Genomic DNA, 72,089 nt, shown 5'->3' with positions numbered 1-72,089 from the left:
CACTGCCTTGATTCTAGAATTTTCTCTGATTCTTCATCAGATTTTGCATAATATGGAGATTTCACACTAAGCTGATCTCCTGGGTAATTGGAAGTCTTCTGCAGCTTGTGAGGCTGTAGCTACTGAAAGGAACTTCTTTCTGGCCTTTTGGTTTACAGTCCTCGCCAAATTCATAAGCATGAATTACTCCACAGAGTGTCACTTCAGGAGAATATTTTCCTTTGCATACAGAGAAGTTCCTTTTTTTTTTTAAACATCTTTATTGGAGTATAATTGCTTTACAAGGGTGTGTTAGTTTCTGCTGTATAACAAAGTGAATCAGTTATACATATACATATATACCCATATCTCCTCCCTCTTGCGTCTCCCTCCCACCCTCCCTATCCCACCCCTCTAGGTGGTCACAAAGCATGGAGCTGATCTTCCTGAACTAATATATACTACCAAATGTAAAATAGATAGCTAGTGGGAAGCAGCCACATAGCAGAGAAGTTTCCTTAATGACTCAGCCTTTCTCCAGGTTTTTTCACCACCCACATACCTGGGCTGCTCACTAAAAATGAACCGATCTAGACTGATTTCTTACACTCTTAAAGCGGCCCCACTGAGTCACAGACTTGAATGCTTTAGTGCCATGGCTTTCACACTTTTTGAGCATGACCCTCTAGTGACCCAGCGTGTGTGCCTGCACACAACCACATGCACACTCACACAACAAAGTGTCCAACTAATATTTGCCCTCATTTCATGTGATCCACTCAAAAATACTCTATTTTGTTCTATTATTTATTTTTAATTTTTATTTCACCACTGAATAGTGGATAACAAACTGGCATCGTATATTGGTGTGGCCTGTTAAGATTGTTAGGCAAGAGAAATCTCATTTAACGCAGCCTAGGTAAAGGGAGTATGTTTTGGAAGGTTGAGAAGTGTTCATAAAAATGAAAGAAGAAATGAACAACCAAGCTTCCAGATGGCAATAACCAAAACACTCTGGAGCTAGAAGCAGGGGCTTGACCACTGTTTGTTAGAGTACAGCACGTTCTTCTCTCTTTCTCTCTCTCTCTCTGCTCTTTTCTCTCTTTTCTCCTCTCTCCTCTGATTGGACTACTTTGGGACACGTACCCTCTCCCCAAACTGACAACTGCTCCTTGTGGCTGGCTTAGTAAGGTCACATCAGGATATGGAAGCACTCATCTGAACCATGGACAGTATTCAGGGTGTAAGAAGAGGTAGTTTCTTTGAGGAAGAGCTGATAGCAGAGATGTCACAATTAAAAGAATCACTGGAAGCCAGATAGCCATGTCAACTTAGGAAAAATGTATCTTACCCCTTGATTGCCTAGCATATACATACCTTCTTTCTATAACATATTTTTTAAAATACCCCTCTTTCCAGTATCATTAGCATCAAGAATAATGAAATTTCCCCACATGCAACCATAAACTTGCCTCAGCCTCCCCTAGGTGAGACAACTCAGGGTTGGTTAGATTAATAGTCACAGCATCATCTCTAAGTCTAGGATCTCAAAATGACACCTGTTCCTCTGGACCAAGTTCAAATGTGGTTCCTTATGGTCAATACTCTATGACTTAGTGACAAATTTAACCACCCACAAGATAACCTATATATAATAGTGAAACAAAACCAGAATAAAATAGCTATAAAAAACTCCTATTTAATAGAGGGAGAAGGGGAAAGTACCACACAAGGGCGCACATACCCTGATGCACAGTGATAGCAAACTGAGTTGAAAACATTCCTTTGTTGACTAATGTTTTGGCTGGAGAAGGAACTATTTGATCAGGCAACCTCATGGTTCCTGGTTCTGCTCCCATTTTCCAAGTCCTCCAAGACTGTTCCTGATAATAGAATTAGGGCTAATTCTAGATCACATGCTTTTTTAAGGTTTGGTCAATTTCTCCCTCCTTTGATCATAGACTATGACTAGGAGGTGTGTGATGCAAGAAAATACAGTTGACCCTTGAACAACACAGAGGTTAGGGACACTGACCCTTCCCGCAGTCAAAAACCCACATGCAACTTATAGTCAGCCCTCCTTATCCATACCTGAGGTTCTGCATCTGTGGATTCTACTAATGGCAGATTGTGTGGTACTCTAGGATTTACTAATGAAAAAATCTGCCCATTAGTGGACCAGCACAGTTCAAACTCATGTTGTTCAAGGGTCAACTGTAGTACATTCCATTTATACTATGTGTTTGGCGGCAAAGGAGAATTCGTGCAAAGGAAGGAAGACAACACAGCCTGTGGATTGTTGTAAGCCAGACTGTGACCCCATTTTACATCCACTACTATTATGAATGAACTCCAATGAACAAACATTTATTGAATGCCTGCTGTATCTGATTCCTCCTCTGGGGGACCGGATTAAGCCAATATGATTGGATGCCAGCCCTACGAGCTAGCTCTGAAGAGGATTATGGCATTTGGTGGCCTTATCAAGAAATGCAGTTACGGGGCTTCCCCGGTGGCGCAGTGGTTGAGAGTCCACCTGCCGATGCTGGGGACACGGGTTCGTGCCCCGGTCCGGGAAGATCCCACATGCCGCGGAGTGGCTGGGCCCATGAGCCATGGCCGCTGAGCCTGCGCGTCCAGAGCCTGTGCTCCACAACGGCCACAACGGTGAGAGGCCCACGAACCACAAAAAAAAAAAAAAAAGAAAAAAGAAATGTAGTTACTAAGGGCAGCCAGAAAAGACTGGGCAGACCACAGGGCAATTTCAGCACTGCCATATAAGTTTCAAAGCTGGAGAAGAAACTGAAGATCCAAGAGGGTGAATGCAGGGTCCAAAATGAGAACTCATGCAAGAAATAAGAAACTGGAGAAAAGGAGGGACAAGTCAGGAAACAGAGTGATGTCAAGGAAAAGGGGTCAAGGACTTTAGCCACGAATAGGGTTCAGGGGTTTGGAGCTCTCTGTTTGCTGGGTGCTGGCTGTACAGGGATGAATCAGAGTCAGAGTCAGGAGTATACAATGGGCCAAAATAAAATCCAGTTTTACAAACTACGCTGTTGCCAAGGTTCTGGCAGAATATACAGCAGTATCCTCCCTTATGGGAATTTTGCCACCTACCCTGTGAAATGATCAAGAACACAGTTCCTTAGGGCACAAAGTAGTATGGTGTAGTCAAAAGAATCAGAATCTAGAAATCAGAGAAACTAATTTTTTGTTAATTTATTAATCCAACAGATATTTATTGAGTGCCTTTTATATTTATTTATACTGTCCTAGGGGCCGGTGATACAACCATGAACAAGACAAGGCTCCTGCCCTGCTAGCTTAGATTCTAGGTGAGCAAGTGATGCAGGCGGTTACCTCCCCGGGATCTCAGCTGAAGGATTCTCTTTAGTCAGCACCCCAGCTTGTCCCAAGGTGATCAAAGCCTAATGGAGTTCACCTAGTAACAGCTCAACTTGGTATGCTAGCTGGCACTGCGGATTTATGCATAGCCTACTGGTGGAGATAAAGGAGCAGGGACTCATTTCCTTCTCCTCAGCTCTGGGGTCTGTATTGGGAGGTAGGCAGTTGGATGTAGTTTGGGAGCTAGATTCTAAATTCCTTGAGGGCAGGGACTTTGGTTCATATATGTGTCCGAGGGCTTAGAAGATTATTCAGCACTTAGTAAACACTCACAATTTTATTGAATGAGTGAATTAATCCATGGAGATGAGCTAATTGTGGCATCTTTTTGCACTGTATTTATAGTGAGACAGCCCACTAGTGAAAAAGGGAAAAATTTAATCAAACAGGCATTTGATGGCATAGGGCTGTGAGTGAAGGGGTTTAAGACTTTTATAGCCACACTCTGGTAAAAAAAAATTGCATTTTTCTTTATTTTCAACAAATTGATTCATTCTTTGATGTGACCGAAAATACCAGTTTTAGCATCTCGAGTTGGCTTCATAATACCAATATATATATATACATATGTACATCAAAGCCCTTTATAAAATGGGCCAAGAACATCAGAGAACCTGTCTCTCAGGAGTGACAGCTCCAAATGATTCGTTTGCGTTCTTTTCAATCATTGCTGACACATCATCTAATTAATCTTCTTTTTTTCTTCCCTACTCTTGAAATGTATTGTGATGGTATTTTTAACACTGTTAAAGCCAGAGTGTTAGCAACGTGCTGTTTCCCAGGGACAAACCAGAGTAGCCATTTGATAGCTATGGAGTCTCTCTACTGTCCCTGCTTAATTATTTGAATATTTTGGCAAAAGAAAAAACTTAAATCTAAAATACACATTTATTTGGATCTTGTTTGTATGCGGCTTTTTAAAGTACTATTACCATGTTTATTGCTGTATATGTTAGTAGAAGTGATCAGTTAGTTTTTGATCATAGGCTGTCCTAGATCTGTCAGTCTCTACCCAGGCCCATCCCAGACATTGCCTCACTTTGTAAAATCAGGACTAGGAGCCTAGCCTGACAATGGATTAGAATGATTCACCCGTGAAGAGAATACTGTCGTATGCTGTTGTGTGACACACCAAAGTCCTAGAACCCGAGGATGGAGAAATAGCAGCGTGCATATTCCTTGGAAAGTGGGTGGTCCTCATGACTGCCTCTCTACTTTGCCCAGGAGGTCGGGAGATAGGTTCCTTATCTATTGCATGGTCTCTGATACACAAGGCTACCTAGTCCTGCTTCTTGCCTCATTCCTGTTAGCTAGCTCTGTGGCTAAAGGCTGCACCTGATTCTCTCCATTCCTTCCTTATTGTCAACTTTCCCTACAGGAGCTCTCCTGCCACAGCAGTCTTTGTTCCCAGTCTTGAAACTTTATTCCTAATGTTTTTCTCTAGGGTTTCAACTCCCTTGGCTTCTGACCTCTACTTAGCATTCTACGCAAGTTTAATATTCTCAGAGGTCATTTTGTTAACAATTTCTGGCCTCTGACTCCTGAGGGAAAGGAAGACTGCAGATTTCACCAGGGGAGGGTGCTCTCCTGCTTCTGCCCCTGGGTCTGCCCCCATCCCACTCCTCTACTCCACCCTGCTCCGAGCATTTTATGTGGCCAGTATTGAGTCATGGTGTATAATAGCTTCTTTTTAGGAACCATATCTGATTTGTTCACCATATCATTATCTTTTTATTTCAATTGATATTAGGTAAATATGGTTGTCTTTATTATCACCATTTTGTAAATAAGGTAAATGAAAGTCTGAAGCAAAAAGTAATATTATCTAATAATACGCAATAACTTGGTGATACAGTCAGACTTTCCTTTCTCCTACATTTCATCCTTCATCACTTGGCAAAAGGAACTTTGCAGATGTGATTAAGAAGCTTGAGATAAGGAGATTATTCTGGGTTATCCAGGTGAGCCCAATGTAATCAAAAGTGTCCTTATAAGTGAAACAGGGAGACAGAACTGTGGGTCAGAGAGAGCTTTGAAGATGTGAGGCTTCTGGCTTTGAAGATAGAGCAGAGAAATAATCATAAAGAGATATGGTCAGAGAGAGAACACTGACCAGATCAGGTAGCATCTCTTAGGCGATGGTGAGGGTCTTGTATTTAATTCTGGATGACAAGGGAAACCCTTGGAAGATTTGGACTGGAATGATCAGGGTTGGTTGATTGGAGTTAGCATTCTCGCTGACTGTAGAAAAAACAGGAGTGTATTCAGCAGATAGAGTGTCAGATATAAGAGGATAGAGTGGCTGGAGTTCATGGAAGGTTTGGAGGTAGAATTAGACTAGTTCACATGGTGAGGTACTGTAGAGGCCAGGGTGGGCGGAGCCTGCAATACGAAGGTAAGAAGTCTGGGCTATTTATTAGTAAATGAGTGTTAAGGTTATTTTCTAGATAATCTGAGGGAAAAACACAGTGCTGTTAATTCTAAAAAATAGATTGAATGCCTATACTGATGGCCTTCTTCCATTTTACCTGTGCAGATCAAGGCAACCAAAAAAACAACTTTTTTTTTTCTCTTAAAATGAAATTTAGAAACTCTAGTTTCTAATGAGAAACCCTCAAATTATCACTGGTCATAAGTTTAAGTTAAAAGTACCTTCACTGTTGCTTAATATAGTCCCATTTTGGAAATAATAATTGCTAATGTTGTTCATGAAAATATTTGCTTTATACTGCTATGTAAAATAGCTTTTCTAGGGGTATCTCCCATTTATAATAGAAAATACCAAAACTGATGGAGGATGTGAAACATATCAATACTTATTCTACTTGCATTATAAATTAAATATTTTAATTAGAATACAGTTGACCCTTGAACAACATGGGCTTGAACTGTGCAGATCCACTTACACTCGAACTTTTCTTGATAGTAAGTAAGTACTACACAATCCACAGTTGGTTGAATCTGAGCATACAGAATAACTGGACATGGAGGGCCAACTATAAGTTATATGTGGATTTCCAACAGCACAGAGGGTCTGCAGCCCTAAACCCCATGTTGTTCAAGGATTAACTGAATATTACATATTGTACATCTATGGGAAAAATGAATGTTTACCTAAACCTCACACCTTATACAAAAATTAACTCTAAATGGATCATGGTCTTAAATGTAAAACTATAGAACTTTTGGATAACCACGTAGGAGACCTAGGGCTTCAGGACCTTTACCATTGTAAAGCAATTATACTCCAATAAAGATGTTAAATAAAATTGTATAAAGAATAAAAAAAATAGAGTTACAGGAGGAAAAAAACACATGTGTTTCATTTAGAGCATTGAGGTAATGAAAGTGGAATTATATGTGTACGGAGTTCTTAAGTATCATATCTGCTCTCATATGTTTAATGAATTCAGCTAGTATTACTTCAATATGTCAAATTAGAAGCTTTAAATAGCATTAGGGAATGGAATTTTATTAGAAAGTCTGTGTTTAATCAAAGCCCCTTGTATTTGAACTTTAATTGGATTTAGAGTGATCATTTTGGAGCTTGTTTATTTGTTGGTCAAAAGAAGAGATTTTGTGGTTATTTTGTTTCCCTTTGCAACCAAGAATATCAATCATTGAGCATAGTGACCAAAATAAAAGAACTAAAAAGCTAATGGTCATGGCTTTAAAAGTAAATAAGAAAAGTACACATAACAAATTAATCAAAACATAGTAATGTGAAAGCAGTACTAAATCCATCAGCAAGGAGCATGGGGGACAAAGAGGGAAAGAAGTATTATGTATCATGAAATTAGAAAAAGAGAAATGAATAATGTAGCTACTTATTCATTCACCATCATCTGAAAAATCATTTTTAAGATAAATGAAACTTAACTTTTTATGCATTGATATTTTTATTTACTGAATGAAATATTTTTAAAAGGCATTGCATCCTTTTTTGTCTGACAATCTCTTCATTGTCCACACTCACAAACAACATATTTTACTTTTTGAAGCCTTCTAAGCCTGTCTTCCCACTCATAAGCAGTAGCTTCCTGATACTCAGTCAGGAATGCTGGAGAAGGAATTTCATAGCTCAGACTTAGCTGGGAATTTTTAAGATTTAAAATGTTGTGTTGAGGGCTTCCCTGGTGGTGCAGTGGTTGAGAGTCCGCCTGCCGATGCAGGGGAAACGGGTTCGTGCCCTGGTCTGGGAAGATCCCACATGCCACGGAGCGGCTGGGCCTGTGAGCCATGGCCGCTGAGCCTGCACGTCCGGAGCCTGTGCTCCGCAACGGGAGAGGACACAGCAGTGAGAGGCCCACGTACCGCAAAAAAAAAAAAAAAAAAAAGCATTGGTAATCCCTGATGGTTGATCAGTTGAATAGGCAACATATTGCAATGGCAACTGGATAGTTGAATTTAGACTGAGGTTGGACACACTCTTCTCCCCTTCAGCCTCAATTTTCTAATCTGTAAAGTGAGGTGATTGGCTTTTGTTATATTTCTAAAATAACTTCTGCCTCTAAAATTCAATGATGCAATTATTATATAAAAATGCCCTAGAATCTAGTGATGGTTTGCGATGGAACCTTTATTATATTGTCAACATTTTATTTTCTTTCCCTATTAAATTTGTATAGACTCAAGAGTAAGCATAAAAATCCCTTCAAAGTAGACTTATCTGTAGACTTTAAGGACAGCATTTGTAGCTCAGAAAATTGGGACATCTATGGAGATGAACATTTGGGTTCAGTAATCCTGAATTTACCACAGGAGATTTGAAATATTTTCCTGCTATGTTATTATTTTACTCTAAAATAACTGAAATTTAAAGTTGAAAAATTGGGAAAGAGTAATTAAACTATACAAGTGACGTAGGGAGAAGTAGTAATGAGCTGTTGAAATATTCTTCATTTCATAGGTTTGTTCGTTGTCATTATTTATTCTTGTTTTGTTACAGGGTATAGACTAGCTATAAGCACTGAGTTTGTTGCCAAGACACTCTTGGTAGTTTCAGAAAAGAGATGAATCCCCTTACTGTCCTCGGCTCCACCTTTCCTAAGAATTAATAAACTTGTCTATCTGTTCCAATGCCCACATTTTCTCTCTAATTCTTTATTATAGTGTAATTTCTAGCCAACCCAATACTTTGTCCTTCCATTTACTTTATCCCTCTTGCTTCTCTGTTAGACAAGGTTAAAATAAAATCTATCATCTTGAGTCATTCAAATTGAGCTGCCAAAACAGCTCAGTGGAAAGCAAGATGAGAAAATCACCCCGCACCCATCCTCCCTTTCTCACTTTTTACTTGTCTAATTTCAGGTGTTCCTGGAAGTGAGCCCTGTGGTTTCAATAATGAAAAAAACTGACATTTAAAAAATGATGGTTTTTATTTTTCTAATTGAAAGACAAAAGAAGTTTTGATATGGAGAATTTGGAAAATACATCAACATAAGAAAAAGGAAAAAAATATTCCAATCACAGAGATATACCATCATTTTATATAATTCCTTGAATGTTTTTCCCTCTTCGTGGGATCATACTGTGAATAAAGTTTTGCATCCTTTTTTGACATTTAAGATTATATCATAAGACTGTCAGTTGTCATTAAGTATTCTTCAAAAATGTGATTTTATTGGCACATCATATCATTCCATTGTATGGACATACAAAAACTGACAGTTAACCAAACCAACAAAGAGCTGATTGAAATGAATTCTTAAAGCTCTCTTTCCCTCCTTTCCACCATTCTTGATCGTAATGAAGCAGTCAATGTAGTTTGAGTTGTATCATTTCTCCTCTATGGGCCATAATGGCAAGAATCCCATTATTATCTGTCCCTGGTAACAAAGGTGAAAGTCACACTGTCTTCTTAACCCCTTCTCAAATGTTTCTGTCGCTTGTTATATCTTCAGGCCCTCTCCTATATGTGGTGTGGAATCATTTAGTAATCAGTGGCGAGGAATTGACAGGGGCTGATGTCACTTGATGTTGACATCTCCACCCCCACTTCCAGACCACAAGACGGATAACAGAAGTCATGCTAACTAACTGAGCCACAGCCACAGCATCATCCTACTTGGAGCAGGCAGCACATCAGGAATGCTGTTTGCCTTTCTCTCTGGATTCCCCAGAGAGTGCACGTTTGGAAAATGGGGTGATCTCAAGCTCTACTCCCAAATCCATCAGTCCTCAGGATCTAGCATCACAACCATCAGAGAAAATATGACATCTGTTGCAAGGAAAGTTGTGGAGAGTACCAAGGAGTAATAATAGTTATTTTGAGAGCACATTACACATTGTTCTACTTTTAATGCAATGTGAATTTCTTTCTTTTGTTCCCAGAGGGAAGTAGTAACCCCTAAACCTCACCTTCATCATACTATCACCAGGATAGAGTCCATTAAGAGTAGTCTCACTTACACATCTGGTTGGTCTGGGTTCATCTTTCAGCAAATATAGCCTAGTCTGTGTTTCATCAAAGACTGTGTAGCACTCATAGCAGCTTCAAAATTGAGTTTAATCCAACTTTAAGTCTCCCATGTGTCCTACTTTTCCAAATATCTAAAGACTTACCAAGGTACCAGCCCAACACCTACAAAATTGAAAAAAAATTTGAACCAAGTTTTCAACTGCTTCAACTGCTTATAATATTTTCTCCAGCTTTTTTGAGCTATAGTTGATGAATAAAGTTGTAATATATTTAAAGTGTACAGCATGATGATTTGATATACATATCTGTCATGAAATGATTCCCACAATCAGGTTAATTAAAACAACCATCACCTCACATAGCTTTTGTTTTTTGTGTTTTGTTCTTTTTGCTGAGAACCCTTAAGATCTACTCTCTTAGCAAATTTCAGGTATATAATACAGTATTTTTAACTATAGTCACCATGCTGTACAGTAGATCCTCAGAACTCATTCATCTTATAACTTTTCCATAATGGCTGTACCATTTACATTTTCACCAACAGTGTACAAGAGTTTGCTTTTCTCCACATCCTCACCAACATTTGTTATCTCTTGTCTGTTTGACAGTAGACATCCTAACAGGTATAAGGTGATATCTCATTGTGCCTTTGATTTACATTTCTCTGATAATTAGTGATATTGAGCTAATTTTCATATACCTGTTAGCCACTTATATATATGCTTTGGAAAGATGTCTATTCAAGTCCTTTGCCCATTTTTAGTGGGGTTATTTGGCTTTTTGTTTGTTTTTTTTGCTATGGAGTTGTAAGACTTCCTTGTATATTTTGCTTTTTAAATTTTTTTCTTTTATTTTGTCCAAAAGTCAAATATTTCTATAATTATAAAAGGCAATACAGTTTATATTTAAAAAGAAAATGGTTTACCCTAAATGAACTTTGCTCTTTCAATATGTGTTAATCTGGAAAGGAAATAATATTCTGAACTACGGAACGTATTGACATGTATTAGTACAAAGAACATAATGCAAACAGTAATTCCAATGAGTCACTTTCTTTCTGGCTTGTTTTAACCTGTGAGATAGAAATCAGGCCTAATTATTTGGATTTATAAATATTTACTCTCAAGACAAGTTCCATATGTTGATAATGTAAATGCAAGTTGACATTGATATATCACAAGACTTCCTCTTTTAAGTGTTAGGTGTATTGAAAGAACTTAATGAAGGAGAGCAAGAATAAAGGGAGCAAAGAAGAGCTTCTCTGACTACCCAATTTTAACCTGCAACCTCTCGAACAAACACCCACACATTTCTTGTTTCCCTTTCAACCTTATTTTCCCCCATAGCACTTATTAACATAGTATCTGTACCACTGGAATATGTGAAATCTGATATCCTTGTATATTTTGGACATTAAATTCTTATCAGATATGGGGTTTGCAAATATTTTCTCCCATTCTGTAGGTCGTCTTTTCATTTATTGATTCTTTCATTTCTTATGCAGTATGGTTTTAGTTTTATGTAGTCTTACTTGTTTAATTTTGCTTTTGTTGCTTGTGCTTTTGGTATCAAATAAAAAAAAAATCATTGCTAAGACCAAAGTCAAGGAGCTTTTTCCGTATGTTTTCTTCTAGGAGTTTTATAGTTTAAGGTATTATTCTTAAGTCTTTAATGAATTTTGGGTTGATTTTTTGTGTGTGGTTTCAGATAAGGGTCCAGTTTCATTCTTTTGCATGTGAATATCCAGTTTTCCCAACACTGTTTATTGAAAAGACTGTACTCTCCCCATTATGTATTCTTGGCATCTTTGTCAAAAAGTAGTTGATCTTACATGTCTGGGTTTATTTGGAGGCTCTCTATTCTGTTCAGTTGATTTATGTGTCTGTTTTTATGCCAATACCATATGCTGTTTTGATTACTATAGCTTTGTAATAGAGTTTGAAACTAAAGTGTGATGCCTCGAACCTTGCTTTTCTTGCTCAAAAGTTCTTTAGCTATTCAGGATCTCTTATGGTTCCATACAAATTTTAGGGTGACTTTTTCTATTTTTGTGAAAAATGCCATTAGAATTTTGATAGGGGTTGCATTGCACCTATAGATCACTTTGCGTGATATGAACATTTTAACAATATTAATTCTTCCAATCCAAATATTTTTCCATTTATTTGTGTCTTCTTCAACTACTTTCATCAATGTTTTATAGTTTTCAGTGTGCATATCTTTCATCTCCTTGTTTAAATTTATTCCTAAATATTTTATTCTTTTTGGTGTTATTGTAAATGGGATTGTCACATAATTTCTTTTTCAGATAGTTCATTGCTATTGTATAGTAATGCCACTGATTTTTGTATGTTGATTTTGTATCCTGCAACTTTGCTGAATTCATTTATCAATCTAACAGTTTTTTAGTAATGTCTTTATGTATAAGATCAGGCCATTAGCAAACAAAGGTTATTTTAATTCCCTCTTTCTGATTTGGATATTTTAAGTTTTTTCTAATTGCTCTGGCTAAGACTTCCAGTACTATGTTGAATAGAAGTGGTAAGAGAGGGCACCCTTATCTTATTCCCGATCATAGAGGAAATTTTTTCAGCTTTTCATTGTTGCGTATGCTGTTAGCTGTGGGCTTATCATATATGGCCTTTATTATATTGTGGTATGTTCCTTCTAAACCTAATTTGTTGAATTATTAGAACAGAAGGATATTAAATTTTGTCAGATGCTTTTTTTGTATCTATTGAGATGATCATATGATTTTTATCCTTCAATTTGTTAATGTGGTATATCACATTTGTTGATTTGTGCATGTCAAACAATCTTTGCATCCAAGTGATAGATCTCAATTGATTATGGTGTATGATTTTTTAAAATGCTGTTGAACTGTGTTTGCTAATATTTTGTTGAGAATTTTTGCATTTATGTTCATCAGGGATATTGGCTTACAATTTTCTTTTCTTGTGTAGTGCTTGTTGGGCTTTGGTATCAGGAAAATGGTGGCCTTATTGAATGAGTTTGAGAGTGTTCTCTCTCTCACTCTCCCTCCCTTCCTTCCTTCCTTCTTTAATTCCCTTCTTTTCCTTCTTTCCTCTCTCCTCCTCCTCCTCTTCCTCTTCTTAATCTTACTTTCCTTCTTACCCTGCCTTTTTTTTTCATCTTTTGCTACTACAAAAACACTGTGATAAGTATCTTTGTTTACATAGTACGTTCTGGTGATTTTATTTCTATGAAATAGATTCTGAGTGACCCATCTCACTGGCATATATAGCCTAATCAGTGCCATGGAATAGCTCCAATCCTTAGAAATTCTTGATTCCTTGAGTGGAAATCAATGTGGGTGGGGAGAAAGCAATTCTTTTTCCACTAAAGTCCTTCAATGACCATATTGGAGATGGGAAAATGAAAGCACAGGGAAGTCAACTGACTAATCGAATGTTTTAGTTGGGATAATGTTAACTGCTGTAATAAAGAAACCCCAAAATCTCATTGACTGAAACTAATAGAAACTTATTTCTCACTCACATATTAGTCCAATGTCACTGTTTGTGTTTGGCAGACTGGTTTTCCACATGGTGACTTAAGAACATAGGCTGCTTCTATATTTTGACTCCACCTTCCCATAGGACCTCTATGTCATCTAGATTCAGCTATCAGATGGAAAAAGAGAGATTAGAGAAACCACAACTACATAAGTGCCTTGGAATGGAAATGTCTCACATCGCTTCCACTCACACTTCACTGGCAAGAGCCAGTCATAGGATTCCATGTAGATGCAAAGGGAACTGCAAAATGTAGTCCACAGGTAGATATCCACTTCTGAGTAATAATTCTAAACTGTGTTAGGGAGAATGTTAATCTTAGGTAGAGAATTTTGCTAAACCTGAGTTCACAGAAATATTAAAGAAAGGGGTTGTGATGGCAACCTTCCTCTTGCTATTTATATTCCCATGTGAATTGGTCTTTAGAGTTTTTAATGCTATCCTTTGAGTTGAACATCATGGTTACACTAGTCTCATAAAATGAATTGGATAGTATGTCATTGTTTTCCATACTGAAAAGTTTAGATACATGACAATTGTTTATATCTTGGAAGTTTGAAAGAACTTACCTTTAGAATCATCTAAGTTTGGTGCTGTTTTGTCTGGTGACTTTTTGATAATTTGTAAAATGTTTCTGTGGTTATTGTCGTATTCCAATTTCTTACTTCTTAATATAATTGTGGTAATATGTATTTCCCTAGAAAATTGTTCATTATGTGAAGATTTTTGTGTGTATTAGACTAAATTTCTATATATAATATTTCAAATATTCTCCAAATGTGTAGTTATATCCTTTCTTGATTTCAAATATTATGCATGTACATTTCTCTTTTTCTATTTTGTTATTAGTTTTACCAGAAGTTTGCTTACTCTATTGATCTTTCCAAAGAACCAAGTTTTACATGTACTTATAGATTTTATTGCTTTTCTCTGTTCTAACATATTAACTCCCACTTTTTTCTGTATGATAATTCCCACATTTGTCTATGTTAGTAACCTGATAGTTCCCACTCCCACTTTCCAAAGTGATTATTTACAACTTCTCCCCTCAAAACTCCAATATCCTCTCACCCTCCTCACTCTAAGCTGATGAACTTTCCTTTTAATTCACTGAGAAGTTTGAAGTAATTAAAAAAATTTTTAAACAAACTCCGAAAACTACATATGACCACCTGCCTGCATTTGGGCCCACATACTCTACTTCTTTCTCCTTGGCTTGGATGAACTATCTATGCTCCTAGCTGAGGCCAAAATTTCCTCTATTTTTTACATCTTCAATTTTTCCTCTCTGTAGTAGCCTCCCAATCAATATGCAAACATAATTTAGTATCTTCTGTCTTAGAAAACAAGCCTCTCTTAACTTCACATATCACTTTCTAGCTGACAACCCCTTTCTCTGTTCCTCGTTGCAGAATAATTCCTTTAAAAAGTTGTTGATTCTCACTGCTTACACTTCCTTACCTCCTATGCTTTCATCAGACTTCTATATAGACTCATTCCCTCAGTGATTTTATCCAGTTCCATGACTTTACCATCTATATATTAGCAATTCCCAGTTTCTCTCCCAAAGTCTTATGTAAACAACCACCTACTTGACATTCCCACATAGATGATTTTAAGAGTAGGGATGGCTTAGGTTATATGGCAGTAACAAAAAGTATGAAAATGTCTGTGGCTTAAAGCAACAAGCATGCTGTATGCCCACCATGAGTCAGCAAGAGGTCTCATGGACCCTGGCTAATGGAGGCCCCATCTTGACATCTGTTTCAGTGATCATAGTGGTAGGGAAAAGGGAATATAGCAAATCATGCACACTGATTCTTGAAGCTTTTGCTGTGGAGTAATACATGTCACATTTGTCCACATTTTACTGACATTTAAATATGTCTTCTCTGTTACCCTGTCTTGTTATTCTTAGCACTTACCACCTAACATGTTATTCACCTGTTTTTGCATCATTTTCGATCCCTCTCTCTTACAACGTAAGTTCCATGCATGTATAGACTTGCCTTTACTGCTGTATCTTTAGAACCTAGCACAATGTCTGGCACATAGTAGCCACTCAATAAATATTTATTGAATAAATAAATTAATTTCTCCTGCTTTCTTCACAGTTACTTAAATTTCTTTTTATTCTTTTTTAGTTGAATTCTTACTTTTTCTTTTGTGTTTAGTAATAAAACATATATGGCTGTAAATCTTCTAAATTCATCTTCAATCACAATCCATATATTTTGAGATGTAGTGTCTCACTGTCATCATATTCTAAATAGTCTATAATTGCAGTTTAGAGTTCCACTGTGACCTAAGCCTTATTTGGAAGAATATTCAAAAATTTCCAAATGGTTGGATTTTTCTATGAATTTCAACTGTTTGTACTTAATTTCTAGCTTTATTTTATAGTGGTCAGAGAAGCAATAGAGGAGGGTGCCAAAAAGCAGAATTTCTACCACCTACATACTCTCTCCACAGCTAAAAATGTCCAATTATAGCAAATGAACATGAAGTACAGAATAAAATATCAGATCCTTTGGATTTCCATGCAATCTTACCATGCTAAATATTTCATCTCCTCTGTTTTTTTCCAAGGTTTCAGCCTGCTGCCTCATGATATAAGTGCCTTTGAACAGCGTTATAAAGTCTTAGCTTGTTATCCCAGATAAGTATAAGTTAGCTTGGTCATGGGAGAGAAAATCAGGTTTTTCTTACTTTGGCTATATATGATATTTAACAACTCTGCTCCTCTAAATTCTCCTCAAAAAAGTTATGCTGTGGGATGCTCTAGGACCCATAATCTTGTGAAAGTTTCCTGGCTGTTTGAGCTCTCTGATTCTCATAGCCCTTGAAATTTGAATTGCTAGTCACTTTTCTCAGGTGCTATAATCCAAACTGTGTCCTTTCTCGCAGTGATAGTTCCACAATCCCTGGCCTGTCTCTATTCCCATCTGGTTCATTATAGAGCTTGTTCTACAGCTAGGATCTATCAAAATATGATGCTTAGAAAATGCATGCTGCTGTGACAGGGGAGAACATCAACAGATAATTTGTTTCTTCAATTCAACTGTCTTAGAAATTTAATCTACTTTTTGGCAATTTATGGTAATCAAAGTAAGGGTGAACAGAGATACTAAAATGAGAAAAATTGCATTACATCAAAGCTGCTCCAGGTCATTGTAATAATAGGATTACATATACAAATTGATCCTCAAGTAGATTGTAATGAAACTTAATAATCAATCTTATGAGACTTCAGGCTGCAAGAAATCTCTTAGTGAATAGAAAAGAAAGAAAACTAACATTCTTTGAGTACTTATTATTTTCTAGGTGTGTGTGTGTGTGTGTGTGTGTGTGTGTGTGTATTCCCTGAAATATTGTAAGCTAGATAGTAAGATAGATAGATAGATAGATAGATATAGATATTATAATCTCATTTTACATTTAAGGAACCTGAAACTAAAAATTGCCTAAGGTAATATGGCAAGTCATTGGTAGTCCTGGGTTTACAACTTATTTCCATGGGAGAGTGGCAGAAAGGGAATTTATAGTGAAGTCAGTTTGCCTCAAAAACCTACACTTCTCATCCATTCATTTGATACTATGTGCTTGTGCTCCCCCACCTAGCTGCCTCCAGAGGAATTTAGATAGATACTTGGGTCTAAGTATGGGAGACCCAAACATCTCCTTAAGTTTTCATGTTTTTTTTTTGTTTGTTTAAATTGGGAGTGTGTCATTATCACTCTGGGTATGATGATTACTTCTCTTAGCTTCTAATTGGATAATCAGCTCTCACAATTCACTGTGACTTCCTGATTGGTTGACATGGGAGAACCAGATCCCTCGTCTCCTCTCCTCTCACTTAATTATCACACTCTTTTCAGCACTTAATACAAAATAATTGATATACCCAAAGTGTAGAAAATAATGTCACAAGTGACCATGTACCCACCATCTAGGATAAGAACTAGAGCATTGCAAATACAGGTGAAGCTCCCTGTGTACCTCACCCTGATTGCATTCCCCTCAACTCCTTCCCTGCCATATACATGCCTTGCCCAGAATTAGCCTCTATCCTGAATTTGGTGATGATCATCCCTATTCATGTCTTTATAGTTTTACCATATATACATATATGCTTTAAAACACCATATGGTATTGTTTTGTAAATTTTTAGACTTCATGTAAATGATATTGCACTGCAAATACCCTTCTGCACATCTGATTTTTTTCTCAACATTGTGTTTTTGAAAATAATCAATCATGTTGACGTGTAAGCTATATAGTTCATTCATTTTTTGCTGCTGTATATATTCTATTTATTGAGTAAATCACAATTATTTCATTTACCCTTCGACTGATGGACTTTTAACTTGTTTCAAATTTTTCATTATATAAACGATTCTGCGATTACCATTTCTGTTCATACCCTATTTCGGACATGCATAGGAATTTCTCTAGGGTATATATCTAGGAGAATATTTGTTAGGTCAGAAAGTTTATGCATCGTCAACTGCACTAAATAACGCCAAATCAATCTCCTTGCTCTTCTTTATTTTTTATGCAATCCTAAGTGTGAACTACCTACTACTATTTAATGGTCCTGTAAGATCAGCCTGACCTCAGAATTTGGGTTGTAAATCATTCTTGTTCTAGTTGGAATCTTTTATAATCTCTCTCCTCCCTTCTCACTTTTCCCACCCTGCCTTTCTCTTTCTTTCTCTTGTTCTCTCTCCCATATATATATATATATCTTTTCTCTTGAAGAAAGTTTGAACTAATTTGTTGATCAGTAGGAATATGTTATCTATACAATTCATTCTCTATGCAGAATTAAGATAAATACTAACTGCCTTAATAATAGCTACTATTCAATGGTCAGCTATTTACCTATTATCTGTCAAGCATTTTCCTTATACTGTCTCATTAAGTACTCATAATAACCATGAAAAATAGCTATTTTGATACAATTTTATAGATAAGGAGTTCAGAAATATTCATTAACTTGTTCAAAGTCACAAAGCAAATAAAGTGCTGAGCCAGATTTCAAACCTAGTTACAAGGTATTTTCATATGTTTATCAAGTGTAATTTATTGCTTCAGTATTGCCCTCTGAAGCTAGGTTACTACTGTTCTTATTTTACAAATGATAAAATGGAGGCTCAGAGAATTTATATGCTCTGCCAAAAGTTAGACATCCTGAACTCAGGGCTTTGGACTTCTGGATCCGTTCTTTTCCTCCTGCTTCATATTTCCCCTGAAGTAATGAGATTGCCAACATAGTATTGGGTCAGGGCACATTGGGTAGAGAATGCCTAATTCAAGAATGTGAAACATATTCTGTAATTGATAGAGAACTTTGAGAGTTTTTGAGTATTAGAGTATAAGCATGCTCTGAGAAAATGACTTAAATGGTGCAGGACCTAGAGATGGGAGGGCTGGGACAGACACGAGTCCAGGAGGGCCCCAGCAATTATTTCTTTGCATGAAGGCAGGGATTTTTTTATCTGTTTTATTCACTGGAGTGTTATCAGTGCCTACTACCACAGTGCCTTGTACACATCAGGCAATAAATATTTGTTGCACGAATTTAGAAATTTGGCACTGGAAGAAAACTTGGAATTTACTTAGCCCAATCCATTGTTTTATCATTGAAGCAAATGAGAAGAAATGAGCTGAAGTTTTACAGCCAGCTTCTGGTAGAGCAAACACTAGAACATTATCTTCAGATAAAAGATTCTTTTCACTCAGCAGAATTATCTAGCACTAATATTTTTAAATGGAATTCATGTATAGTTTTCAAGCATTACAATAATCAAATAGTCACTTTATTACTGCAGTGTACATACTGTAATGTCATATATTATTTCCCCTTCAATTTGTGCAAAACTTCCCCAAATTAAAAAATATATAAATTTTCAACAGCTCCTGTATATAGACACAAAAAATTAAATAATTTATTATGATTTGGAAAAACTGTCTATAAAACAACCTGTAAGAAGCAGCTATGTACAGAGAATTATTTGAAATGCATAAGAAGATTGGTTAGGGTTATTATATTAGAATACTCAGGATTTAATGAAGGCATTTTCAGAATTGCAAGACAGCTATAATTATAACTCCTACATAATTTTTTCCTCTTCCAGGACTGAAAATGTCTATGTTGCATTTTGTTCCAATTTTACTTCTTTAAAGGAAAATGGATTTTGTGCTCATAATCATATAAAAACAAAACATGTAGTGAATGTATTTGATTTTCATGCAGTTGACATAAGCATGTATGACCCACCCAATGAATCTTTGAGAATTATGAAGCAGGTTTGAACTTTATGTGGAATGTTAATCTTCCTTTTGAATGATAGGAGTACCACAGGTCTTAAGTTGACAAAAGAGCTAGTCTTGCTAAGCTGATCAAACTTTACATTTTTCCCTCTCAGAGCAGGGCCGCCTTCAGATGACCATTTCTCTTGTATAATACACAATTCAACTCATAACAATGCCTATCTCCTGGAAGTGGTTGGCAGGACAGGAGTGGGGGGGAAAGTAAGGGAGGTAGTTGGTAGAAACAGATGGGAGCTCTACATCCTTAATCTGATGCATCTGTGGTACATTTGTTGATGTCTGTGACTGTATCATTCAGTGTGTTCTATCCACTATGGAAAAAACAAAGCTTGTCCAAAGCTGTTAATTGTGTATGGAACGATCAATGGTTTATAAGCTCCCCTCAACAGTTCTCTGATACCAATGGTTCTACAGAGGCACAACTGCTACCCCAATTTGTGTTTCACCCCACAACTTCTAATTGAAACCCTTTCATCCCAGTGGATGGCTTCTTAGAAGGATCTGGCAAGCTAGCTAGTGCCCCCTGCTACTTCCCGTAGCCCTCCCTGCCAATTGTTGTATGAATAGGAAAGCTCTTTGCCCTGTTTTGATTTCTTGGACTACTCTGGCCTCTCTATGCTGCCCTTGTCCTTTAACTAGCAGTGCCAGGTATACTTGTGACCTCTGATGCGGTGTGAATTTCAGACAGGTTGCAAGTCAAATCCCTCTATTCAGAAATAGCCCCAGATTGTTAAGGGGATTATTTGGTATTGAGGAATGGGGAGGGTCACCCAGAAAGGAGGAAGAAGACAATGTTATATTTGCTATTCTCCTTTTTGGAAGTTGTTTAATGAACTTCCTCTCATTCCTATCTTGGTGAGGATTAGAATAATGTGGCCCCCTAAATGACAGTTCTTTGAATTTACAAGTTAAAGGATATAACTTTTTTTTCACAGCTCTGAGCTTTTTCTAAGGCAGCCCTGTACTTCCAACTTAGCCACCGGATGGAGGAGAATCCAGCTCAGCATTTTAGGGAGCAGCAAAGAGTATTTGCTTGTCTTCTCCAATGCAGCTGGACATAGTTGGAGAAGACACAGACTTGCAAAGTGGTCTCACTTTGAAATCATGGCCATAAACCTCAAGTGGGCCCCTATGCTGCTGAGCTATCATACTCTGCGTCCCTAGTTCATCCCCTCTCCCAGTCTCCTAGATGAGCACTTAACATTGTCTCCTTGCTACCCAGACCTCCAACATCGCCTCTCCTTCCTTATGCTTCATCCTCATGATCACCAACCTTCTCACTTATTCAAGGACTTTGCTTCTCTCTCCCTCTCTCCTGCATCATCAACACCCCACCCCCTTCATTAGATCTTTCCAATCATCATACAACCATGCTTTTATTTCTCTTATATTAGGAAAAAAGAGAAAAAGAATAACTAATCTTCATTTGACTCCACTTTCTACTCCAACTACTGGCATTCCCTTAAGCAAAACAAAACAACCTCAGAAGATTCATCAACATTATCTCCAAGTTCTCTCGTCAACCATTCCAAACAAGCTTTTTCCCCTACTACTCCACCTAAACTTCCCTTGTCAGAGTCACCAATGACCTCCACATTACTAAATCTGATGGTCATTTCTTGGTCCATGTATTATTGCTACTTGCAGCAGGACTTGACATAGCTGATTACTTATCCTGAAACAATTCCTTCACATAGCTTCCAGGATCCCACACCCACTTAAATTTCCCTTCTACCACACTGGGCAGTCACTCATTCTTTGTCTCTTTTGTTGGTTCCTTAAACTTTCTCCAACCTCCAAATGTTGAGATGCTACAAGGCTAAGTTCTTGGGCATTGTCTGTCTTCTATATACACCAACTCTCTAGGCAATATCATTCAGTTTTGTGAATTTGATTACCATCTATTTTGTAACCTATCAAAAAATATTTCCAGCCCACATCATTTCTCTTGAACTCCAAATTCATACATCCAAATGCCCAATCAGCATCTCTAATTACATGTCTTATAGACATCCCAAACTAAACATATCTCACACTAAACTGTGATTCCCATTCAAATATCCACTCCTCTTCCAATCCCATCTCTCTTACAGTCTTCCCCATCTCAATGTTGATTCCATCTTTCCACTAGGAGGTGAGGCTAAACTGTCAAGAGGACACATCTGAACCTCATTTATCACCAGAACTTTAAGGCCCTTGGTAATCCATTATTACTAGGTTCTTATCCCCATCCTACTTACTACATTGTCTTACACGACCCAACCCCCACCCTTGTTATATCTTCCTAGTGTGTGGACTTTTTATCATTATATAATGTCCTTCTTTGTCTCTTGTGACAGTTTTTAACTTAGGGTCTATTTTGTGTGGTATAAGTACACCCACCCCTGCTCTCTTTTGGTTAACCATTTGCATGGAATAGAATATCTTCTCCCATGTTTTGCTTTCAGCTTTGTCTTATCTAAATGAATAACTTCTCTTTTAGCCCTGTCAAACAAATACTGCTTTTTATTTGTCTTTTTTGTTGTTGTGGCTGATTTTCTCATATTGGGCATCTCAAGAACAGGAGACAGGGAAGCCAGCTCCTTTGCTCTTCATTGCCAATTCCTGGTGATTTGTTCTCCTACCTTTGTTGCATGAGACACCCTAGTATTCTGATAATAATGTCTCTTTTTTTGCTTAAGCTGGTTACAAACAAAAGGATTGTAGCCAATACAATTTCTGCAATATTGTTATTACTAATACCATATAGTGTACCATAAGTGTAGGTACTTATGAATAACTGGATGGATAGATGAAAATATATAAATAAGTGAAGTAATTTGCCCAACATCATATAATGCTTCATGCCATTGCTGACACAAGAAGATAGTTCTCTTGCCTGCCAGTGTAATGCTTTCTCCTCTTCATTGTAAAATGACTAGGTAAAAATAAACATCAGCGTGAGATCAATATTATGTTTTGAATAAAAGCCACTCGTGTTTACTTAAGCTATCAAGAAACCAATAAAAATATTCTGAAGCAAGTTTACATTATAATTAAAATTTGGCATTTTATTTCAACAGAGAATTTCTACTTCTCTTAAAATATCTTTTAAAATACATCTTTCACAAGTTTCTATTGTCAAGCAATTTTTCCCTTCTTTGAAATTGCCTTCTAACCTATTGGGTATATTATTCTTTCACTACTAACCTGGAGCAGATGGTTCAATACCCCCTCCCCAAAGAGAAGGTAATTCCTGGCACTGTAGCAAGGCTCAGCATTTTGTTTTCCGAGTCACTAGCTGCTCAGTGAGACACTTATTTGATTCAGAGAAATGGCAGATTATTTACAATTTTCAGTGTTTCAATAGTATTCTTAAAAATCTCAGTGTAACATTGTACACATTAAATATCTTAGAATTTTATTTGTCAATTATACTTCAATAAAGCTGAAAAAATCTCAGTGTAGTATGCTACATCCATTTCCAGGAATTCTGAATGCTGACTATGTAGGAAAACAAAAATATGTAAGAGAATAAGGAAGAAGAAAAAATATTGGTTCTGTATAATCCAATTAAAAATTGGGCAGAAGATCTTAATAAATATTTTTCCAAAGGAAACATACAGATAGCCAACAGGCACATGAAAAGATGCTCAACATCACTCATCATAGGGAAATGCAAATCAAAACCACAAAGAGATCTCACCTCACACCTGTTAGAATGGCTCTCATCAAAAAGACAAGAGATAACAAATGCTGGCAAGGATGTGGAGAAAAGGGAACACTTGTGCACTGTTGGTGGGAATGTAAATTGGTGCAGCCACTATGGAAAACAGTATGGAGGCTTCTCAACAAATTAAAATAGAGCTACCATATGATCCAGCAATTCCACTTCTGGGTATTTATCTGAAGAAAATGAAAACACCAATTTGAAAAGATATCTGCACCATTGCAGATATTATTTACAATAGCCAAGATAGGGAAATAACCTAGGTGTCCACTGATAGATGAATAAAGAGGATGTGGTATATACATACAATAAAATATTACTCAGCCATAAAAAAGAATGAAATCTTGCCATTTGTGACAACATAGGTGGACCATAAGGATATCATGCTAAATGAAATAAGTCAGACAAAGACAAATACCATATAATTTCACTTAGATATGAAATCTAAAAAACAAACAAACAAAAAGCAAACAAAACAAAACTCATAGATGCAGAGAACAGATTAATAGCTGCCAGAGGGGAGGGGAGTTGGGAGATGGGTGAAGGGAATCAGGAGGTACAAACTTTCAGTTATAAAATAAATTAATCATGGTGATGTAATGTGCAGCACAGTGACTATAGTCAATAATATTGTATTTAATATTTGAAAGTTGCTAAAAGAGTGGATTTTAAAAGTTCTCATCACAAGAAAAAAATTGTGTAACTTTGTGGTGATGGACGATGACTGGACTTGCTGTGGTGATCATTTTGCAGTGAATGTAAATGTCAAATTAATTGATCAATCAAAGATCAATTCCACATGTAGGTATTTTTGAAGGCTTCATGGAGAACGTGTCATAAGAATCTGTTCTTGCAAAAAGAGAATTTCAGCTAGAAGAGACTGAAAAAAAAGGACATTCCAAGCAAAAAGAATAACGAACAAAGTTGAGAAGGTGTGCAAGTGCAGGCACATTTTGAGACTGTGAAGATAGTCTTCTTTACATAAAGTATGAGGATACGAGAGACAGATAGTGGGAGATGAGACTAGAAACATTAGGGACAGGCATGGCCATATCTGGGCTTGGAAGATTATTTGGGAATCATTTAATCCAGACTCAGGATTTTAGATTCCACCTAGATGCTTAAGGAAAACACAATGCTAAACTTTGTATGCTCCCTAGTTGTAGAGTGGCTTGTTTCTCAGTATTATTGTGTCAGTGGCTGATTGAGATACACCCCTATATTCTGTTGAACACAGCCACCTTTGAAAGCTTAGATCAAATCATAGCACTCTACTGCTCTCGATTTTATAATAACTACAATCATGCTTAGAATAAAATTCAGTGTTTATACCACCACCTCCAAAGACCTACATGACTCTGGTTCCTGCCCACATCTCGCTCAGTACATGCCAGGCACATGGCTTACACAAAGTAGTCTCCCACCTAAGGGCATTTACAGCTGCAGTTCTCTCTGTCTTGATTTCCTTTTCCAGAAATATTCACATGGCTTACTCTTATTCAAATGTTATCTCTTCAAACACACCTCACCTTACTAACCAATCTAAATATCTCCTAACTCATACTTCAAGGAACCACTTGTCTATCCACTTACCCTGCTGTATTTTTTTCTTCCTAGCACTTAACACTTTTAAAATATATGCTATAGCACAAGCAACAAATGCAAAAATAAACAGTTGGGACTACATGAAACTAAAGGACTTCTGCACAGCAAAAGAATGATCAACAAAATGAAAAGGCAACCTATGGAATGGGAGAAAATATTTGCAAATCATACATCTAGTAAGGGTTACTATCCAAAATCTATAAGGAACTCATACAGCTCAGTGGCAAAATAATAATAATCTGGTTTAAAATGGTCGAAGGAACTGAATAGACGTTTATCCAAAGGAGATATACAAATGGCCAACAAGTACATGAAAAGATACTCAACATTGCTAATTATTAGAGAAATGCAAATCAAAACCACAATGAGATCTCACCTCGCACCGTTAGAATGGCTTTCATCAAAAAGCCAAGAGAGGGCTTCCCTCGTGGCGCAGTGGTTGAGAGTCCGCCTGCCGATGCAGGGGACACGGGTTCGTGCCCCGGTCCAGGAGGATCCCACATGCCGCGGAGCGGCTGGGCCCGTGAGCCATGGCCGCTGAGCCTGCACGTCCGGAGCCTGTGCTCCGCAACGGCAGAGGCCACAACAGTGAGAGGCCCGCGTACCGCAAAAAAAAAAAAAAAAAGACAAGAGATAACAAATGCTGGAGAGGGTGTGGAGAAAAGGGAACACTTGTGCACTGTTGGTGGGAATGTAAATTGGTGCAGCCACTATGGAAATCAATATGGAGGTTCCTCCAAATATTAAAAATAGAACAACCACTTGACACAGCAATCCCACTTCTGGGTATATATCTAAAGGAAATAAGACCACTATCTAGAAGTGGTATCTGCACCCCCATGTTCATAGCAGTATTATGCACTGTAGCCAAGATATGGAAACAGCCTAAGTGTCCATCAATGGATGAATGGATTTTTAAAAAGTAGTATAATATATACAATGGAATATTATTCAGCCATAAAAATATTATTCAGAAGATAATTCTGTCATTTGTGGTAATATGAATGAAACTCGAGGGTATTATGCTAAGTGAAATAAGTTAGAGAAAGATAAATTCTGTATGATCTCACTTATATGTGGAATCTTAAAAGTAAAACATACTCATAGAAACAGAGAGTAGCCTGGTGGTTGCCAGTGGTGTGAGGATAGGGGAAATTGGTGAAGGTGGTCAAAGGGTACAAACTTCTAAGCATAAGATGAATAAGTTCTGGGGATCTAATATGCAGCATGGTGTCTATAGTTAACCACCCCCCCAAATTTGGTAACTGTGAGGTGATAGATGTGTTAACTAACCTTATATATTTCACAATATATACATATACCAAATCATCCAACTGTACACTTTAAACTTACATAATGTTACATGTCAATTATATCTCAATGAGGCTGGAAAAAATTTTTAATATATGGTCTATTTGGCTGTTGATTAATTTTAGGTTTCCCCCAATCAAACAGAAAACTCCTTGAGAAGTTGCCTGTCTTGTTCAGTATCATATCTCTAGTGTCTATACAACTGCATGTCAAATAGTGGTCACTCAATGAACATCTGTTAAATAGGAGGGAAGGAAAGGAGGCTTTGGAGGATATATTTATTGAGAAGAAATCATATTTAATCACAACAATAAAGAGGCCATTACAATAGTTTCGGTGAAGGACTCTGGGTAAGGGCAGAATGATTGGAAAGGAGGGACTTATGAGACACTTTAGAGGTGGAATCTATGGAATTATGTGGTTGATGGAATGTCGAAATCACAAAACACAGAGAAATCAAATATAGATTCAGGGGGTCAAGTTAAGGAACCTGGAAGGGTAATTATAATATCCATACATGAACTCACTTCAACAAATACCAGCTCTATGTTATATATTATGCTTGGTCTTGAGAGCACAAAGATAAATCAGACACAGTTCCTGTTCTAAAAGTTATTAACTGCTTCTAGAAGGAGGCAGAATTTCAACAGAATGTGCTGAGTGCTATGATAGCTATTTGCACAGGGGGGCAACACACTTCCACATATAAAAACACAGATAGAGAGCACAGGAACAGAAACAGGTTTTCAAGAAAATATGTTGAGTTTGGTTCTAGTTATGTTGGACTTGAGACTCAAAATGAAGACGCCCAGCAGTTCACATTACCTGCAATTTTAGGGCAAGGACTTGACTAGTGTAAGGAGTCATCAGAGCCAGCAACAAAGAGCTGATTGGATTGGAAGAGACCATCTCAGGAAAGTACAATGAACAAGTGAATAGTTGCCTAAGATCAGAACTCTGGGCAACTTAATAGTTTGGAGATAAGCAGAGAAAGAGAAGCCTATGAAGGGGAATAAATAAAGCAATCAGATATGGGAAATGAAATAGGAGAGGAAAGTTTGACTGGAGACAAGAGAAAAAGCAGTTTTAAGTAGGAAGAAATTGTAAAGGTTGGGATATCTTCTAGGAGGTCACTCAATTTTTAGTTGAACTAAGATAATAGTAGAGCTATTCATCCATCCATCCATCCATCCATCCAAGTATTTATTGAGCAGTTACTGCTATGTGTCAAGCACTGTGCTCAGTATTAATGAATATAAAGTTCTTTCCTTCATATGATCTTCAGTCTAGTTGGAAAGATATGCATTAAGCAAATAATCAAAAAATACATAGAAATACAAATTGTGATGATTCATAATGAATAAAGTAGAAAGTGCTATGAGAATAACTGTCCCAGGAGACCGAATACTAACAAATGTGCTAATCCTTCTGGTCATGTGTTTGGCTTTTGCTTTATGAAAACAATACTCTATTCTGCCTCTGCCTCTAAGACATTGGGTAGTTTCTGCAAGTACTCTGCTTTCTAATTATTGTCCTGAGATATGGTGCCTGCTTTTCTCCACCCTCTGTACTTGCAAATTCTTAATTTTTGTCTCTCTAACTAGGCTTCTGATATTTCTTCTGACCTCTTTGCATTTCTATAAAATCACTACTGATTCATGATTTTTTTCTGACTCTTGATGTCTAGCTTGTTTCTCAAGTTTTGTTTTATTATTACCATCTCAGCTCCACGCAACAGACCATGCAAACTGGAGTATCATGGGATGGAAGCTGACAAACAGCATATGAGGCAGAAACAAAGTGTTAGACAATCACCAAGGGCAAAGGCAGGAGACAAAGTTTGTTTCAAACCCTTTGTCCCTCAAACCAAAAGAAACTATGGCACCTAGAAATTTTCTGTTACTGTTAATATTGATTGAAAAGTGAACATATAAATTTGATGTCATGTGATGTTATGTTGGATGAGATCTTCAGAGCAGAATAAAAAAGAGTCACTTGGTGTCTGTGGTAGAGACTGGCCAGGTATTCACCAAAACATTTTTTCTTATTTCTACATTTCCTAGCCCACCATGGAGTTAGCGTAGTGATATGACTGAGTTCCAGCCAATGGATCCTGAGAGGAAGTCATATGCACTCCTTCTAGGACTGTCCCTAAAATCTTTCACACTGGATTCTCTAGGATCTGTCTCTCCTGATTGAAGCAGTGGAGGCTGATGACCTTGGTAGGCATTTATTGAAGATGGTAGATCCATGAGAGAATGAAGGATCCTAGATCCCTGAATCACCACGCAAAAGAGAACCACTTGTTAATCAGAAAAACCTGTTTTGGAATTTATGTGAGTAAGCTTCTATCAGGTTTGAGCCATCATATATTTTGGGATTTGCTTATTACAGGAGCTAGTGTCAACTTATTTAATGAAGTTACCAAAAACAATAGCTAATATGTATTGAGCCCTGAGTATGAAACAAAATCTGGAAATAAAAGGTGATGATGGGGGCTTCCCTGGTGGCGCAGTGGTTGAGAGTCCGCCTGCCGATGCAGGGGACACAGATTCATTCCCCGGTCCGGGAAGAACCCACATGCCTCGGAGCGGCTGGACCCATGAGCCATGGCCGCTGAGCCTGCGCGTCCGGAGCTTGTGCTCCGCGGCGGCAGAGGCCGCAGCAGTGAGAGGCCCGCGTACCGCAAGAAAAAAAAAAAAAGAGGTGATGATGGTGATGATGGAACTTGCCCCAGCTGATACAGCTAATAAATAGGATAGGAATAAAGTTTCAAACCCTGATGTCTTTTCATTACACATCCATTGAAACGTGCCTCAAGTAGTTTAGAAAGAAAGCACACTGTGTTTAGAACAAAAGAGTGGAACAGGAGCCCAAGGTGAATAGCTTCAGGTGCAGCCGGTCTAAGGGACCATGAGAGGAGATGGTTTGAGTCAGCCTTACATCAATGTGATTTATGCCGGAGTCTGTCTCTCTCACTAATACAAAGCCCCTGTATTATTCCAATTTGCATCCCCTTCCCCCCCTCCATTGTTTTGTTCAGTATCTTGCACATAGTGGATGTCCATTGAATTACTTTACAAATGAATTGTTTTGAATGCAAAGTACGAAGCTCGGGACTGTGGTAAGTTGGTTTAGTTTCCTTGTTCCTCTCTAAATTCATCCTCCTGCAAATTGTCCTGTGTAGAAGCTCAAATCTAAAACTAGCTTTTAAGACACTTAAATCACATTTTTAAAGTGACAGTTCAGTTTATACCACTTGTAGCTTTCTGTGCTTTTAAAATTGGATAACCCATGTAAAGCTCTTACAACTCCAAGAACATGGCAAGCTCTCAGTAAAACAGTAACTGTTATTATTAACCTCAAGTTTTATTGTGAGATAGTTCTCTTTCATATTCTCCCTTTGGACATTTTTCCTGCCAAGTGCTGGTGTTTTTTAAACTTTATTGAGGTATAGTTACTATACAAAAAGTTATCATATTTAATGTATACGTTTTGAAGCTTTTGGACATATGCGTGTACCTGTGGTACCATCACCATAAACAAGGGAATAAACCTATCCATCACCTTGAAAAGATTTCACACTCTTCCTTACTCTTTTTTGTGGTATAAAATCAGCTTGGTGCTTTGTGACCACCTAGAGGGGTGGGATAGGGAGGGTTGGAGGGAGACGCAAGAGGGAGGGGATATGGGGCTATATGTATATGTATAGCTGATTCACTTTGTTATACAGCAGAAACTAACACACCATTGTAAAGCAATTATACTCCAATAAAGATGTTTAAAAAAACACTTAGCATGAGATGTACCCTCTTAATAAGTTTTAAGTGTGTAATACATTATTGTTAACTATAGGTGAAATGTTGTACCACAGACCTCTAGAACTTATTCACCTTGTATACATGTAACTTTCTGCCTGCTGAACAGTGACTCTCCACTTCCTCCTTCCCCAGCTCCTGGCAACCACCATTCTATTCTCTGCTCCTATGTCTTTGACTATTTGGATACATCATATAAGTGGAATCATGCAGGATTTGTCCTTCTGAGACTTACTTCACTTAACAACGTCTGCCAGGTCCATCCATGGATAAAGAAAATGCAATATATACATACAATGGAATATTTTTCAGCCTGGTACTAGTGTTTCTAATGCTATGACTACTATTGCTTTGCTTTATCTTCTCTAGGCTAATTCATTCCCATATTAGAGATACCAAACACTATGCTAGGCACTCTACATATGTTAACTCATTATTCTCCACTAAAAAGGGGTGTTTTGTTAATTTGTTTTCCAAACGAGAAAACCAGGGCCCATAAATTAATTATCTTGTCCAAAGTCACATAGCTCTAAACGGTAGAGCTGCAACTTCAATATCTTTCCAGCTACAAAACTCAGGCTCTTTCCCACAGCACCGATGACTGACTTTTCCTTTAAAGAGAAGGTGCTACCATTAGTAATTCATTAATTGCATAAAATGGAATATGGAAATTTAAGGTCAGAAGGGATCTAGTCAGTGGTGAGCTGGAGCCAGTTTGTACCAATTTGTGAGAGTAGATTGTGTGCATCTCTTCCCAACACCATGTTCAGGGACATCATTTTGATAGCTTCAAAGTGTCCACAGTGGGTGGGATTCTTTCCACCATATAAATTGGCAAATGCTACAAAAACTACAAATCAAGCTTTTTTTGTTTGTTGTTACCAGCACATGATTGAACCTAGTAGTACAGACTATTTATTCTGTGTATGAGGGAACTGAAGGTAATAGACCGCTAATGGCTTATCCAAAGTAACAGGGCTAGCGTGTGGCAGAGATGGGACCATAACCCAGGTTTTCTGACCCTCAGTATAACGTTAAGCTGCTATTACCTCCCTTATTGGGATAGAAGTGTTGTGTGTGTGTGTGTGTGTGTGTGTGTGTGTGTGTGTGTGTGAGAGAGAGAGAGAGAGAGAGAGAGAAAATGAGAGAGAAAAAATATGAATGAATCATGAAGTGTGTGGTAACATAGGACATTATTGACTCTGCATCGGAACGAAAGTTGCACATTGTCTAATCCAGTAATATATTGGAATTACCTGGGACAACTGTTAAAAATAACAATATCCTGGACTACCTACTGAATGAGACACTCCAATATGTTTAATATGAATCTCCGGGTGTTGTGATGCAACCACAGACTGGCATTCAGGAATTACTTTATACAGTTAAGTCTTATATCACATGTGTGAAACTTCTGTACATAATTCATGCATTTATCCTTTATGGGTTGAACCTTAGCCTCTAAGCTTTAAGTAGTTTATTCCCTTAAATAAGTTTTATTTTCACTTGACTGTGGCAAAACTTTTGGACCTTACAGTGCAAAACTAGTTTCCAAAAACTAATTACTTACAGTTTTAAAAAATCTTATTATAGTTTTAATTTGCATTTTCCTAATGGCTATTAATATTGAGCATCTTTTTTATTGAAGTATAGTTGATTTACAATATAATATTAGTCGCAGGCATACACATAGTGATTCAGTATTTTTATAGATTATGCTCAATTTAAAGTTATTATAAAATAATGGCTATATTTCCCTATACTGTACAATATATCCATGTAGGTTATTTTGTACATAGTAGTTTGTATCTCTTAATCCCTTATCCCTATCTTGCCCCTCCCTCTTCCCTTTCCACACTGGTAACCACTAGTTTGTTCTCTATATCTGTGAGTCTGTTTCATTTTTGTTGTATTCACTAGTTTGTTGTATTTTTTTAGATTCCACATATAAGTGAAAACATACAGTATTTGTCTTTCTCTACCTGACTTATTTCACTTAACATAATATCCTCTAAGTCCATCCATGTTGTTGCAAATGGCATTATTTCCTTCTTTTTTATGGCTGAGCAGTATTCCATTGTATATCTATATCACATCTTCTTTATCTATTCATCTGTTGATGGACACTTAGGTTGCTTCCATATCTTGGCAATTGTAAATAATGCTGCTATGAACATTGGGATGCATGTATCTTTTTGATTTAGTGTTTTTGTTTTTTGGGGGTATATACTCAGGAATGGAGCTTCTGGGTCATGTGGTAATTCTATTTTTAGTTTTTTGAGAAACCTCCATACTGTTCTCCATAGTGGCTGCACCAATTTACATTCCCACCAACAGTGTAGGAAGGTTCCCTTTTCTCCACATCATCACCAACATTTGTTATTTGTAGTATTTTTTTATTGGAGTATAATTTCTTTATAATATTGTCTTAGTTTATACTGTACAGTAGAGTGAATCAGCTATATGTATACATATACCCCCTCTTTTTTGGATTTCCTTCTCATTTAGGTCACCACAGAGCAATGAGTAGAATTATCATTTGTGTTCTTTTTGATGATAGCCATTCTGACAGGTGTGAGGTGATATTTCATTATGGTTTTGATTTGCGTTTCCCTGATAGCTAGTGATGTTGAACATCTTTTCCTGTGCCTGTTGGCCACCTGTATGTCTTCTTTGAAAAAATGTCTATTCAGGTCTTCTGCACCTTTCTTAACCGGGTTGTTTGTTTGATGTTGAGTTACATGAGCTGTTTATATGTTTTGGATATTACCCCCTTACCAGTGATATCATCTGCAAATATTTTGTCCCATTCTAACATTTAATGTAACAACTTGGTATAATAAAGTGTACATTTGCTCTTGGGGGCTTTATAATCACTGTTTCCTTTGGGAGGCAGGAAAGAATTATCAGAAAACGTGTGTGTGTGCAGAATGGCCTGAAGAATGGCCTCATTTTAGGGCTCTGTGAGGAGCTTGGAGTGCTCAGGGGATGCCTTGCTTTGTCACTCAGTGCAAAGCATGGAACGTCCCACTGAAAGAAGCCAGTCGTGATCACTGGCAGGGAGAGCAATAAAAACAGAGACTTTGTTCTCAAAAGCTTGCTGAAAGCATAACATTGGACTATTGAGACAGCTCAGTGTCTCACACACACTCCCACTAGGCTTTGCCAAGGTGCAGGACGGCCCTGCTCAGCCCAGCACACAGAGAATTGCTCCTTCTGAAAGGAACCAAGTAGCTCACAGACAGCAATAAAATTCTTGAAAGAATGTGCCAAAGGAAGGTCTTCGATCTTTAATTTGTTTACAACTTAAGCCTGGGGTTTATCAGCAAAGATGACTTGGAGACATTCAGGATTAAGTGAGTGTATTTTTTTTAATCATGCAAAGTTCAAAGGCTAGCAGCAGTTGCCAGAACATGGTCTTCTCTGAAATTCTTGTTTCTTTTGAAAAGGTAGCAATGGAGGATACCACGTTTATAAAGTTGTGGCTGAGAGCCATGGAAGAGGCTTCTCAAATACTCCTATGTACTTGGGAGAGCTATGCTCCTCATGGTTGTGGTGAACAGTATGAATTCAACTCTGGAATCTCAAGAATGAATAAATAAATAGATGGTCTAATGAATGAATGGAAACCAGTCACCTCCCTGTTGATAGTGTCTAAAAAGCAAGCAAGAAGAAATGACACATCCTAAAAGCCTGACATGGAGTAGAAAATGCTGATTTATTAATTAATTCATTAAAACTTTCCTGAGCACATACTATGAGCTAGAACATGTAGACTGCTAGGAGAGTCTGTCCCAGTGGTTCTCAAACTTGAGTGTTCATCAGAACTACTTGGATGGCTCATTAAAACACAGATTGCAACAGAAATAGACTCACAGACATAGAAAAAGATTATGGTTACCAAAGGGGAGGGAGGGGGGATAAATTAGGAGTTTGGGATTAAAACATACACACTACTATATATAAAATAAACAACAAAGTCCACTGTATAGCATGGGAAACTATACTCAACATCTTGTAATAACCTATAATGGAAAAGAATCTAAAAAATTAATATATATATATGAATCACTTTGCTGTACCCCTGAAATTAATACAACATTGTAAATCAACTATATTTCAATAAAAATTTTTTAAAAACACAGATTACTGGGTGTACCCTCAGAGACTCTGATGCATTAGGTCTGGAGTGAGGCCTAAGAATATGCATTTCTAACAAGTTCCCAGGTAATGCCGATGGTCCAGGGACCATGCTTTGAGAACCACCCACTTAGTACAGGAGACCAACAAGTAAATGATTACCCTGCACAGTGATAAGCAGTAAGGGCTATGAAGGTTGCTGTGTGAGCACAGAGGAGGGGCACTTCGTCCAGCCTTGGGATGAAGGGACCAGGAGACGTGGTCGGGAAAGGTTTCCCAGAAGTGGTAACACTGAACTAAGTCTTGGAGGCTGAATGGGCTTTTCTGTCACGGGGGAAAGAGTTAGAGGGCATTCTGGATGGAGGAAATAGCATGTGTGAAGGCAGAGAGGTGAGAAATGGCATGGTGGTTTTAGGGAACCGCAAGTAGTTTGTGGCAAGAGTCAGGGTGGCTAACAAATATCTACCTGTAACATCTGGCATGGGCTTATCAGAGAAGAGGCACTCAGTAAATGGTTGTGTAAATAAATGGAACTACACAGCACTATTAAGTACCATGGGGACTCTAGAAGGCTAGTATGTGGTTCTAGGCTCAGCCCTCAAAGAGCTGTACAAATTGTTTGGCAGAGAAGACATGATACATGCAAAGTGGAATAGCAATTTAGGAGAGACCACAGGTTGATGTAGTAGACACCAGCCAGGGAGGCTGCCTGGATCACAATGATTCCTTTCTCCTCTGGAAAGGACACACAACCCAAGGTCCCCTGTGGCAGGGTCTGCACTAAATGACTATGCCCCAGTCCATATCAGATTTGTCTGGAGATAGGTGCCTGAAGCAAGCAGGCCAACCAGAGTACCCCTCTATAATTATCTGAAATGAAATTGAGGAGACAGCATAAATTCTCCTCTGGTGGAAAGCCTGTGAGATGTGCTGCACAGGAATTACTGGCCACCACGCTTCCCAGAATGCAGAAGACACCAAGAGAAAGAAGGTGCCGAGTCAACAGAAGCAGAGATGAGACAGGGACCGAACACTGGCAGCATCTGAGCCTCTAACTCCAAGTGTTATTAAGGCTCAGCTGTCCTTGATCTTCCCACCTTTTCTTGGTATATTAAATTCCTCAATAGCCTGGCAGTAAATCTCTTTTTGCCTGAGCCAGATCAAGTTGAATCTCTGTCACTTGCAATCAGATCAGTTGTGACCGATGTGTGAAATAGACCCTGAATGGGCCTACAGTCCATGGGCTGAGCCTGCAGTAGCGGCTGCATGGGGCCAGGGCGACTGCCTTCTGCATCAACACAACTGGGCAGAATTTAGTCAAAGGTAGGGGAGAGGAGGCCCTATCAAATGGAGGGAATAGCATGGGAGATAGTGTGGTATCGAAAATAAACGTGGTTCCAAATGCTGAAGAAGAGGTCGGCCTACCTGGACAGAAGAGTCCCTTTGGGATTAAGTATGGTGACGTCTCAAATATGGTGGGGCCCGAATGCCAGGTTCACAGGTTTGGACTTTCACCTGGAAGGGAACCACTGGGGAAACAAGAGGAAGGAAGTGGCATTTTTAAGGAGCATTAGTCTTGTGACAGATTTTCTTTTCTTTTGCTGGTGACAGTTTTTTTTTTTTTCTCTCTCTCTCTTTCTTTTTCTTTCTGAAAATGGGTTTTCTTGTGGGGGATGCTTGTTGCCAGCCTGCACAGAGTCCACGGCAGAGCCATATCAGAGGATGGCTGGGCACGGGGGACGGGCAGTAGGGCTCACCCTGGCCTCTTTGAGCCCTGCTGTCCTCATCTATAAAATGGAGATATTCATTCCCCGCCTTGCTTTCCTCACCGGATAGCTCTGCACAGTACTGAGAAGAAATGTATGACAGAGCTTCTGCACTGCAGAGGATTGTACAAGGGGCTGCAAAGACCACTGCGTGGTTTAACCCTTCATTGCAGGAAATCTGTGCTGGAGCTATCCTGAATCATCACGAGCAGTGCACTTTTATTGGAAGTGTGTTGTATTTCCCAAGCAGCCATCTCACTTTAAAGAGACTGTTTTCCCCTACATATTCTAGGCCGGCCCATCTTTTGTAAGGCTCTTCTTTTTTTCAGATCAGACAAGCTGCAATTACAAATTACTTTCAAGACATTGAAAATTGACTGGGAAAGCAGGCACATGCTCTGGTCCACGGAGACCATGTTTGCTTATCAGGTTGTCTCCTCTTTATTAATGCTGTCCCAGGATCCCTTTCTTTAAGCATCTCCTTCTCTCTTATGGGAGAGAGTCCTGTCTCGCAACTGAAAATGTGCTTCCAGGAACCATTTGTCTTTTCTTTCACGTGCATTGCATTTAGCATTCTCTCCTGTCGTGGTCGGGAGAGTGTACCGACTGCAAATCCGCCAGTCCAGGCTTGATGCAGGAAGCGGGGCACACCTGTCTGGCACTGCCAGTTCCCCCTGATTCATTCAGAGATGGAGCCAAGTGCTCTGAACATCTTCAGTCCTAGGAAGTCCTTGTCAACACTGTGATCTCTATATGCCTTCAGGGGAGAATCGAAGAGACCCATCCAGATCAGGTGTCTCCCTTTTGGTGGATGAAGCAAGAGGGAGCTCAAGCTACAGTATGGCCACAGTGCCTTTAACTCTAACGGTGACATGAGGAATTCTGTCACTACCACACTTTACTTCCTGTGCTCTTCTTTACACCTTGTCATTGGCAAGGTTTCCGAGTTCCTCATCCTTCTAAAGCTTTACAGCATGCGATAGAAGAGAGATTCCAGTTGTAAAGTAAAAAGGCTTTCTGTCACTTTCATCTTCACTGATTCAAGTCAGCACTCGTCTAGAAACTTTTCTGTTATTGGGCCTGCATTTTAATAGGATGATTCCGAAAAGTGCCCATTTTCCTAATTATTTCAGAATTATGTGGACAGTAATTACCACCTTCCATTAGCAGCACTAGTGGAGGTTAGAACAAATTTCAAATGCATCCAGCAAGTGCTTTACACTAATATGTTTGCTTCATTAACTTCAATCAAAAGACAGCAGTGGCTCCTCATAGCAATAAGTTTGCTTTGATACATTCTCATCAAATATTGATCTGAATAGTCTGTAGGAGTGCCCAGTGCTTAGCTGGGCCATGTGAAATTTATTTACTGAATACATTATTTCTATCCCCAAAATGCCAGTTGCTATCTCAGAAAATCTTTTTTTTCATGTTAAAACTTTATTAACATTTAGGAAATCACTATTTTTTGGCCATAAATACAAGTCTGTTAAAATGTTTTCAGTGCAAAATCTTCAACAGAAAAAGAGTGGATCCAAAATTATATCAGATGATAGATTTTCTTTCCTACTTGGTTGGAAAAAAACTTTTTTTTCACACAACCAAATATATATGAGTGATTGGCAGTCTATCACCCCTTCCCCACCCCAATCATACTTACCCAAATGTGACTTGATGGCTTGAAGTTACACAGAGATTTTGTTAAAAAGAAGTCCATTTGTAATTTTTTGTAAACTCTTTAATAGAGAAACAGACTTCCGGTGTTTAAAGCTTCACTGATTCAGGAAAGAGTGGCTATTTCTCTTTGAAATATAAGCATCATGGAGCTGAGTTCCCTAGTTCACATGGACTCTTCAGTCGCAGCTGAGTCCTGTGAGGATGGCTGAGCAGTGAACAGAATACAGAACAGGAAAAAGAGCAGGCCTGGAGAGTTCTGAAGGAGGAGATGGGTGAGGTTGGTAAATAGGTTCTGACAGTCCTGTAGAACCGACAAGAGACAAAGCATAGGGCATAAAATGGGAATTCAAAGGCCAGTGAGTAATCCAAAATGGCAACCTGATTGGCAACTGCAAGTTGGCAGGTAAAGAAAAATCCAGAAGATTTCACTGGAGATTTGAAAAATGAGGCCACAAGAGAGTACATAGGAAGGCTGTCCCTGAGAGGGAAAAAAAGTGAGATAAGTCATCTTCCCAGGACTGAGGTACCAAATCTCCATTAAATGCTCTGTGTAGTGACTGAATGGAGAGTCAATTGATTTTCAGTTATTAGATGTATTGGGGTCACGAAACTTGAGATTGCCTATAATTCTTCAACATATATTTACTGGTCACCTACTGTGTGCTAGGTGTTTGTTGCTAGATAGTGATGATTAGAACATGCTTTCGAGATTGCGACTGCATGCTGTGTTCAGCCCAGTTGCCTATAAGAGTCATCAAGAAGCCCGCACCACTACTTTTTCATCTCCATATCCAGCGCCTAGATGGGTCCCTTCCCTGACTCCTGGGCACAGCCTGCAACTGTGGCAGTCGCCCCTCAAGAAACAGAATGGAGAGACTTCCCTTGCGGTGCAGTGGTTAAGAATCAGCCTGCCAATGCAGGGGACATGGGTTCCATCCCTGGTTGGTCCTGGAAGATCCCACGTGCCACAGAGCAACTAAGCCCGTGTGCCACAACTACTGAGCCCACCTGCCACAATTACTGAAGCCCACATGCCTAGAGCCCATGCTCCACAACAAGAGAGGCCATGAAAAGCCTTTGCACCACAACGAAGAGTAGCCCCTGCTCGCCGCAGCTAGAGAAAGCCCACGCGTAGCAACTAAAGACCCAACACAACCAAAAATAAACAAATAAATATATATATATATATATATATATATATTTTTTTTTTAAAGAAAGAAACAGAATGGAGATGCTTAGTGCACACGGGGCCAGAGGCTGTGGTCAGACCCCAGGCCTAAGACTGGCCCAGGTATCCGATGCAACTTGAAAGACCATGTGGGAGAAGAGTCCTGCACAAGTATTCTCAGCCACACACGGAAGCTCAGACAGCCAGTAATAGTCAGTCAAGACTCAATCTCTGATTTCCTGATTCCAAACCAGGCACCCTTTCAATTATTCCATATATCACATTTGCCCGTTATTCATGCTTTATAATTCAAATATATATATATGTGTGTGTGTGTGCTTTATAATTCAAACATATATATATGTGTGTGTGTGTGCATGTGCTTACATATGTCAATATGCCTAATGGATCTATTCAACTATTTGGTAATTAATAAAATGATTGCCGTTGTTTAGATATTTTAGAGCTTTAGAGTTTTGTCTTATTTTATCCTCAACAACCCTATGAGATATGTATTCTGATTCACATCTTACAGAGATGAGGAAACAGGCTCAGGCAATTAATATTTGGTTCAAGGATACATAATGAATGTGAAAATCTGTGTTCTTTCTATTATATAATATTGCTTAATTTCTCTGTCTCTGTTTCTCTCTCTCTCTCTTCCTCCTTCTCTATTTTCCTCATAGTCCCTCTGCCTATCTGTGTGAGTATGTGTCTCACTCTCATTTCCACGTGTGCTGTGCAATTTTCCTCTCTAATTCAATAAAATATCAAATGTGTATGTAGCATGATGTAGGAGACAGGTAAACACAGGACCTACATGGGTAACAGTGTCCTCTTTGGCCATTTTAATTAAATCATCCTTCCTTGTTTACTCTTGGTAGTTCTGAAAAATGTCTTGTTGAAAAAGAAATGTGAAAACAAAACTCTGGGAGGAGACAGACTTTTTGCCTGCCTGATAAAAGGTAGTTTGCTTCAGAGTTGTGGAGAACAATGTATTCAAAGGTGGGAAGACAGGCTAAGATTGACAATGGGAGCTATATATTTGTCTAGAGAGAGGGAACTTTTTTTTAAGAAAAAGCATGAGAAATGCCTATAATAAAACAGTACTAGTAATTCAGTATAGAATTGTGCTGTATGTTGTGAAAAATTAAATGGGAGACATTGCTTGTTACCTCGCTGTCACTTTAGAAGTACACTGAGACTCTGCTGAAGGTTTAAAATTATAAATCCAAAGGAACATTATACTGCATTAGGGTGGATAATTACTGACCTGATTTGGATCAAGGTGTATTCAGCTTCTTTTCATTAAAGTGTAATTATTCTTTATCCAAGTCCTTTCCAGATCTAGATTCCTTTTGATAGAAGGGAAAAGAAGGCATTCTTTCTAAAATAATAAGTGTATTTATTGAATACCACAGATCCTTAATTGTAAACTGAATTTTTGCTTTCCTGGGATCACTGGAGGATTGCACGCCATAACTGAACAATGCCTTAATGAATGTAATTTGGTGGCTCCACTTGCTAATGTGACTAGTTCCTACTGTTTATTTCAGAATTGGACACGATCAGATATGGAAACATAATTACACTGTGTAGAAATAAGCCCCAAGATTTCCAGACCTGACAGAAGAAAGCTTGTGGCATGTAATTAAGAGACAGGGAAAAAGTTGACCTACTTTTTCTGAGTTTCAGGGATCAACCTGTATATCTGACTGTGGATCAATTCATCTCCTTGTCTATTCTTCTCCTAATAATCCTGACCTCATTTTCTATTGTTTGCACTAATGAATTAATTTGTAGTCTAATTCTGTTAATTTAGAAATCCAAATAAATGAGAGATTTGGAAGTGTCAATTAAGCAAGCTGTGGAATTCCTACCACAAAGATTGCTTTGTTACCTTCATTCTGCCTTCAGAATGTGAAATTAATTGGGGGGCAAGGGTAATGAGAGGGAACAGGTGCCAATTACAGGGTCATTGCAAGGGATGATTCAACTTAGAAACTGTCAAATGCCACACATGAAAACTGGGAATTTTCTTTATTTTAAAGAACTATAATTACTGAAATTAATCATCTGGAAACAGTTAAAATTCTTGATGATTCTCCCCTTCATAAAGAATAAAGATGAGACTCCTGATCTCTGCATTCAAGGCCCCAATCTAGCTTCCAGGAAAGGAGCAGTTTGGTGGAAGTAATTTGTGAGGCCTATGGAACATGCAAGTGAAGATGTCCAGTAGGCTCTTATGAGTCTGAGGCCCGGTAGAGGTGTCTGAACTATTTGAGACTATTTGCTACCTATTTGAGAGTCATTAGCATGCAAAGCAATGTTTTCTAATAGAACTCTCTGTGATTATAGGAATGTCCTATATTTGTACTGGCCATGGCCACATATGGCTATTGAGCTGTTGGAATATGGCTAGTGCGACTGAATTTATTTTATTTTATTTTAATTAATTTAGACTTAAATAACCACACTTGATTAGTAGCTACCATAGTGGACAGCACACATACAGAGGAAAACTGAAGACCAGTGGAGGATGAGATTGCCCAGAGAGATTATATAAGGCGAGAAGGGAAAAAAGCCTAAGCTAGAACTGAGGGAGATATATGAGCATTTCAAGGATGCACAGAGAAATGGACTCACAAAGGAATCTGATTAGGGATAGTCATAGAGCTAAAGTGGGAACTCAGCAGGTCAATAGACAATGGAGAACAGAGTTGCAAAACAGGGAGGTCAACAGTGTCAAAGGCTGCTGAGAGGTCAGGTAGAATGAAGATTTTATAAAGCCCAGGATTTACTGGTCCTTATATGATTTGCCCTTGCAAGAGTTACAAAACAGGTACTAAAACATATCTAGAAGCATGTCCTCCTCAAAAGGACACAGAATGCTTTGGAAATAACTATTTGTTTTTAAAAGATGTCTAAGATTTTGTTTCTGAAAACGAAAATTCTCTTCTATTGGAGTTGGTCTGCATATGGTACGTTTACAAACAGGTGTTTGAAAACAAGCAACTTAATTCAGTCAATGCCCTCCTTGGTGACAGGATGCTAATGAGTAGTTTTCAAAGTAACCACTTGTTTGATGAAATTTAACCATTTGGGATCTTTTCAAAGCAGTTTATGTGCTGTGTGGAGCTAGCTATAAACTTGTCTTGAGGATGGATGTGGAAACTGTATTGAGCGGAAAGCCCAGAGCAATAACATGGATATTTTCTTGACCATCTATTGAAGGCCCCAAGGCCTAGGCTGTGCATCTCTGAAAGGAAAGCCCTTTGAAATCAATGCCCATGTCTTTCAAGCATTGCCTGAACCCTGTTCGAGTTGTCCATCTGCCATTTCTTTACTTGACTAGTTTGAACTCTTTACAATCCCACGTCAAATCCCCACGGTTCACTAACTTTTAAAGAGCAATATTTCTTCCCCACCTCATTTTGTGACGACTCACACAATGAAGCCACAGAACTGAAATATCTTGTCTTGAGCTCCAGAGCTTTCAGTTGAGTAGAAAATAAGCCATATAGATCTCTCCTGAAAAGCATCCTTTGTGCAACAGTCATTCAAGGGGAAATACGAATGCAGACGTCTTAATTCACTATCCAATCACTCCTAAGCGATCTGACCAGAGAGCTCTGTTTAGTAAGCACAGCTCAAAGATCTGTTTTCTCATTTCGCAAGTGTATGCACCCCAATAGCTTCTCCCTGCCACTCATGGTCTTCCCTGTGATTTACTCCAACTGCTGTCTGACCCTGATGAATTCAGTCTACTTTCTTACGAACCCCAGCTGCACAAAAGCTCTGGGGTTTGACAATTTGAAGCTCTTCTATGGCAGAAGTATTACCATGCCCTCTGCAGTGTACAAAGCAGAGTAAGATGTGTGGATATTTCTGGAAAGCAGAACCTCACATTGATTTATTCCCTGGAGCCTTCACACAGAGATGCTAGTGGATGTGGAGATTTAAAGGTAAAAATATATTCATTCCGAAGGTGCTGGAGGTACAGGACAGAAGGCCAATAAGAAGCTACTACTGCTCTGGAATATGCAGTTAGAGAGCCATGCAACTAGTCATCTCTCACTAAATGTTTCTCAATGTTTCTCTGATGAGACTATGTATAAAATAATATTATCCAGCTCAAGTGTAGTTGGTATGAATTTTCACCAGTGCACTTCAGGGCTAGCAACTTTTCTTTTTTAAATCAAATAAATCCAGTTTGGCCCCCATCTGTTACAACTGACAGAAAATTCTATCTCAGAAGTGTTTTTGGAGACTCTCCCTCCCTTTGGGATTGTACAGGAGACAGAAGGGCTATTCAGTCCAGAAAATGTGATGATGGGCCTCTAGTCTTCCGTCTATCATTGTCCTTGCTCATGACCAGCATACCTCATTCAAACGTGGCTCTATTCCCTCTGTGTCAAGCTTAAGCACAGAAACTTGACTTCTAAGTGCTTCTAAGCTAAAGCATCTGATGTCTAGCCTCCCCACTCATAGCACACAGCCATCTCCCCCTTGGAGATGTGCATGGAAGTCGAGAACAAGCATCTTCCATTCAAGGAATTCGATACCAAAACTAAAACCCAAAACCATCTGCAACCCCTAAGGGAATCCACTGAGTATCCCCGGTCAGGTCACACTCCTCACTTTTGGTCCAGGTATTAGCTTCCCTCTCGTCAAGTCCAGCATGATTCCTTGAAGGATCTAACTTTGAAACCTACAAATTCTTAACTCAGGAGAGGGGAAGGGAGTAGTAAGGGATGCCCAGCCACTGGACCTCAACCATATCAAACTTGGTGCTCCTTTTTCTTTTTAGCCCTTAACACATCAGTAATAACTTTACTTTTTTAAATTGGAGTATAGTTGATTTACAATATTATATTCATTTCAGATGTACAACATACTGATTCAATATTTTTATAGATTATACTCCACAAAGTTATTACAAAATAATGGCTATATTTCCCTGTGCAGTACAATATATCCTTGTTGCTTATTTATTTTATACATAGTAGTTTGTATGTCTTAATCCCATACCTCTTTCTCACCCCTCCCCCCTTCCTCCTCCCCACTGGTAACCACTAGTCTGTTCTCTGTATCTGTGAGTCTGTTTCTGAGAATGAACTTCTGCCATTTGCAACAAAGTGGATGGACCCAGAGAGTATAACACTTAGTGAAATAAGTCAGACAGAGAAAAACAAATACTCTATGGTGCTCCTTTTTCTAACAAATATTTTGTAATGCTCATTTTACTATCCCCAAAAGAAAGTCACAATAATCAAATCTACGCCAGAACTGTATCATAAAGGGGAAGTTAAATCAAAGAAATTAATAATAAGTTAAAATTTGTTAGGATAAGTAATAATGGTCTGGACAAATTATGGTAAGAGAAAAAGGAGAAACAACCTTTATTGTAATGGGGATGATATGACAAACAAATTACACACTTCGAGATAAGAAAAGAAGCAAGGATGTTATTCTCACAAATGAGTTGGTCCTCATTTCTAAGGGTTATGAGATGGTACATCCCTACAAGGTATAATGTAGTATTATGAAAAGTACATCTTCTAACTTGAAATCCCATCACTTTCCAAGGTCTACATTGTAGTCTCTAATACATAAAGAGACGTTGGAGAGCATGTCTTTCAATAGACAAAGGGGGTATAGAGGGAATATTTTAAAAGGAAGCTAATAAAAGAAGCTTTTGAGCGGTATGATAAACCTCCAGGGACAGGATCAGAATAAGTCTGAAAAGCAACAGGCAACCCCAAAAGAGTAACTAAAATTTTCTATATGAAATGTTTATAGCTAAGATGTATAATTGGTGTAATTATTGTATTGCAATAATAGTAATAATGATATACTTGAAACAAATTTTATTGATAAAACTCAATGAGATCACTACAATTAATATATCAATTAATTTAATAATATTTACTCCAATGTTCATTGAAAGGACCTAGAAGTAAAAGTTTCCTTTTACTGATTTGCATACAGCAGGTATAAATGCAGATGCACGTATCTCAAATACATCTAGCAGATTTCATATTAGTGTCTTAACTTGTGATGTGACGAAGTGTGTTGGAACTTGACAAAGTTCCAAATAAAACTAAAGCCAGGTTCACCCCATTTTATATGGAATTTTGCATCTCCTCGAAATTTTAATGGTCATCTAAAATATGCAGCAAATATTTTAGGTTTCATGTAAAATTGAAATTGGCTCCAAACTTTGATAGATATAAATAGTTTTTACACCTGCAATTGTGTCTAGTGGGACAGTCCATAATAGTGCAGAAAATGTTGTTAGTCTTCTTTTTGCAAAGCCTTCTCCAACATTGCAGAACATCTAGGCTGCCTGGCTACTACTCACTGAATTCAAGTAGTGCTCCCTAAGCTTTGTGACAACCAAAAAACACTCCAACCCACTTCTATAGTGCCTCCTGGCAGGGGCACACAGTGAGGTACTACTCTAGCTTAGAATCAGTGGCCTAAATCTTAGAACACAAGGCTTGAGTATGGGGGGGGAGGAATATTACCTTTCAATTCTTTGAATTTCCTACAGCAAGAACGAGACAAAAATTAGTATGTCAACAGACCATACACCATTATCTCATTATACAGGTGACAGAAATAATGAAATAAACAGTGGAAATGCCCAGACATTATGTCAAGTTTAGTATATCCAGAAAGAATTGAGCTGCCTTCTCTATTTCACCTTATCTACCCATTCTCACATTCACACTGTAGACTCTGTTATTACCTGAAAGTATGCTGCTACTGAAAGCATTGATTCAAATATATCATTCTTGAACACTATCAACTCTTCAAGCTGGCTTAAAGCATCCCCATTGTGAGTGTAAATTAGCCCCCACTTATGACATTCAGGCCGTCAACTTCTCTACTTTCTACCTATTGATCAGCCCTTGACTTTCTTCACTACCCTCTTTATCCAGCTTAAATTCCACATTCTATCACGTCCATAATACCATTGTCATTATCCTAATCTCCCTCAACCTTCTGTCTTTCGTTGCATGTATCTCGCAAATCCCAGCAAGAGCTAAATTCAAATATCCACCTTTTCTCTCCCTGCAAGGAAGAATCCCAGGGTTGTGGGAGAAAATCCTAAAATAGTTCAGGTTTGTATTACTATAAATTCATGGTCACAACCTTAAATAAATCAATCTTCAACACTGCTAAGCATTCCTATTATATTCCTCTTCTAACTGACTCTTCCACTCTCTCCAAGGTCTATTTCAAGCATGAGCACTCTCTTCCAAAGCTCTGACCCCACCTTCTCTTTTCTGTCTATGAGATGATCTTGCCTCTTCCTTCACAAAGGAGATAAATACAAAAAGTCCTTCAGTCTCTGCCTATCAAATGTTACAAATCTCTCTATATCTGCACCAGTTCTTTCTTCCTTCCTTTCTTGTTACAGTAGAGAGCCTCTTTCTTCTTTAATTAAATAAATGCTTAAAAAATGCCCTCCGAATGTGTTTCCTCTGCTCCTTGTCTGTACTTTTTCATGTCTATTCACTCCTTAACCCATTCCAATCTGGTTCCCATTCCTCCTGTTCCACTTAAATCATTTCTATCCAGATCACCAATGTTCAGCCAGTAAGTTCTGGCTACGCCACTTGCTTTGAATAAGTTAGTAAACCTCCAAGCTTTAGCTTTTTCATCGATAAAATTAAAATAATAATATCTATCTGTTAGAGTTGTTGGGGATATTGAATGCTATAATGTAAATGGAATTCTTAGAAAAATGCCTGAAATGGAGTATAAAAACCCCATAAATGTTATCTGTTAGTAGTAGTAGTTCTAGTAGTAGTAGTAGTAGCAGCAGCAGCAGCAGCAGGAACAGCAATAATATTAATAAACCCAATAAGCAATCGTTAGTCCTCCTCCTATGTGACTTCTCAGCCCCTTTGAGTCAGTTAACCATGCAAAATACTGGCTTCCTGCTTTATTGATTTATAGGAGTGGCTTCATAATGCTGTTATATTTTCTTTTTAGCTGAAATGGTACATGCTTGTTCTGACAGATATGTTTCTTCTATTATAATATCTGTGATCTCTGACCATTGTGGCAACGTAGAGGGTTTCTTAAACCTCCCTTTGCAAAAACTACACTTCCCATTTGGGGCTTTCTGGAAACTGGATACTGAGAAGTGCTGTGGCATTTTTTGTTTGACTTCATTATACTCTGCACTCTCAACTCCCTTTGAGCAGCTCAGACTGTAGGATTTAATCATTTGGTGCAAAAGACATGTGAGCTGTACATGATATGTTGCAAGCTCCTTAAGGGTAGGAACTGTGACTCATTCATCTGTACACCCCATGGCATTGGACAGAGTGCTTGACATATACCAAGGGCCATAGAAATGTGCTTCGAATCACACTTGAGAGAGAACAAACTGAATACTCAACTTGACATTCACTAACATACTTTTAATGCTTAAGATTTAAACTTATCTTTAGAAGGCCTACTCTTGCTGATTAAGCATCCTATTTGCTAAAATGCTGTGCTTCCTTTTCTTGGTAGCTACCATTGAAAGTGTTTCCCATCAGTCCTCTTTATAGAGCATCTATCCACTGAAATAATTAGTATACTCATCAGTCTTGTTTAGATGTTGCCATCCGTGGTTGGAAATTTCCATTTGAGGGCATCAGCAAAAGACTTCAGATGCCATGACAGATTAAATGGATATCGGGTTAGAAATTCTAAGATACGTCAAGTTCAGGAAATGGGGTAAAGGAACGTATTTTTACTTTGAGTCAGAAAGAGGCACCACTGAAACCAGCATACCTCATACTGTCTGAGATCTTCACATACAACCCCTAATTTGTCTCTACAGAGGACTTATGCACTGGAAACAGATGGCCAAATATCTGAAACTTAAAATAATGCCAACAGGTTTTGTTTCTTAGTCTCACATATAAATGTAGGCATGTGCAGAAAAAAATCATTGTTTCAAATGAAATGTTACATGAAATTCCAATAATATAAACCAGATAAAATGGAGCTGACCTTACTGAAACCCAGCAAGGGACCTAGAGTCCCATAAGCTCAGCCTTCTCTTGATCCACCCCACAGTGTCCCCTGAAGTGTCTTCACAGAAGTCAAGGGTTCTGCAGACACAGTTTCACCAATGGACAGATCATCCAAAATGAAAATAAATAAGGAAAAAAAGCTTAAATGATACATTAAACAAGATAGATGTAATTGATATTTATAGGATATTCCATCCAAAGACAAAAGAATACACTTTCATCTCAAGTGCTCATGGAACATTCTCCAGGATAGATCATATCTTGGGTCTCAAATCAAGCCATGGTAAATTTAAGAAAATTGAAATCATATCAAGTAGCTTTCCAACCACAACACTATGAGACTCGATATCAATTACAGGAAAAAATCTGTAAAACAGAAAAACACATGGATGCTAAACAATACACTACTTAATAACCAAGAGATCACTGAAGAAATCAAAGAGGAAGTCAAAAAATACCTAGAAACAAATGACAATGAAAACACGATGACCCAAACCCTATGGGATGCAGCAAAAGCAGTTCTAAGTGGGAAGTTTATAGCAATATAATCCTACCTTAAGAAACAGAAAACATCTCGAATAAACAACCTAAGCTTGCACCTAAAGCAATTAGAGAAAGAAGAAGAAAAAAACCTCAATGTTAGCAGAAGGAAAGAAATCATAAACATCAGATCAGAAATAAATGAAAAAGAAATGAAGGAAACGATTGCAAAGATCAATAAAACTAAAAGCTTCTTCTTTGAGAAGATAAACATAACTGATAAACCATTAGCCAGACTCATCAAGAAAAAAAGGGAGAAGACTCAAATCGACAGAATTAGAAATGAAAAAGGAGAAGTAACAACTGACACTGCAGAAATACAAAAGATCATGAGAGATTACTACAGGCAACTCTATGCCAATAACATGGACAACCTGGAAGAAATGGACAAATTCTTAGAAATGCACAACCTGCCAAGACTGAATCAGGAACAAACAGAAAAAATGAACAGACCAGACACAAGCACTGAAATTGAAACTGTGATTAAAAATCTTCCAACAAACAAAAGCCCAGGATGAGATGGCTTCACAGGCGAATTCTGTGAAACTTTTAGAGAAGAGCTAACACCTATCCTTCTCAAACCTTCCAAAATATAGCAGACGGAGGAACGCTCCCAAACTCATTCTATGAGGCCACCATCACCCTGATACCAAAACCAGACAAGGATGTTAAAAAGAAAGAAAATTACATGGCAATATCACTGATGAACATAGATGCAAAAACCCTCAATAAAATACAAGCAAACAGAATCCAACAGCACATTAAAAGGATCATACACCATGATCACATGGGGTTATTCCAGGAATGCAAGGATTCTTCAATATATGCAAATCAATCAATGTGAAGCACCATATTAACAAATTGAAGGAGAAAAACCATATGGTCATCTCAATAGATGCAGAGAAAGCTTTCAACAAAATTCAACACCCATTTATGATAAAAACCCTGCAGAAAGTAGGCATAGAGGGACCTTTCCTCAACATAATAAAGGCCATATATGACAAACCCACAGCCAACATCGTCCTCAATGGTGAAAAACTGAAAGCATTTCCACTAAGATCAGGAACAAGACAAGGTCGCCCACTCTCACCACTCTTATTCAACATAGTTTTGGAAGTTTTAGCCACAGCAATCAGAGAAGAAAAGGAAATAAAAGGAATCCAAATCAGAAAAGAAGAAGTAAAGCCGTCACTGTTTGCAGATGACATGATACTATACATAGAGAATCCTAAAGATGTTACCAGAAAACTACTAGAACTAATCAATGAATTTGGTAAAGTAGCAGGATACAAAATTAATGCACAGAAATCTCTGGCATTCCTATACACGAATGATGAAAAATCTGAAAGTGAAATCAAGAAAACACTCCCATTTACCATTGCAACAAAAAGAATAAAATATCTAGGAATAAACCTACCTAAGGAGACAAAAGACCTATATGCAGAAAATTATAAGACACTGATGAAAGAAATTAAAGATGATACAAACAGATGGAGAGATAGACCATGTTCTTGGATGGGAAGAATCAACATTGTGAAAATGACTCTACTACCCAAAGCAATCTACAGATTGCATGCAATCCCTATCAAACTACCACTGGCATTTTTCAGAGAACTAGAACAAAAAACTTCACAATTTGTACGGAAACACAAAAGACCCCGAATAGCCAAAGCAATCTTGTGAAGGAAAAACAGAACTGGAGGAATCAGGCTCCCTGCCTTCAGACTATACTACAAAGCTACAGTAATCAGGACAGTATGGTACTGGCACAAAAACAGAAACATAGATCAATGGAACAGTATAGAAAGCCCGGAGATAAACCCACGCACATATGGTCACCTTATCTTTGACAAAGGAGGCAAGAATATACAGTGGAGAAAAGACAGCCTCTTCAGTAAGTGGTGCTGGGAAAACTGGACAGGTACATGTAAAAGTATGAGATTAGGTCACTGCCTAACACCATACACAAAAATAAACTCAAAATGGATTAAAGACCTAAATGTAAGGTCAGAAACTATCAAACTCTTAGAGGAAAACATAGGCAGAACACTCTATGACATAAATCACAGCAAGATCCTTTTTGACCCACCTCCTAGAGAAATGGAAATAAAAGCAGAAATAAACAAATGGGACCTAATGAAACTTCAAAGCTTTTGCACAGCAAAGGAAAGCATAAACAAGACCAAAAGACAACCCTCAGAATGGGAGAAAATATTTGCAAATGAAGCAACTGACAAAGGATTAATTTCCAAATTTACAAGCAGCTCATGCAGCTCAATAACAAAAAAACAAACAACCCAATCCAAAAATGGGCAGAAGACCTAAATAGACATTTCTCCATAGAAGATATACAGACTGCCAACCAAGACATGAAAGAATGCTCAACATCATTAATCATTAGAGAAATGCAAATCAAAACTGCAATGAGATATCATCTCACACCAGTCAGAATGGCCATCATCAAAAAATCTAGAAACAATAAATGCTGGAGAGGGTGTGGAGAAAAGGGAACACTATTGCACTGCTGGTGGGAATGTAAATTGGTACAGCCACTATGGAGAACAGTATGGAGGTTCCTTAAAAAACTACAAATAGAACTACCATATGACCCAGCAATCCCACTACTGGGCATATACCCTGAGAAAACCAAAATTCAAAAAGAGTCATGTACCAAAATATTCATTGCAGCTCTATTTACAATAGCCCGGAGATGGAAACAACCTAAGTGCCCATCTTTGGATGAATGGATAAAGAAGATGTGGCACGTATATACAATGGAATATTACTCAGCCATAAAAAGAAACGAAATTGAGCTATTTGTAATGAGGTGGATAGACCTAGAGTCTGTCATACAGAGTGAAGTAAGTCAGAAAGAGAAAGACAAATACTGTATGCTAACACATATATATGTAATTTAAGAAAAAAAATGTCATGAAGAACCTAGGGGTAAGACAGGAATAAAGCCACAGACCTACTAGAGAACGGACTTGAGGATATGGGGAGGGGGAAGGGTGAGCTGTGACAAAGCGAGAGAGAGGCATGGACATATATACACTACCAAACGTCAGGTAGATAGCTAGTGGGAAGCAGCCGCATAGCACAGGGAGATCAGCTCTGTGCTTTGTGACTGCCTGGAGGGGTGGGATAGGGAGGGTGGGAGGGAGGGAGACACAAGAGGGAAGAGATATGGGAACATATGTATATGTATGACTGATTCACTTTGTTATAAAGCAGAAACTAACACACCATTGTAAAGCAATTATACTCCAACAAAGATGTAAAAAAATACTACCTAAGTAGACAAAAGACCTGTATGCAGAAAAGTATAAAACACTGATGAAAGAAATTAAAGACGATACAAAAAGATGGAGAGATATACCATGTCTTGCATTGGAAGCATCAACACTGTGAAAATGGCTATACTACCCAAAGCAATCTACATGTTAGATGAAATCCCTATGAACTACCAAATGCATTTTTCACAGAACTAGAACAAAAAATTTCACAATTTGTATGGAAATACAAAAGACCCTGATAGCCAAAGCAATCTTGAGAAAGAAAAACGGAGCTGGAGGAATTAGGCTCCTGGACTTCAGACTATACTACAAAGATGCAGTAATCAAGACAGTATGGTACTGGCACAAAAACAGAAATATAGATCAATGGAATGGGAGAGAAACCCCAGAGATAAATGCACACACATATGGTCACCTTATTTTTGATAAAGGAGGCAAGAATATACAATGGAGAGAAGACAGCCTCTTCAATAAGTGGTGCTGGGAAAACTGGACAGCTACATGTAAAAGAATAAAATTAGAACACTCCCTAACACCATATACAAAAATAAACTCAAAATGGATTAAAGACCTAAATGTAAGGCCAGACATTATAAAACTCTTAGAGGAAAACATAGAACACTCTATGACATAAATCACAGCAAGATCCTTTTTGACCCACCCCCTAGAGAAATGGAAATAAAAACAAAAATAAACAAATGGGACCTAATGAAACTTAAAAGCTTTTGCACAGCAAAGGAAACCATGAACAAGACCAAAAGACAAACCTCAGAATGGGAGGAAATATTTGCAAATTAAGCAACTGACAAAGGATTAATTTCCAAAATTTACAAGCAGCTCATACAGTTCAATTCAAAAAAACAAACAACTCAATAAAGCAGAAACTAACACACGATTGTAAAGCAATTTTACTCCAGTAAAGATGTTAAGAAAAAAAATAAGATATATGCACCCCTATGTTCACTGCAGCATTATTTACAATAGCCAAGATATAGATGCCCATCTGAATGCCCATCAATAGATGAATGGATAAAGAATGTGTGGCATATATACACAATGGAATATATCTCAACTATAAAAAAGAAGAATGAAATCTGGCCAGTTGTGACAACATGGATGCACCTAGAGGGTATTATGCTAAGTGAAATAAGTCAGACAAAGACAAATGCTGTATGATTTCACTTGTGTGTGACCTAAAAGAACAAAACCAAAGAACAAACAAAGCAGATGCATAGATACAGAGAACAAAGTGGAAGCCGCCAGAAGGAATGGGGATGGGGGGGGGTGTAAAGTAGATAAAGGTGATTAAGGAGTACAAACTCCCAGCTATAAAATAAATAAGTCACGGGGATGCAATGTACAGCATAGAGCATACAGTCAATAATATTGAAATAACTTTGTATGGTAACAGATGGTTAGTAGACTTACCATGGTGATCAATTCATAATGTATATAAATGTCCAATCACTATGTTGTACACCTGAAACTAATATAATATTGTATGTCAACCACGTTTCAGTTTAAAAAAAGAAAATAAAAGAAAAAAATAGAGATTTGGACAAAAGAATGCCAGCTGGGGCACAGGAGACCTGGGTTCAAGGCTTGACCCTACTGTCAATTACCCTTGTGAACCTGTATAAGCCTCAGAGCTTCATGAGGCCCCACTGAGCTCATTGACTTCTAAGATTCCTCCCAACTCCAAAGTTTAATGCCAGAGTATGATGTAGGTGAAAGAGCAAGATTTAAATCCAGTGTCACATTAATATTTAAGAAGCCCTGTGGTGCAGTACATTGAACAATGAAGTGAGGAGGTCACTTGTATATCTAATTGGAACAGAATTGCTAAAGGGGATAATTATATTTATTTCATGCCCCTGCAATACCATAGTTAATGGTTCTCTGTTATCTTTCCTAGATATTGACTTCTGCTTTGATCTTTGACTGGTACAGCAAAAAGAGCCCAGATTTCTATTTAGGATTCAGATAAAAGGATGGACAGGTCTCAGTTTGGAGGGGAAGGGCCAGTGAGGAAATAATCTTTAATGTTTTCAATAAAAGCAAATTAATTTGAAAAACTGTAAGTATGGAAGAGCTCATAAAAGTAATCATTGCTTTTCCTCCATCTACTTTCATCCTCTAAAACAAATCTTATCTACAAGTGCTGTGTGGAATACCTCCATCCCCACAGATAGAAGAACAGGAGGATAGATGACCTTAGTTAAAATCCATTCAGTACATAGTGCAGGTGAAGGAGAAGCACTGTGCTGAAAGCAGTAGCATCTAGATGAAGTGAACTAAGCCAGGCAAATAAATAGCACATAACGACAACATTCCACCTGAACAGTTGTCTCCCACAGCTTGTTGGCAGCCCTCAACACCGACTGCTTGCAGAAGAGAAATGTGTTAGTTTGCTATGCCTGCCGTAACAAATGACCATGAACTAGGTATCTTAAAACAACAGAGACTCATTGTCTCACAGTTTTAGAGGCTAGTGGTTGGGAGTCAAGGTGTCAGAAGGGCTATGCTCCCTCTGAACACTCCAGGGGAGAATCTGTTGCATGCCTTTCTCTTAGTTTCTCATGCTGCCAGCAACCCTTGGCGTTCCTTGACTGACAGATGCATGTCTCCAGCCTCCACCTCTGTCATCGCATAGAATTCTCCCTGCTTATCTCCTCTGCTCTTCTTATAAAGACCTCAGTCTTATTGGATTAGGACCCACCCTTGTCGATATGACCTCATCATTTTTTTTTAGATTCTTTTAATTTATTTTTTAATTTTTATTTTATATTGGAGTATAGTTGATTTACAATGTTGTGTTAGTTTCAGGTGTACAGCAAAGTGATTCAGTTATACATATACATGTATCCGCTCTTTCTTAGATTCTTTTCCCATATAGGCCATTACGGAGTATTGAGTAGAGTTCCCTGTGCTATACAGTAGGTCCTTATTAGTTACCTATTTTATATATAGTAGTATGTATATGTCAATCCCAATCTCCCAATTTATCCCTCCCCCCAAACTTTCCCCTTTTTTAACCTTACGTTTGTTTTCTAAGGAGTATAACCTCATCTTAACTTGAGTACACCTATAAAGCCTTATTTCCAAATAAGGTCACATTCACAGGTACTGGGGATTAGGGCTTCAACATATCTTTTTAGGGGACAGGATTCAACTCACAACAAGAAGGTCCCAAAATTTTTTGAGTATGAGAACGTTAACAATGACCCCCTTCAGTGATACTCACCTCCACATGAGGGGAGCTGTAATCTTACTGTTTGTTGATTGGGGAAAAAATTAATTGATTTTTATAAACTTCCTCTAAGTTCAGTAATGCTTTCAAGTACATTTGTATTTTATCATTTTAAAATTAATAACAGCACCTACATACATTTGGAAAGCAGTCATACATGGGGGTGTAAGACAGTCTGATGGACATCAGACCTGATGGTCTGAAGGTTAAGGACTTTGAGTCTTGACTCAGCTCCAAAGGTGCCATGTGACCATAAGCAGTTTCCTTAATCACTTCTCTGTAGGTCTTAGTTTCATCTATGCCTAAATGGGAGCTAGATAGGTTGACTTTTAAAATTTCACTCTGATATTCTCATAAGTTTGTATAAGAAGAAACATTTTAGGCAAGAACACTTCAGAAGTTGTGCTCTTGCCAGACAAGTTCATGTCCAATTTCACAATCAAACCTCATGCCTGCTAAGATGATCTGTCAGCTTTCAGTATTTGGAAATACTCTCACAGCGCAATTTAAAAATAACTCAATCAGGTAAATAGTTCAGGGCACTAAATGCTTCATATTTTTTAAAAGTTGTCCAACTGAAAAGTTACAAACTCAGTTTGTCTGTAGTTGACTTGTCAATTAACATGGACAGGACCTGGCAAGGGACAGACACTTAATGAATCCTCAGCTTGTGGCTCTGTCTGTGGTTAAAGTCCTACAACTAGTTGCTGCTTCAACTAAAAGCTTCCTGATTAACACCAGGAATGGACTTTAGTAAAACGGTCTTCCTTTTTTTTCATTTCTACAAGTTGTTACAATTGTATGCTTTGGCATTTCCCACCAGAAATTTAGGCTCACCCCAAATTTTCAAATTCTGAGTGCTCTAATTAATACAGATGGTATCCTTCAACAATTACCTTTATTGCATAAAACCATTGAGAAGCTACTAAGAGGATCAATAACTATGCTGACACTCTTTTTCCAAGGCCCTGCTGGTACTGGACAAAAAATATATCCCTGTCCAGATTCCTGGGATCATCTTTGAGTCCCTCTTCTCCCCTTTCCATGTCCCATCTAATCAATCGTCAATACAAGCAGATTCCATCTCTTAATTATTTCCCTAATGTTTCTCTAATTTTCCCACTCTTGTACATCCCCATTGCCACCATTAAGTTTAGGCCACTATGATTTCTCATCTAGATTAATGCAAAGGACTAGGACTCTTATTTGATGTCCTTGATATTCCTTGTGACCCCCACCATCACCACCTAGAATCCATTCTCCATCCAGCAACCAAAATTATCTTCCTAAAATAAAAATCTAATGGTGCCATCCCCGTTTGGTGGTTTTTCATTGCCCTTAGAATAAAAAACGAGTTCGTTCGCCAAGCACACAATACTCTATATGATCTGACTCCCACCTCCCTCTTAGCTTCATTTTCTGACTCTCCTCCATTCCCTTCATAAAACTGAATATTCCAGTCCTGATCAGTTTTTTTTTTTTTTTTTTTTTGTGGTATGTGGACCTCTCACTGTTGTGGCCTCTCCCGTTGCAGAGCACAGGCTCTGGACGCACAGGCTCAGCAGCCATGGCTCACGGGCCCAGCCACTCCACGGCATGTGGGATCTTCCCAGACCGGGGCATGAACCCGTGTCCTCTGCATCGGCAGGCGGACTCCCAACCACTGCACCACCACGGAAGCCCCTGATCAGTTTCTTACAAAACCCTCAATAGACCCTTTTCTCTCTTGCCTCTGAGCTTATGCTCATGATTTTTGCTCAGCCCAGAATGCCCTCCTTTCTCTTTCTCCTTCTTTACCTGGTTCCTAATCATCCTTGAAGACTACGTTAAGGCATTATTTCTTCTTGACAGTCTTTCCTGAACTGCCCATCCCTCCTGTGTGCCCCCTCTCCCCACACATTGAGATTATCCCTACCCTGGCATTTACTGCCCAGCATAAAAGACTCTGTCACTGTCACTCTCTTCAAGCCCTTTCTGCTCCTACTGAAAAGGAGAGAGTACTAACCAGAATAAGTCGGTTTCAACAGTACCTGTCTGGCCATGTTTACTGTCAGGTGGGGTCAGTGTGCACTGAAAGATCATACCCATGTGCGTAGCTCCCTCTTCTGGTTCCTGACTACTTGAAACAGGTTGAGTCAGCGAACAGGCCTCCACCTGGATGTTTTTCTGATGCTCCCTTCACACCATATAAGAATAAGATGGAGAGTAGGCTAGGAACAACCTCGTGTTGCCTCTCTCTCTTCTTCCAGTTGATTTGGTCTCTACTGGACGGTCTTCACAATCGGCGTTTTGCCTTTATTTTTCTACCCTTAGGTTAGCCAGGAAGTCTAAAAGTAGCTGGAGTCAAGAAAATTCCTTCCACAGATGGAAAATTTTTCTGGAAAGGTCATTTCCCTGTAGAGTTGGTCTTTTTATACAGAAAGCTCTGGGGGGTATTTCACAATGATTACTTTTCCCCTCTCCCTGCCAGATCCAGGAGGGGATGTTTCTTGGCTCTTTTGTGTGACAACCTGGGGTGGGGTTCCCCCAATAAGAATGAGGTCCTACCGAAGACTGCTGCCCTATGAGTTTCTCACTCTCAAGGTAGCCCACTGTCAGCCTCCAACAATTTGTTGAAATTCTCATTTAAGTCTGAGAAACTGGCACAGCCAAGAGGTACCTAAGTAGGCATGACCAGTAAATATAATTTGCTATTCTAGATGGAATCCTGGACTATAAAAAGAATCTTAGGGGAAAACTGCAGAAATCTGAATAAAGTATGGACCTTAGTTAATAATGTATTCATGTTGATTCATTAATTATAACAAATTACCATAAAAATATGATATTAATAATAAGAGAAATTGGATATAGACTTCATGGGAAGTCTCTGTACTATCTTTGCAACTTTTCTGTAAATCTAATACTCTTCTAAAGATAAAGTTTATTTTTTTAAAAAGTAGAGCAGGGTAAGAGTCACTGGGGCATGAGGGAGGGGGTGGGTCACAGTAGTAAATGGTGTGACCAGAACAGACATCATTTGATCAAAGGTTTAAAGGCAGTGTGGTAGTCAGAATTCTGATAGCCCCCCTGCTACTCCCATCTCCTCCTCGAGTGTGGTCAGAACCTGTGAACATGATGGATGTCACTCCTGTGATTAGGTTATGTTACATGGAAAATGTGGAGGAACTTCTGCATATGTAATTAAAGTCCCTGATCAGTTGACTCTGAGGTAATTAAAAGGACATCACCCTTGGTGGCACTGATCTAATCAGGAGAGCCCTTTAAAAAGCATCTAAAAGTCGGAGACTTGAAGTAGCAGTGACTCTCTGTCTCAGTTACTGGCTTTGAAGAAGCAAACTACCATGGATTCTGCAACTACAAGGAAATAAATTCTGCTGGTGACCTGAAGGGGCTTGGAAGTCAATCCTTCTCTATGCAAGCCTCCAGATAAGAGTACAGCCCGGGCAACACCTTCACTGCAGCCTTGTGATACCCTGAGCAGAGAAGACAGCTAAGCAGTGTCCAGATTCCTGACTCACTGAGGCTGTAGAAGAATAAATGTGCGTTGTTCAAGTTGCTGGGTTGGCAGTAATTTGTTACTCAGCAGTAGATGACTAATACAGGAGTTGAGAGAGGTGGCCATGCAGCTACCTGGAGAGAAAAGTAGGAAAATAGCAGAAGAGCAAAAGAGTGACATGAACTGACATAGGCTTTACCACGGTCACTGTGGTTGCTGTGTTGAGAACAGACTGAAGGCGGCAAGGGCAGTTGAGCAGGAAGATGAGTTGGCAGGCTGTCACAGTAATCCAACTGAGAGACGAGTAGTGGGGGGCGGTGGGAGAGCAGCGGGCCGTGAGGATAAAGGGTCAGATTCCGGACTTGTTTTGAATGTAGAGCCAAAAGAATTTCCTGACTGGTTGGAAGTGACCTGTAAGAGAAAGGGAAGAGTCAAGGATGGCTCCAAGGTTTTTGAATAGTAATGAAAGAATGGAGTTGACATTTACTGAGATGGAGCATCAGCTGAACCCGGGGCTGGAGTGCACCATCCGCCCCCACTCCCAAACACACACCATTTTCTTCCTGTGGGTTGTGACCTAATTCCAGGAGATAACTTTTAAAGTGAAAGTGCCCCACACAAACATAATCATTATATATATATATATATATATGTGTGTGTGTGTGTGTGTGTGTGTGTGTGTGTGTGTGTGTGTGTATACACACACACACACACATATTACAAAGAATACTGGATAATATTTACTGAGCACCTTCTACATGCCAGGCACCATTCCAAATGCTTTATGTATCTCATTTTGTTCTCATAACAATCCTATGCAGAGGTATTATTAACTCTCATATTTGAAAGATGAAGATACTGAGGATAAGAGAGGTTACACTTGCCTCAGGTTATGGAGCATAATGGTGAGAAGTTCAATCTCTAGAATCAGATCAACAGGGTTCAAATCTTAGCATTAGTATTTACTATCCTTGTGATGTTGGACAAGCTACGTAACATCTCTGAGTCTCAATTTCCTGATAATAGTGACTGAATTGGGTGCTTTTGCATGCATTAGTTCATCTAATCCTCAAAATGACCCCCTGAAACCTGTTCTATAACCAAGTGTATATGCTGACGTTGAAAGCTGTGCAGCAGTCTGCTCAGGAGTAACTCATCTTTGGGTATTAGTGTGATGGCTTCCAGGGAGACGGTGGGAATGGTTTGGTGTCAATCTACTTTCTATATTGTGCTGATGGAAATATGTTTGCATATTGCTATTTTGATAGCAATGCTGATTTAAAAGTTGTACTGAGAGGAGCTTCAAGATGGCGGAAGAGTAAGACGCAGAGATCACCTTCCTCCCCACAAATACATCAGAAATACATCTACATATGGAACAACTCCTACAGAACACCTACTGAACGCTGGCAGAAGACCTCAGACCTCGCAAAAGGCAAGAAACTCCCCACGTACCTGGGTGGGGTAAAAGAGAAAAGAAAAAACAGAGACAAAAGAATAAGGACGGGACCTGCACCAGTGGGAGGGAGCTGTGAAGGAGGAAAGGTCAGATCCTTAACCACCGTGCTACGAGGGAAGCCCTGTGAACTTAGTATGATTTTAGGCAGCCGCTCTGATAATGGGTGGGTTTGTTCCTGTCTTGCTAGTTGTTTGGCATGGGGTGTCCAGCACTGGAGCTTGCTGGCCATTGGGTGGACCTGGGTCTTAGCATTGAGACGGAGATCTCTAGGAGAGCTCTTACCGACTGATATTACGTGGGGCTGGGAGGTTTCTGGAGGTCCAATGTCCTGAACTTGGCTTTTCCACCTCAGAGGCTCAGGCCTTACACCAGGCTGGAGCACCAAGACCCTGTCAACCACACGTTTCAGAAGAAAAGGGAGAGAAAAAATAAAGAATAAATAATAATAAAAAATTAAAATAAATAAAGTAATACTAAAAAAGAGAGAGTAACCCAACCAATAAACAAATCCACCAATGATAACAAGCTCTAAAAACTATACTAAGATAAACATAAAAATCAGAAACAAATCAGTCGCAGACAACAACCCCCAAGTCTACAGTTGCTCCCAAAGTCCACCGCCTCAATTTTGGGATGATTCGTTGTCTATTCATGTATTCCACAGATGCAGGGCACATCAAGTTGATTGTGGAACTTTAATTCACTGCTTCTGAGGCTGCTGGGAGAGATTTCCCTTTCTCTTCTTTGTTCTCACAGCTCCCAGGGGCTCAGCTTTGGATTTGGTCCCGCCTCTGCGTGTAGGTCGCCGGAGGGCGTCTGTTCTTTGCTCAGACAGGACAGGGTTAAAGGAGCCGCTGATTCGGGGGCTCTGGCTCACTGAGGCCAGGGGGAGGGAGGGGCACGGAGTGCCGGGCGGGCCTGCGGCGGCAGAGGCCGGCGTGACGTTGCACCAGCCTGAGGCGCGCCGTGTGTTCTCCCGGGGGAGTTGTCCCTGGATCCCGGGACCCTGGCAGTGGCGGGCTGCACAGGCTCCCCGGAAGGGGGGTGTGGATAGTGACCTGTGCTCGCACACAGGCTTCTTGGTGGTTGCAGCAGCAGCCTTAGCGATTCATGCCTGTCTCTGGGGTCCAAGCTGATAGCCGTGGCTCGCGCCCGTCTCTAGAGCTTGTTTAGTCAGTGCTCTGCCTTCTGTGGGCAGACGGGGAAGGAATCCCATCTCCTCCTGCACCCTGAAACAATGGTCTCTTGCTTCTTAGGTAGTTCCAGACTTTTTCCCAGACTCCCTCCCGGCTAGCCGTGATGCACTAACCCCCTTCAGGCTGTGTTCAGGCAGCTAACCCCAGTCCTCTCCCTGGCATCTGACCTCCAAAGCCCGAGCCTTAGCTCCCAGCCCCGCCTGCCCTGGCGGGTGAGCAGACAATTGTCTCAGGCTGGTCGGCATCGATCCTCTGTGCGGGAATCTCTCCACTTTTCTCTCTGCACCCCTGTTGCTGTGCTCTCCTCTGTGGCTCCGAAACTTTCCAGCTGCCACTCCCTGTCTCCACCAGTGAAGGGGCTTCCTAGTGAGTGGAAATGTTTTGTCCTTCACTGCTCCCTCCCTGAGGTACAGGTCCCATCCTTATTCTTTTGTCTCTGTTTTTTATTTTTTCTTTTGCCCTACCCAGGTACGTGGGGGAGTTTCTTGCCTTTTGGGAAGTCTGAGGTCTTCTTCCAGCGTTCAGTGGGTGTTCTGTAGGAGTTGTTCCTCATGTAGATGTATTTTTTATGTATTTGTGGGGAGGAAGGTGATCTCCATGTCTTACTCCTCCACCATCTTGAAGGTCTCCTATCTGACCTATCTCCCATGTGCTATATTATTAAAGAAAGGTGCAGTGATGGTAGTATAAAAAGCTCCTAAAACGTCATTTTTCTTCTCAGTAATGGTGGTAGAAAAGCCCCTGAGTGTAAGCCTATGTCATTTCACAGCCCATCCTTTATTATAGAAAATGCCTTGCCTTGTGTCTTACCTACAGCCCATAAAATGGTGTTGGATCACTTTAAATCCTCTTCTCTGCCTGGCTCAGATTGCAAAAATGGTCAGGTTAATTGGAACAATTAAGGTGCTCCTGGGGGATAATTACCCCTTTTACTTTCAGTGTGTGAAGAGGAATGAGGATGACTGGTCCTGAAAATGGGATCTCTGTGGCAAACTAGGAAGGAGAATTAAAACCACAGTGAGAAGGAGCTCAGAATGCGTTTGCTCTTGTATTTAATATAATTCGAGAATAAAAGCATATGTGGTTTCTTGTAACTTTTCTTCCTCTATTTCCACACCTTAGAAGATGCAGAAAGAGGTGATCTGGCATTGAGCCAAGGGAAAGTCGTGTCTGGGTCAAGGAAGTTGTGGTGGGCTTTCACACATCCCTACCAACCTCGCCCTCCTTCCCCACCTGCCACACCACCACACTGACGTTATGGCCATCCTTTCCACTGAGCTTCAAGAAGCAACAGCCACTGATGAGACACCTTTTTCTTTTTGGACTCCAGCCCTTAATACGGCAGGATTCTTTTTTTAGATTTTTGCCTGACGAGGTATATTCACCAGCAGGATCAAGTCCCCTGGGGAAAGTTCCCTTGTGCTTTAAAAGTTGTTGTGAACTGTGGTATCTAGCAAATTGGATTGGGGGTCTGAAATTGGAAAACACTCTCCTCACCCTCTAACTTTCATGACAAGCACATTATGTATTCAAATTGAGTGACCTGAGCATGGTGTGATTCAATTTAGGTGTCAAAGTGAATGGGCTCCTTTATACCACAGATGCATTTCTCACAACCAGTCAATAATTAATGTTGCAAGTTAGGTACAAGAATCATGTTGGAACTGGCATTCTTTAAAATGACATCCTGCTGTGTTCTCAAGAGGAGAGAAAGCAGAGAAAGTTCGTCAACAGAATCCTAAGGAGATGTCTTACCTACTGCAGCAAGCTAGGATGGCCTGTCCTCTTCCCTGGTTATTCTAAAATGCTTGAACGTAGACTGTCAAATCATGGAGGAAGTTTGGAAGCAATTTCACCTTTAAGGGTCCTTAAATTTATAGTTAAAAAATAAGAAGTGGGAAAGGTGGCAGAGCAGAAATGGCTTTGAAAACAGAGCAAGCATCACCACTACTATGTGACCTTGAGAAAGTCACTTCATTCCGTGAACTTCAGTCTTCTCCTCTATGAATGGAAGTGACACATCCTCCCTTTGAAGGTTATTATGAAGATTAAACGAGCCCCTGCATGTAAAGTGCCTAGCAGCAGGCCTGCCATAGAGGAGGCGCGTACTAGATGTTCGTTTTCATGCATCGTTCTAGAAGAGAGGCTGTAATTGAAATGAGTTACAAGTGCTTTATGCGTGTGCACTTTCCTAGAGAGAAGGTCTGTAACTTTCAGCTGATGCTCAAAGGCCCAAAAGGTTAAGAACCACCACATTAGATTGAGTCTCAAAAGCAGGAAAGCCCCTTATTCATTTATATACACACAGGGCCATGTTATTTTGAAACATGAATCGTGTCCCTCCTGGAACCTGATGTAAATTCATATATCTCAGAGCAGCCTATTGGTGTGATTATTAAGGAGGGTTGATTTCACATCTGTCCTGAGTTGTTCTGGGTGCAAATTAGAGCAACAATAATAATAACAATAATAATAATAACCCACATTTATTAAACTCTTTATGTGTTCCTGCATTGGACAAAGTTATTTTATAACTATTAATTTATTTAATCTCCAAATAGTCCTATGAGTTAGCTATCATTATTACTATCTCCATTTCTACATGTGAAAAATTGAATAGCGGAGAGATAATATAATCTTTCTATTACCAACCAGTAAGTGGGGCAGCAGGCCTATGATCTAAGCAGTCTGACTCAGCCTTCCCACACTATGAAGTAAATAAGTCTGAGAAACATCTCTATCCTGGAGGAGCTTAGCATCACCTTACTGGGATTTTTGAAATGACAGACTCTGGGAATTTGGACTTGACACCAAGTGCTGTGGCCTTAAGCAAGTGCTTAACATTCTCTAACTCAGTTTATTCATATATTTAAACACTCTGGTGGGAATGTAAAATTTTGTAGCCACTTTGGAAAACAGTCTGGCAGCTCCTCAAAAGTTAAATACAGAGTTGCCATATAACCCAGCAATTCCACTCATGGTTATATACCCAACAGAAATATGTCCACTCAAAAAACTTGTACTTGCTGTTCATAGTAACATTATTTATGATAGCCAAAAGGTGGAAACAACCCAAATGCTCATCAACATCCATACAATGGAATATTATTCAACAATAAAAAGGGAGAAAGTACTGATAAATATTACAACAGGGATGAATCTTGAAAACATTATGCTAATTGAAATAAGCCAGACACAAAAGACCACGTATTTGATAATTTCATTCATAGAAAACTCTAAAAAATGTAAACTGATCTATAACAACAGAAAGCAGATAAATTGTTGCTTGGGATAGAGCAAGGGAAAGGGGGACAAAGGGACGGACCACAGGGCAGTATGAAGAACCTTCTGTGGGTGATGGATGTGTTCGCTATCTGGATTGTAGTCATGGTTTCATGCGTGTATACGTATATTACACCTTATCACACTGTACACTTTAAAATTTACATTTATTATGTATTTATTATGTCTCAATAAAACTACTTTTTAAAAAGGAGATAATACCACCTATATCCTAGAGTTGTTATAAGGCTTAGAGAAGATCATTTATGTGAAAATGCCAAGAAGAGTGCATGACATAGACATTACTAAAAAAATAATTAAAAGAAACTAACATAAAACTTTTAAAATATAAACAACAGTGAAGAAAATAGGAGTTCTAACTTAATATTAAAGAATAGAGAGCCATTATATATAACATATGTTGAGAATTTCACTTAAGCCATTATAGTAGCCCTATGATACTCTGTCTCCATGTATACCTTAGCAGTGAGCTAATGATGAAGTAACCCAGTGTGCAAGTGTGTGTGTGTGTGCATGCGCACATGTGCCTATATAGAGTTTATATGTATGCAGAGTATATTGTATATATACATATATGCAGAGTATATATATATATATATATATATATGTATATACAGTTTCTAAATAAGTATAGTATAGTATACATAGAGAGTATATACATATACAGAGTTTGTGTGTGTGTGTATATACATATAGTATAGAGAAAAACATATATACATTTAGATAAATATAGTATAGATAGAAAAAATATATATATATTTATAAACACCTGTAAAGTTCTTTCTACATTACTTATGAGAAGTGATCCACTTTTTCTCATTTTTATTGATATAAAGAATTTTTTTGAAATCAACATTTTTTCCTATTTTCAAAGAAGTGGGAGCTTATTTTGTGTTACACGTTAGGCTGTGCCCTTCATGTACATCATAATATCTCTCCTTGGAAGAAGGTATTATCAGCCACATTTTACAGATGGGATAATAAAGGATCACTAAAATTAAATGATATATTCGGATTCACACAGCTGGTATGTGGCAGGGTCAATAATCATATTCAGCACCATCTAACCTAAAATCCCAAGCTATCTGAGTGCTGCCAGGCTTTCTTCCAAAATTACTAAATCTAGTACATGGGTAAATTGCTGATACTACCTCAGCATTCATATGTACACACAAATTACTAAAATGAATTCAAACCTGGTCTCAACGATTAGTGTCACTTCGGCGTCAGTGAAACCAAGGCTCTGATAAAGACAGGAAGCCGAAACAAATTCAGCAAAGCATAGAAAATAATCATTAAATGCATGATTCAAAGTGAAATTATAAATATTCTAAGCCCAAGCTTATAACCATGTGATAGGAATTAAAAGGTTGAGACATTCAGAAATCTTAGAGCTATATACAGATTTCAGTATGTAGACATTTTATTTTGAATTCTCAATTTTGTCAGCGTTCTTTGCTCTTAAACTAAAAATTTAATTTAAAGAAATGCTAAAGAAGAAGTAGCTAAGTGTATAAAAGTAACTTATCAAGTACTATAAATTGAAGAGTTTAATCCTGAGCAAGGAATTTTAATAGTGCCCTAATAAATCTTTAAGTGTCTGAGGAAAAGTTACTTATAATCATTTTGCTTAAAAGAGATTTTCATAGTTTTAAGTCATAATAGACATAAGACCCCTAGTGAAATATAAAAATAAAAAATAGAAGGTTATTTTTTAAACATCTTTATTGGAGTATAATTGCTTTACAATGGCGTGTTAGTTTCTGCTTTATAACAAAGTGAATCAGTTATACATATACATATGTTCCCATATCGCTTCCCTCTTGCGTCTCCCTACCTCTCACCCTCCCTATCCCACCCCTCTAGGTGGTCACAAACCACCTAGCTGATCTCCCTGTGCTATGTGGCTGCTTCCCACTAGCTATCTATTTTCTGTTTGGTAGTGTATATAGGTCCATGCCACTCTCTCACTTTGTCACAGCTTACCCTTCCGCCTCCCCATATCCTCAAGTCCATTCTCTAGTAGGTCTGTGTCTTTGTTCCCGTCTTACCCCTAGGTTCTTCATGACCATTTTTTTTCTTAGATTCCATATATATATGTGTTAGCATATGGTATATGTTTTTCTCTTTCTGACTTACTTCACTCTGTATGACAGACTCTAGGTCCATCCACCTCACTACAAATAACTCAATTTTGTTTCTTGATATGGCTGAGTAATATTCCATTGTATATATGTGCCACATCTTCTTTATTCATTCAACTGATGATGGACACTTAGGTTGTTTCCATGTCCTGGCTATTGTAAATAGAGCTGCAATGAACATTTTGGTACATGACTCTTTTTGAATTATGGTTTTCTCAGGGTATATGCTCAGTAGTGGGATTGCTGGGTCATATGGTAGTTCTATTTGTAGTTTTTTAAGGAACCTCCATACTGTTTTCCATAGTGGCTGTATCAATTTACATTCCCACCAGCAGTGCAAGAGGGTTCCCTTTTCTCCACACCCTCTCCAGCATTTATTGTTTCTAGATTTTATGATGATGGCCATTCTGACCAGTGTGAGATGATATCTCATTGTAGTTTTGATTTGCATTTCTCTAATGATTAATGATATTGAGCATTCTTTCATGTGTTTGTTGGCAATCTGTATATCTTCTTTGGAGAAATGTCTATTTAGGTCTTCTGCCCATTTTTGGATTGGGTTGTTTGTTTTTTTGTTATTGAGCTGCTTGTAAATTTTGGAGATTAATCCTTTGTCAGTTGCTTCATTTGCAAATATTTTCCCCCATTCTGAGGGTTGTCTTTTGGTCTTGTTTATGCTTTCCTTTGCTGTGCAAAAGCTTTGAAGTTTCATTAGGTCCCATTTGTTTAATTTTGTTTTTATTTCCATTTCTCTAGGAGGTGGGTCAAAAAGGATCTTGCTGTGATTTATGTCATAGAGTGTTCTGCCTATGTTTTCCTCTAAGAGTTTGATAGTTTCTGGCCTTACATTTAGATCTTTAATCCATTTTGAGCTTATTTTTGTGTATGGTGTTAGGGAGTGTTCTAATCTCATACTTTTACATGTACCTGTCCAGTTTTCCCAGCACCACTTATTGAAGAGGCTGTCCTTTCTCCACTGTATATTCTTGCCTCCATTATCAAAGATAAGGTGAGCATATGTGCGTGGGTTTATCTCTGGGCTTTCTATCCTGTTCCATTGATCTATATTTCTGTTTCTGTGTGAGTACCATACTGTCCTGATTACTGTAGCTTTGTAGTATAGTCTGAAGTCAGGGAGCCTGATTCTTCCAGCTCCATTTTTCGTTCTCAAGATTGCTTTGGCTATTCGGGGTCTTTTGTGTTTCCATACAAATTGTGAAATTTTTTGTTCTAGTTCTCTGAAAAATGCCAGTGGTAGTTTGATAGGGATTGCATTGAATCTGTAGATTGCTTTGGGTAGTAGAGTCATTTTCACAATGTTGATTCTTCCCATCCAAGAACATGGTCTATCTCTCCATCTATTTGTATCATCTTTAATTTCTTTCATCAGTGTCTTATAATTTTCTGCATACAGGTCTTTTGTCTCTTTAGGTAGGTTTATTCCTAGATATTTTATTCTTTTTGTTGCAATGGTAAATGGGAGTGTTTTCTTGATTTCACTTTCAGATTTTTCATCATTCGTGTATAGGAATGCCAGAGATTTCTGTGCATTAATTTTGTATCCTGCTACTTTACCAAATTCATTGATTAGCTCTAGTAGTTTTCTGGTAGCATCTTTAGGATTCTCTATGTATAGTATCATGTCATCTGCAAACAACGACAGCTTTACTTCTTTTCCGATTTGGATTCCTTTTATTTATTTTTCTTCTCTGATTCCTGTCGCTAAAACTATGTTGAATAATAGTGGTAAGAGTGGGCGGCCTTGTCTTGTTCCTGATCTTAGTGGTAATGGTTTCAGTTTTTCACCATTGAGGATGATGTTGGCTGTGGGTTTGTCGCATATGACCTTCATTATGTTGAGGAAAGTTCCCTCTATGCCTACTTTCTGCAGGGTTTTTATCATACATGGGTGTTGAATTTTGTCAAAAGCTTTCTCTGCATCTATTGAGATGACCATATGGTTTTTCTCCTTCAATTTGTTAATATGGTGTATCACATTGATTGATTTGCATATATTGAAGAATCCTTGCATTCCTGGAATAAACCCCACTTGATCATGGTGTATGATCCGTTTAATGTGCTGTTGGATTCTGTTTGCTTGTATTTTGTTAAGGATTTTTGCATCTACGTTCATCAGTGATACTGGCCTGTAGTTTTCTTTTTTTTTTTGACATCTTTGTCTGGTTTTGGTATCAGGGTGATGGTGGCCTCATAGAATGAGTTTGGGAGTGTTCCTCCGTCTGCTATATTTTGGAAGAGTTTGAGCAGGATATTTTGGCAATTATTGTTAATATTACAATAGTCTCAGATCTGGTATGTTAGAGCACGTGCTTTGAGCCCAGAGAGGCCTAAGTTAGATTCCCAGCCCTGCCACTTATATACCAGATTAACAGACAACTAGATTACTAGGCAAGTGCTTACCTTTCTGTGCTTCATTTTTCTAATCTATGAAATGGTGCTAAGGACAGCGCCTACCTTTAGAGTCATTCTGTGGATGAAATGAAAGCATGTATGTTAGGACCCAGGAATGATGCTGCGTGCATAGATGTGCACTCAACAAATAGGAGCTGTTAGAGAATTGTAATTTGGGCCATATGGGGGTTTAACTTTACTCCATTTCCTGGCCCCAGGCAGTATTGGCAGCCTCCATAATTAGAGTATGCACTGACCTGAGGAAGGAGTCTAGAATTTTGGTGAGGGACCATAGTCCCAGTTTTGAATAATGCTAATCACACACTTTACCGAGGATCCTCCAGACCATCCTCTTGGTATGCAAAGAATGGGATGACTCCACTTTCAAAAAGTTGTCAGGTAACATCTTTACTATCAACTCAAATTAACGTTTAGGTGCCTTCTTTTGTGCCCTGCCCGATGTGAGGGACTGTACTTGCATTCTTACATGGCCCCCTCAAGAGGAACCCTATGAGACAGGTGCTATGATTATCCTAAGGTTACAGATGAGAAAACTGCTGTCTTGTCTGAAGGGAAGGTGCTGTTTGGTCTCTGCTACCATCTTCATCCCTAGGAATTCCGTACTAAATGAGCTGCCTTCCAATTAGCAGTCTTAATTGTATGTGTGCACACACACACATTTGATGACGTTATGTATAGGCTAGAAATCTATTAGTTAGTTGTTCTAGGAGTTCTTCTCTGATTGGGCTCTCCTCCATTTTGTGGATATTGGTTTTGTGTATGAAGAGATTGTCATCAGCAGCCCAGTGATGCTTTTCCTCCCAGCACCCATGGCAACAGCCTTTCTTGGTGAACTAAAATAAGTTTGATATGAATCCTCAAACTGGAGTTTTGACAGGTAGGTAAGAAAAACAGATCAGTGAGTACATTACACCCACTGTGCTGTAAGATAACCATTTTCTTACATAAAACATCATTGCATTTTCTTCTTGGCTTGACTTTAAAAATTAGCATATGCCAGCAAAGCGCCTGGCTGGCTGAGGTCGGGCCCCTTTCCCCAAAGGGCAAACACATCACAGGGTGGCCATGAGTGTATCACCCTCGTGGCGCTGGTCAGTGACCTGGAGGTGTCCCCCCCCACTGCCCCCGGAAAACAAAGCTTCTCCCTGGGACTAACATTGGGCAATCTCTAAATCTCTAGGGATATTAAGCCTGTCAAGTCCAGAAGGAGGTTCCAAGTTATCCTCACCTCACCCCCACTCGAACTTTGGCTCCATGTTTCATGAGACTGAAGATTGTTTGTCTAGCTTCCATAAAGAAGGGAATGTAGAAGTCCACAAGAATAAGATAGAGAATTAAAACGAGCAAAAAGGAGATCCCAGGGAGCTGGTATGTGGGATGCATAATAGAATGGATTCCATAAATATCTCCTAAAGCAGGAACTCAACATCCCAGTTCCAACAGAAATGGCTGAGATATAGGAGTAGGATGAGCACAGTTTAGCATAGAAGGGACTGGCCTAGAGGTGGGTACATGTGAATAAGTCAGGGGAGACAGATATTGTAAAAGTAATTATAAGAGAGACTATGGTTATGGAAGAGAATGTAGAATGCTATGTGAACATGAAACAGAGAGGCCAAACAGGACAATAGTACATGATGAAGGCAACAGCAGGTATATAAATCTTTTAAAAATGCTCATGATGATGGTTTAAAATATATGTCAGGTTTCCTGATGCCCAGGCTTACTCTATGGATGTAGGAAACTTCTGGAAAGCAACAACTCCGTTCTGGTTTGCCCTGCTATGGGAGAAGAAGGCCTTTGTTATGGAGAGAAGGCGTCTTCTGAACAACTTCTCTTTCATCTTGCCACAGATTCCCAGGGAGCTTTTTTTTTTCAGGAAATCTCTCTGACACAAGACGCCTGGCGGCTTGTCCTAAAACTACTGTCTGGGTACCACAGAGGATCTGCTTACAATGAAAAGACCATGGGAGTGGTTCTACATCCCTGCCCTGTCGGGCTTAGCGATGCAACTTAGTTTAGCCAATAGAAATGAGCAGAAGTGATCCATACCCCATCAGGACAGAAGCCCTGAGAGCCATCGTGCCCTTTGCCACTGACTTTCTTTTCCTTCCACCATGAGATGAGCGGTGTCCTGGCCAGGGGCTGTTCCATGCATGGTTGAAGCAGATATGCAGCCAATCCACTGTGGACGTGATGTGTAAGCAAGAAATCAACATCAGCTAAGATAAGCCACCTACATTTAGGATCTCTTTCTTAGCACAGTCTAAACTGACAGATAAAAGTTCTTCTATCAGGACACTACGGAGAGCTCAGTTTAGAGAAAAGTTTTCTATTGATGATCTAAGAAGGACAGCAATAGTTCAGCACATAATGAGTCATGAATTTCCACCAAGGCAAAACCAACAATTTGGCTCTGAGCCCAAGGATGCTTACTACCATCTGCATATAACAAAGGTTTCATTTAAAATAACAAAGGAAAATAAAACTAGGCTGGTTGCCTTTATTTGGTTATGAGTGAGTGTCATAACAAAACCTGCAATGTTGTCTAGCAACTAAGGAGAGTGGTCTGATTGCAAAAGAAAAGATAATGCACCCAGACAGCTCTGAATTCTCACTTGACCTTTAAGCTGACCTCTCTTCCTTCCCCCTGCTTAATAACCTGGCCTAATGTCTTTATAAGGTTGGAAATTTCAGAATAGTTTTTTGTTAATGGTGACTATACAAAGGGATGGGATTTTTAAATACGGATGAAGCTGATGATACTACCCCAGGCAAACTTCTAAGGAGAGGCTTTATAATGCTAAATCCAAAATGCTGCGTGTTCAAGGACCATTTCCACACGTGGGTTCTCAGAAGCTTAAGCCTGCCACTCCTGTCTACTCTCCCCTTCTGCCTCTTTGCTAGTTATTCTCCCTGAGAGTGTTGCCACGATGGACAGCGACCACAGAGTCAGTTCATTTCAAGAAATGTTCGTTTGAAATCCTTTGATATGCTAGATGCTAGAGGGAGGCTGGGGGTGCGAGGGGGAGGAGGGGGCTCCTGAGGCTTCAT

The sequence above is a fragment of the Delphinapterus leucas genome, chromosome X (assembly GCF_059928025.1).
Source record: "Delphinapterus leucas isolate spDelLeu-1000000601 "Yukka" chromosome X, BTC_Dleu_Yukka2, whole genome shotgun sequence".
In the NCBI taxonomy this organism is placed as follows: domain Eukaryota; kingdom Metazoa; phylum Chordata; class Mammalia; order Artiodactyla; family Monodontidae; genus Delphinapterus; species Delphinapterus leucas.
Note: the sequence above shows the minus strand (reverse complement) of the source record.